The sequence below is a fragment of the Coregonus lavaretus genome (genome assembly GCF_964263955.1).
Source record: "Coregonus lavaretus genome assembly, chromosome: 17".
NCBI classification, from domain to species: Eukaryota; Metazoa; Chordata; class Actinopteri; order Salmoniformes; family Salmonidae; genus Coregonus; species Coregonus lavaretus.
Genome location: NC_140004.1, coordinates 16251462 through 16312990, shown reverse-complemented (window position 1 = coordinate 16312990; position 61529 = coordinate 16251462). Strand labels below are relative to the sequence as shown.

At 43.1% G+C, this 61529-nt stretch overlaps 2 protein-coding genes, 1 long non-coding RNA gene and 1 pseudogene across 4 annotated transcripts; 2 read left to right on the top strand and 2 right to left on the bottom strand.

Annotated features, from left to right (window-relative positions):
- Positions 1-8296: 8296 nt before the first annotated feature.
- LOC311145042 (serine/threonine-protein kinase N2-like) lies at positions 8297-22154 on the top strand (annotated as a pseudogene). Its single transcript has 19 exons — positions 8297-8340; positions 8572-8705; positions 8918-9066; positions 9287-9509; positions 9628-9784; positions 10844-10961; positions 11179-11322; positions 11433-11508; positions 11625-11808; positions 16259-16404; positions 16525-16617; positions 16706-16793; positions 16950-17118; positions 17549-17581; positions 17692-17783; positions 17895-18037; positions 18464-18562; positions 21747-21827; positions 21953-22154. The product of its transcript is annotated as a serine/threonine-protein kinase N2-like (transcript).
- Positions 22155-24378: 2224 nt separating this feature from the next.
- LOC311144260 (palmitoyltransferase ZDHHC12-B-like) lies at positions 24379-25559 on the bottom strand. Its single transcript, XM_084180271.1, has 3 exons — positions 25477-25559; positions 25173-25339; positions 24379-25008 (listed from the first exon to the last, which is right to left on the bottom strand). Exons 2-3 carry the CDS (start codon positions 25331-25333, stop codon positions 24693-24695), a joined length of 477 nt encoding a protein of 158 aa, XP_084036397.1. The 5' UTR covers positions 25334-25339; positions 25477-25559; the 3' UTR covers positions 24379-24692.
- Positions 25560-30948: 5389 nt separating this feature from the next.
- On the bottom strand, positions 30949-39609 carry LOC311144544 (calcium-binding mitochondrial carrier protein SCaMC-2-A-like). Its single transcript, XM_084180573.1, has 10 exons — positions 39360-39609; positions 37522-37648; positions 37303-37390; positions 37062-37176; positions 35382-35540; positions 34455-34607; positions 33151-33258; positions 32806-32973; positions 32570-32720; positions 30949-32454 (listed from the first exon to the last, which is right to left on the bottom strand). The coding sequence occupies exons 1-10, from the start codon at positions 39516-39518 to the stop codon at positions 32270-32272; spliced, it is 1413 nt and encodes a 470-aa protein (XP_084036699.1). The 5' UTR covers positions 39519-39609; the 3' UTR covers positions 30949-32269.
- A 17024-nt stretch (positions 39610-56633) lies between these two features.
- On the top strand, positions 56634-57789 carry LOC311144230. Its single transcript, XR_014614492.1, has 2 exons — positions 56634-57057; positions 57502-57789. It is a non-coding gene; the product is annotated as an uncharacterized lncRNA (long non-coding RNA).
- The last annotated feature ends 3740 nt before the right edge of the window (positions 57790-61529 follow it).

Sequence of the window (61529 nt, the reverse complement as noted above, 5' to 3'; positions counted from 1 at the left end):
TGCTCTTCACAGTCTACCGCCAACTCTAAGGAGTCATGAATCCTTATCATATTCAGGAGACAAGGGACCCAGACGATTGTTAAAAGGTATAGACAGGTTGACATGACGGCCTTGACCTCTTCAGGAAACGATTCCATCTGAGCTTGCTTCAGGAGGAGGTTCTCTGCAGCTATGTAGTCTGCTGCTTTGCTGGGTGAACTGGAGAGTGGATCGGCCGCGCCCTGTAGGGATCTAGTTGTTGCCTTCATGAGGTCTTTCCATGTATCAAACTTGCTGATATCTGGGAGCTGAGGACTGGAACTGACAGACATGTCCGCAGAAGGCTGATTTCTTCAGTTCGCTGTCATCAGGCAACAGGCATTGAAGGCTACTGATCTTCTGAGTGTTGGAGGAACTCAGGGCCTTGGTGCCATCGATGTGGTTGGGCCAGGTCTTACAAGGTCTTGCCCCGAGTAATGTCATCAGGCGGGTTGTTCGCGGTGGCCATATACCTCCAGTTGGCTACATCCATAAGGTTCTGAATCTCTGCAACACGAGTTCCTACGAAGACCTTGTATCTACAAGATTCTGGCTTGAGCCAATGAAGGACTGTGGTGGGATCGGACCAGAGGAAGACTTGTCCGATAGGCAGGGTGAGTTCTGCTTGGAGGACACTGGCCAGCTGAGCCCCAGTGAGTGCAGCATTCAGCTCCAAGCGTGGCATTGACAGCTGCTTCTTTGGTGCAACGTGAGACCTGCCGAGAACGAAGGAAATGTGTACCTGCTTCTGGTCATCCACAGTCCGCATGTAGGCAACAGAGCCTCTCTCTGACGCATCACAGAATATGTGGAGGTCTCTGGTCGACTTTGGATTGTCAGCATATGGTGGTGCGTAAGTTCTGGGGAGTTCCATCTGGACAAGGTCAGGAATCTCTTGTTCCCAGCCATCTGTCCAGCAGGCTCTGAGGCTGAATGGGGTCGTCCCAACCTTGCCCTTCTTTCCATAGGTCCTGGACGAGTACCTTGGCTCGGGTTGTGAAAGGCACGATGCCTAGTGGGTCGTATTGACGGGCGAGCATGCTGTAGATATTCCTCATTATAGGTTTGGAGCGCTCCACAGTGCAGTGCTTGTATCCCAAGGAGTCTCTGAGGCAGGGTTGGTTCCTGGAGATCCGTGCTACTTTGGGAAAGCCACAGTTCGTTGCTTTCTGATCTGGCCTCGGTGGTAGGTGCTCGATGACAGCTGGTACATTGCTATCCCACTGGCGTATCTCAAAGCCTCCAGTATGGAGCAACTGCAGCAGTCCATTAACAAGGTTTCTTGCTTCATTGGCAGAGGGGATGCTTCGAAGGCAGTTGTCCATGTAGAATGACTCCTCAACAGACTTCACAAGCTCTTGGTTGACTCCTACATTGTCCTGAACGTGTCGCTGCAGAGCGTACATGGCGCAACAGGGACTATGGGAATGGAGAGAAACCAGGCTTAAACATTTTGTTTTTTGATATTGACCTTATATAAAGAAAGATAATTAGATAAGTACTGATATACAGTGGGGAAAAAATTATTTAGTCAGCCACCAATTGTGCAAGTTCTCCCACTTAAAAAGATGAGAGAGGCCTGTAATTTTCATCATAGGTACACGTCAACTATGACAGACAAATTGAGGGGAAAAAAATCCAGAAAATCACATTGTAGGATTTTTAATGAATTTATTTGCAAATTATGGTGGGAAATAAGTATTTGGTCACCTACAAACAAGCAAGATTTCTGGCTCTCACAGACCTGTAACTTCTTCTTTAAGAGGCTCCTCTGTCCTCCACTCGTTACCTGTATTAATGGCACCTGTTTGAACTTGTTATCAGTATAAAATACACCTGTCCACAACCTCAAACAGTCACACTCCAAACTCCACTATGGCCAAGACCAAAGAGCTGTCAAAGGACACCAGAAACAAAATTGTAGACCTGCACCAGGCTGGGAAGACTGAATCTGCAATAGGTAAGCAGCTTGGTTTGAAGAAATCAACTGTGGGAGCAATTATTAGCAAATGGAAGACATACAAGACCACTGATAATCTCCCTCGATCTGGGGCTCCACGCAAGATCTCACCCCGTGGGGTCAAAATGATCACAAGAACGGTGAGCAAAAATCCCAGAACCACACAGGGGGACCTAGTGAATGACCTGCAGAGAGCTGGGACCAAAGTAACAAAGCCTACCATCAGTAACACACTACGCCGCCAGGGACTCAAATCCTGCAGTGTCAGACGTGTCCCCCAGCTTAAGCCAGTACATGTCCAGGCCCGTCTGAAGTTTGCTAGAGTGCATTTGGATGATCCAGAAGAGGATTGGGAGAATGTCATATGGTCAGATGAAACCAAAATATAACTTTTTGGTAAAAACTCAACTCGTCGTGTTTGGAGGACAAAGAATGCTGAGTTGCATCCAAAGAACACCATACCTACTGTGAAGCATGGGGGTGGAAACATCATGCTTTGGGGCTGTTTTTCTGCAAAGGGACCAGGACGACTGATCCGTGTAAAGGAAAGAATGAATGGGGCCATGTATCGTGAGATTTTGAGTGAAAACCTCCTTCCATCAGCAAGGGCATTGAAGATGAAACGTGGCTGGGTCTTTCAGCATGACAATGATCCCAAACACACCGCCCGGGCAACGAAGGAGTGGCTTCGTAAGAAGCATTTCAAGGTCCTGGAGTGTCCTAGCCAGTCTCCAGATCTCAACCCCATAGAAAATCTTTGGAGGGAGTTGAAAGTCTGTGTTGCCCAGCGACAGCCCCAAAACATCACTGCTCTAGAGGAGATCTGCATGGAGGAATAGGCCAAAATACCAGCAACAGTGTGTGAAAACCTTGTGAAGACTTACAGAAAACGTTTGACCTGTGTCATTGCCAACAAAGGGTATATAACAAAGTATTGAGAAACTTTTGTTATTGACCAAATACTTATTTTCCACCATGATTTGCAAATAAATTCATTAAAAATCCTACAATGTGATTTTCTGGATTTTTGTTTCTCATTTTGTCTGTCATAGTTGACGTATACCTATGATGAAAATTACAGGCCTCTCTCATCTTTTTAAGTGGGAGAACTTGCACAATTGGTGGCTGACTAAATATTTTTTTTCCCCACTGTAAGGGGGAAAAAAGTATTTATAGTTCATATAATACACAGGTTGGCCCCAATAAAAAATTATAGCAACCATGGCAGACAACTCAACAGGTCCCTTGGACCAATAGCTATGAAATGTGTTACTCCTGTTGAATACCTAGGACAACAGTACCCAGCCTTGATTAAATACATTATATGGATAGGGCGGCAGGTAGCTTAGTGGGTAAGAGCGTTGTGCCAGTAACCGAAAGGTCGCTGGTTCTAATCCCCGAGCCGACTAGGTGAAAAATCTGTCGATGTGCCCTTAAGCAAGGCACTTAACCCTAATTGCTCCTGTAAGTCGCTCTGGATAAGAGCGTCTGCTAAATGACGTAAATGTATGATTGGCCTATTGCCTCTGGGGAATTTCGGTTCCCCAAAGATGGGTCTTTTGACAAGAATCAATTTAACATCGTCCATGATATAATGGAGAAGAGAAAACATGACAAGAAAAAGGCAGAGAAAAAAGCCACACTGGTATCTGTAACTGTTTTACACTAATCCGGTCAGAGGGAACCGTGTTTTGGGCACGATCCAGGATAAACCATCTATAGACTGAAGTCAAAATGAAAGAAGTAAAAAAGTAGACACCAGAAGAAAAATCTGAAAAGAAGCCCAATAAAAAGAATATCCCGCCCTCCCAACAGCACCGCCACCACCTCCCCCATATGATGACTGTTCCGGCTACAAAGGGGATGCGTTCCCCCTGAGACAGGTTGGCCTGGAACCAGAACCCAAAAAAAAAAAAGTCATTATTAGGGGCACCCTGGAAGAAACTGAAGAGGGAGAAGAGAGTTCCACAAACCCCGGGTCAGGGCCCTCGGTGACAACCAAGTTAACAACTGAATTGAATAAATTGAATCTGGATGCTAGAACCAAACCACTCCCAGTTACCAAGCCAAAGTATCCGTATGTAAGGACAGGATGGTCGGTGACGGGAGAACAACAAGAGGACCGAAGAAGAGAACAAGAAAGGATGGAGGGACTGAAAGAAAGTGAAGCAAGGAAACAGAGAGATAAAGAAATGTTTGAGAGAGAGGATGCAAGACACAGAGATAGAGAGAGAGAGGATGAAGAGGAAAGATGGAAAAGAGAAAGGGAGTACGAAGAGGAAAGACGAAAAAAGAAAGTGAGTACATGATAAGGTGGGAAGTAGACACAGAAGGTGCCTTCTCTTCAGGAGACAGAAACGGATGAACGCTCGTCAAGCCAGGTGTGCCCAATTTCTTACTCACTTTCAATTCATTCTGTCCTACCACCCAGGATCCCAGAATGTGAAAGCCAACGCACTCTCCAGGATGCACCATACCGGAGAAAGGAAGGATCTGGGGGGTCCTATCCTGCCCTCGTCTCTCATCGTTGCACCTGTCGTTTGGGATGTGGACGAAGACATCCGCCTGGCGGCTCAGGAGGACCCAGCGCCTGCCAACGTCCCTCCGGGGCACGTGTATGTACCCACCAGTGTTCGTGACCGCCTGCTGATCTGGGCACACACCACCCTTACGGCAGGGGACTCTGGTATTACGCGCACCCTGCATTCTCTAGCCCAAAAATACTGGTGGCCCACCTTGGCTTCTGATGTCTCCCGCTATGTCAACTCCTGTTCCGTATGTGCCCAATCGAAGACACCTCGAAATGCCCCGGCAGGCAAACTATTTCCTCTCCCAGTGCCTCAGCGACCTTGGTCACACCTGTCCATTGACTTTGTCACAGACCTTCCACGTTCTGACGGCTTCACCACAGTCATGGTGGTCGTAGATTGGTTCTCCAAATCATGTCGTTTTTTGCCACTAACTGGTCTTCCTTCTGCTCTCCAGGTCGCTGAGGTCCTGTTCCAACAGGTCTTCTGGCATTATGGACTTCCGGAGGACATCGTCTCGGACCATGGCCCCTTGGACACCCAGCCAGACCGATGCGCCCGCTGTCGACGAGTGGTTCCACAGGGCCGGACAGGTCTGGGACGCTGCCCATGTCCATCTCCAGAGGGCCATTAGTCGGCAGAAGGACCAAGCCGACTGCCACCGCAGTGAGGCCCCTGTATTCCAGCCTGGTGATCGTGTCTGGCTGAGCCCCCGGTTTGTGGGGCCGTTTAAGGTCCTCTGGCAGATAAATGAGGTATCATACCGGCTGCTCCTTCCCCCTCACTACCGCATCTCACCCACTTTTCATGTGTCTCTCCTCAGGCCGGTGGTTCCTGGTCCTCTGGTGGATGCCTTCCCCCGGGGTATGCCCCCTTCGCCCCTGGACATTGATGGGAGTCCGGCGTATGCGGTGAGGGACCTGCTGAACTCCAGGTTCCATGGGGGACTGCTCCAGGAGGTGTATGGTCCTGAGAAGAGGAGCTGGATTCCAGCTGGGGACGTTCTGGACCCCAACCTAATTCGGGACTTCCACCGTCGCCGCCCTGACCGGCCCGCCCCTTGCTCCCCTCCGGTGCTTGGAGTCACCGGTCTGAGCGCACCACCTCGGGAACACCGGAATGGAAACTCAACGCACCCTAATCACCTCCAGCGCACCTGCACCTCATCATCTCATCACCACCCCTATTTAGCCCTGGACTGTTCTGTATTGTGTTGTGTGTGATTGTTAAGCGTCGTGTCATTTACTCTCTCTTTGTTATTCTCTTTCTCATTATTAAGTAAACCTTGATCTTGTTAATCACTGCATCTGCGCCTCTTCGTATATCGGTACTCGTCACACAAGGGGGATATTGCTCAGCATTGGGGCTAACCGTTAGTGGACAGTGTGTAATGCTGCTCCCAGATTCTTCTGACAATATGACTGAAATAATTAATGAAATAAGCAATTTGGCTGATACATTAGCACCAAGCAAAAATGATTGGTTCTCTTCCTGGTTGACTTCCACCTTTGGGGAATGGGGAACCAAACTACTCACCTGGCTGTTACCAATCCTTCTGCCCCTGTTTTTACTCCTTATTGGTGTTTGTGTTTTGTGTTGTATGGGAAAATATATAATTAACAAATTTGTCCCTGGCCTTATGGTTCTCCACATAGATAAACAGGTTGAGTTGAATTACTATGCTGAGACCTCTGGGCCTGTTTTGGTCCCTTCTGCCCACTGCTATGGGGACTCGGATTAATGGTTGTAAGTCAACTGATATTTATATGGAATTATGTTTTTACTGGATGGTTTTAAAATTCCTAGATTTTGTTGACACTTAGAAGTCTCAAAGAAGTGAATGATGGGGAATATATTATCTATTATGCGCATTTGCTTACATTATTAAAAACTATGGAGGCCTTGACAGCAAAAAGTTCTCAAAACCCTGCAACATGTCTCGTTTGATTTTCTGACACCTCAACCCCTGATACTGAGTTTGTGGGAAGACAGGATTAGGAACAATACTTTATTGTTGCTAGGGCAAGTTCAGGGTCAGGAAGGGAGTGCTAGTATAAAAAGCAGAGATTGTTTTAGAAACTTTGCAGAAATTATGAAGAGCTATACAAATCCTGTTGACTCTGTAGTAACTTCTGCCTGCAATTGCATAACTAAAGATTTTTTACATAAACTCAGAAGCCGTTGTCTGTGTCGTTTTCTAAAGTTAAAAGTTTGTTTAAGAATAAGAGAATATCAGCACTGTGCAAAGGACCCTCAACATGAGTAAGACATTTAAACAGGTCAACATTCACAAGGCCGCAAGGCCAGACGGATTACCAGGACGTGTACTCCGAGCATGCGCTGACCAACTGGCAAGTGTCTTCACTGATATTTTCAACCTGTCCCTGACTGAGTCTGTAATACCAACATGTTTCAAGCAGACCACCATAGTCCCTGTGCCCAAGAACACTAAGGTAACCTGCCTAAATGACTACCGACCCATAGCACTCAAGTCAGTAGCCATGTCGTGCTTTGAAAGGCTGGTCATGGCTCAAATGAACACCATTATCCCAGAAACCCTAGACCCACTCCAATTTGCATACCGCCCCAACAGATCCACAGATGATGCAATCTCTATTGCACTCCACACTGCCCTTTCCCACCTGGACAAACGGAACACCTACGTGAGAATGCTATTAATTGACTACAGCTCAGCGTTCAACACTGTAGTGCCCTCAAAGCTCATCACTAAGCTAAGGACCCTAGGACTAAACACCTCCCTCTGCAACTGGATCCTGGACTTCCTGACGGGCCGCCCCCAGGTGGTAAGGGTAGGTAACAACACATCTGCCACGCTGATCCTAAACACGGGGGCCCCTCAGGGGTGCATGCTCAGTCCCCTCCTGTACTCCCTGTTCACCCATGACTGCATGGCCAAGCACGACTCCAACACCATCATTACGTTTGCTGACGACACAACAGTGTTAGGCCTGATCACCGACAATGATGAGACAGCCTATAGGGAGGAGGTCAGAGACCTGGTTGTGCCAGAATAACATGATCAACGTGATCAAGACAAAGGAGATGATTGTGGATTACAGGAAAAGGAGGACTGAGCACGCCCCCATTCTCATCGATGGGGCTGTAGTGGAGCAGGTTGAGAGCTTCAAGTTTCTTGGTGTCCACATCACCAACAAACTATCATGGTCCAAACACAACAAGACAGTCATGAAGTGGGCACGACAAAGCCTATTCCCCCTCAGGAGACTGAAAAGTTTTGGCATGGGTCCTCAGACCCTCAAAAAGTTCTACAGCTGCACCATCGAGAGCATCCTGACTGGTTGCATCACCGCCTGGTATGGCAACTGCTCGGCCTCCGACCGCAAGGCACTACCGAGGGTAATGCGTACGGCCCAGTACATCACTGGGGCCAAGCTTCCTGCCATCCAGGACCTCTATACCAGGAGGTGTCAGAGGAAGGCACTAAAAATTGCCATAGACTCCAGCCACCCTAGTCATAGACTGTTCTCTCTGCTACCGCACGGCAAGCGGTACCGAAGCGCCAAGTCTAGGTCCAAAAGGCTTCTTAACAGCTTCTACCCCCAAGCCATAAGACTCCTGAACAGCTAATTAAATGGCTACCCAGACTATTTGCATTGGCTGTCGCGGTGCAGGTTGCGCAGATGCATCTCTCCTGACTTCACTTCTCGACTTCCATCTACAATCGGTTGCTTTAGCCTTACCACTCAAACGCGCCCTTTGTCTTTGGTTGGTGACAGCAGAGGGACATGTGGTTCTGCACTGGCCAATAATGAGCCTGGATGAAGACATCGGCACTCACAGACTAGCAGCAGTGTTAGTTGGCACAGCAGAGGGAACCCTGCCACCTCTGCAGGAAGCCTAAACAGGAAGCCTAAACACTCACAGTGAGTGAGTGAGTGAATGCGTGAGACAGAGAGAGAGAGATTAGTAACTGAAAGAAGAGGATAACAGAATGCAGAGGGATTTTACAGAGCAGACAGCAGAGAGGCAAAAACAAACACAAGAAAGACTGCTGTGTGACCAGATTCACAAGATGTAAAGCAGCTTCAAGAGGAACCCTCAGCAGATGCTTCAGGACAGCCGCTCCAAGATCGAGCTGATCCGAATGCAGATTATCAAAGTCATCCAGACTGGTGTTGGGGATGGGAGAAGCAACCATGGCAGTACCAATCATGGAGGTCAGAGCATTATGGTACAGTTTAGTTAGTTAGGGGATCATGGTTACAATATGTAATTTACAATTGACTCAATCCATGTCTTTGCATGGAATGCCATCTTGCATCTTACTATAATCTGTTAGGCAGTTCCAGTGTTTGTTTTGCTCTCTATTTTATATGCTGATATGACCTTAACAAATCTATGCCTGTTTTCTCAGGCACCATTGACCCAGGAGGATGTACCCTAGTGGGTGTCAATCCCCTGGACATTCATGTGGCAGAGTTAAAACACTATGTCCAGACAGAGGTGGTGAAGGTGGCTAGAGATGTGGTGAAGCAGCATGAGGAGCTGCCATCGCACGACCAACTGGCCCTGGCTGAGGTGGGCTAGCTTGGTTATATCTAGAAAGGCAGTTTTTTATTGTTTTACTATTCTATTCGAAAACAATACAAAATGAGTATCAATTCATAGGGACTAAGGAACCTTTCGTAAACTGAGTTTAAGATTGGAAAAACATCATCTTGGTTTGTACATTGGAACATTTGTTTTTGTGCCTATGCTATGTGTGTATGAGGAATTGCATACAGTATATCTCTACCAGGTCCGATCCCGTGTGCTAGAGTCGTCTCAGAAGCTAGATCTTCTGCGTCTTTCTCTGAAGTACCGCCTGAGGGAGTCATCTCAGGAAGCCATCCAGGAGCCTGTCACCAAAGAAGGGCTCCCTACAGGATCCCCTCCCCCAGAGGAACAACTACAAAGTTGTTTACTCTCCTCCCTCTCCTCCTCAACCTCCTCATCCTTACTTAAGCCGGCCTCCCTAACAGGTAACCACTCTCTTCAAACCTTACAGGTATTTTATGTATGTTTATGGATCTGAGGTAAAAGCAGAATGATAATATTTATTTTAATGTCTGTTCTCCTGATAAATGTAACATTTTACAGGCACACTTGAGGTCAGGCCTCTGGGATGTGAGGACTTGCTGAAATCCTTGCCAGGACGAAGCCAAATAACCAGTGCATCGTCTGCTCCGGATAGTCCACCAGATTCCAAAGTTGACAGCCAACCTGATCACACAGAAGACCTCTCCTGTAAGTCCCTGTATAAAGGACCTTAGCCCTACTCAGCTCTTTAGTTCTATATTGAACATCCACTACTTCTTTGTTGAAGCTGTGGTTGTCGTATTTGAATATCCCAAGTACTGTACCTGTAGAACCAGCTCTCCTAAATGTTATTGTAGTCAAGGAAGTACAGGACAGTAATGTCTGACTTTGTGTCTGGCAGTGGAGATTTTTTAAAATTATTTTATTTATTTATTTCACCTTTATTTAACCAGGTAAACCAGTTGAGAACAAGTTCTCATTTACAACTGCGACCTGGCCAAGATAAAGCAAAGCAGTGCGATAAAAACAACAACACAGAGTTACATATGGGGTAAAACAAAACAAAGTCAAAAATACAACAGAAATACATATAATATACAGTGTGCAAATTTAGCAAGTTATGGAGGTAAGGCAATAAAATAGGCTATAGTGCAAAATAATTACAATTTAGTATTAACACTGGAATGATGTGCAAGAGATGATGTGCAAATAGAGATACTGGGGTACAAATGAGCAAAATAAATAACAATATAGGGATGAGGTAGTTGGGCGGGCTAATTTCAGATGGGCTGTGTACAGGTGCAGTGATCGGTAAGGTGCTCTGACAACTGATGCTTAAAGTTAGTGAGGGAGATAAGTGTCTCCAGCTTCAGAGATTTTTGCAATTTGTTCCAGTCATTGGCAGCAGAGAACTGGAAGGAATTGCGGCCAAAGGAGGTGTTGGCTTTGGGGATGACCAGTGAGATATACCCGCTGGAGCGCAGACTACGGGTGGGTGTTGCTATGGTGACCAATGAGCTAAGATAAGGCGGGGATTTGCCTAGCAGTGATTTATAGATGGCCTGGAGCCAGTGGGTTTGGCGACGAATATGTAGTGAGGACCAGCCAACAAGAGCGTACAGGTCACAGTGGTGGGTATTATATGGGGCTTTGGAGACAAAACGGATGGCACTGTGATAGACAACATCCAATTTGCTGAGTAGAGTGTTGGAGGCTATTTTGTAAATGACATCGCCGAAGTCAAGGATCGGTAGGATAGTCAGTTTTACGAGGTGAGTGCAGTGCTGAAACTGGATAACAGAGTGGTGGGTCGCACCCACTGGAAACCCCTGAGCAAGCAGGCCTGGAGACAAAGCTTCAGCATCCAACTGGAGTGGGCAAGTAGTGTCAATAGAGTGGGCAATTGATATTCTCATTGAAGTGGAAAGGGTGACTAGTTGAGGCAGTTATTTTACAGAACACCAGGAGGAGCCATTGTACTTCCCCTGCCTGGTTGTATGGGAACTCAATGGGATCTGTTGTACATAGTCTGAAAGTGTCTGAATTGGTTAAAGGTCATATAATTTCTCAGTTGGGAGATTGTACATATATTTCATATTTGGACCCCCACAGTCTCGGGAGCTGGAGATTGGGGTCTTCTGGCAAGAATGGAGGGCGATGTGTGCAGTCAAGTACTTGCGCCTGGAAGAGTTCCTGAACAACCAACAACATTCCCTGTGTTTGTGCCTGGAGCCCCAGGGTACACTGTTCACTGAGGTGTGATTTGTTTATAGTTCCGAATATGAGATGATTTAGCCACAGTGCGGTCTATCAATCAGATACCCATATGTAACACACTACGTGTTATTTTTCTGGTGGCTTTGCAGATTAACTTTGTCAAACCTGTGATTGAGCGCCAACCCAAACTAAGGCGTCAAAGGTGCATTTTCACAAAAGCGAAATCACCTGCCTTGGCCCATTAGTCACAGATCGAATAGGCCTACTCATGTTACTGTTGATGATAGGTACAGTATATTGTGTTGATGGGTGGAACTCAGTGTTTTTTTCCATCCACTCAGGGAAGAACTTCCTCCGTGCTGCCCAGATGAACATGAACTTTGCCACATGGGGTCATCTGATGATGAGTGTCCTGCCTCAATGCAGTTCCTTTACCACTTTGAGTCCATCTACTTCCTCTGATGTTGTGGTCAACCCGCCACCTTCCACCAATAAGGCCACTCTGTCAACCCCCTTACTGCCAGGGTGAGAGAAAGCACAGTGCTGCCCATCCAAACACAATACAGACAATGTGTGCATTAAGAACATAAACTGTAAAACAGGTATTGTGTGTTGTGTATTTATAAGAATAATTGTTTATGGGAGTATATGTATGAAAAAAAAAAAAGCACTCACTAACTGTAAGTCGCTCTGGATAAGAGCGTCTGCTAAATGACTAAAATGTAAAAAAATATATGTAATATCATTATCATTGCATGATTTCCCTGACTATATACAGTACCAGTCAAACGTTTGGACACACCTACTCATTCCAGGGTTTTTCTTTATTTTTTACTATTTTCTACATTGTAGAACAATAGTGAAGACATCAAAACTATGAAATAACACATATCCAATGGTGGAACAAGCTCCCTCACGACGCCAGGACAGCGGAGTCACTCACCACCTTCCGGAGACATTTGAAACCCCACCTCTTTAAGGAATACCTGGGATAGGATAAAGTAATCCTTCATCCCCAGATGGGATGGCGTATCACTGCAGAATGCTGTGGTAGCCATGCTGGTTAAGTTTGCCTTGAATTCTAAATAATTCACAGACAGTGTCACCAGAAAAGCACCCCCACACCATAACACCTCCTCCTCCATGCTTTACGATGAGAAATACACATGCGGAGATCATCCGTTCACCCACACAGCATCTCACAAAGACATGGCGGTTGGAACCAAAAATCTCCAATTTGGACTCCAGACCATTGCTCGTGTTTCTTGGCCCAAGCAGGTCTCTTCTTCTTATTGGTGTCCTTTAATAGTGGTTTCTTTGCAGCAATTCGACCATGAAGGCCTGATTCACACAGTCTCCTCTGAACAGTTGATGTTGAGATGTGTCTATTACTTGAACTCTGTGAAGCATTTATTTGGGCTGCAATTTCTGTGGCTGGAAACTCTAATGAACTTATCCTCTGCAGCAGAGGTAACTTTGGGTCTTCCATTCCTGTGGCGGTCCTCATGAGAGCCAGTTTCATCATAGCGCTTGATGGTTCTTGCGACTGCAAATGTTCATTATTCACTGACCTTCATGTCTTAAAGTAATGATGGACTATTGTTTCTCTTTGCTTATTTGAGCTGTTCTTGCCATAATATGGACTTGGTCTTTTACCAAATAGGGCTATCTTCTCTATACCCCCCTACCTTGTCACAACACAACTGATTGGCTCAAACGCATTAAGAAGGAAATAAATTCCACAAATTAACTTTTAAGAAGGCACACCTGTTAATTGAAATGCATTCCAGGTGACTATCTCATGAAGCTGATTGAGAGAATGCCAAGAGTGTGCTGTCATCAATGCAGAGGGTGGCTATTTGAAGAATCGCAAATATAAAATATATTTTGATTTGTTTAACACTTTTTTGGTTACTACGTGATTCCATATGTGTTATTTGTTTTGATGTATTCACTATTATTATACAATATAGAAAATATTAAAAATAAAGAAAAACCCTTGAATGAGTAGGTGTGTCCAAACATCTGACTGGTACTGTACAGTTGTGGTCAAAAGTTCTGAGAATGACACAAATATTAATTTTCACAAAGTCTGCTGCCTCAGTTTTTATGATGGCAATTTGCATATACTCCAGAATGTTATGAAGAGTGATCAGATGAATTGCAATTAATTGCAAAGTCCCTCTTTGCCATGAAAATGAACTTAATCCCCAAAAAACATTTCCACTGCATTTCAGCCCTGCCACAAAAGGACCAGCTGACATCATGTCAGTGATTCTGGCGTTAACACAGGTGAGAGTGTTGACGAGGACAAGGCTGGAGATCACTCTGTCATGCTGATTGAGTTAGAATAACAGACTGGAAGCTTTAAAAGGAGGGTGGTGCTTGAAATCATTGTTCTTCCTCTGTTAACCATGGTTACCTGCAAGGAAACACGTGCCGTCATCATTGCTTTGCACAAAAAGGCAAGGATATTGCTGCTAGTAAGATTGCACCTAAATCAACCATTTATCGGATCATCAAGAACTTCAAGGAGAGAGGTTCAATTGTTGTGAAGAAGGCTTCAGGGCGCCCAAGAAAGTCCAGCAAGCGCCAGGACCGTCTCCTAAAGTTGATTCAGCTGCAGGATCGGGGCACCACCAGTGCAGAGCTTGCTCTGGAATGGCAGCAGGCAGGTGTGAGTGCATGTGCACGCACAGTGAGGCGAAGACTTTTGGAGGATGGCCTGGTGTCAAGAAGGGCATCGAGGAAGCCACTTCTCTCCAGGAAAAACATCAGGGACAGACCGATATTCTGCAAAAGGTACAGGGATTGGACTGCTGAGGACTGGGGTAAAGTCATTTTCTCTGATGAATCCCCTTTCCAATTGTTTGGGGCATCCGGAAAATTTTTAGTCCAGAGAAGACAAGGTGAGCACTACCATCAGTCCTGTGACATGCCAACAGTAAAGCATCCTGAGACCATTCATGTGTGGGGTTGTTTCTCAGCCAAGGGAGTGGGCTCACTCACAATTTTGCTTAAGAACACAGCCATGAATAAAGAATGGTACCAACACATCCTCCAAGAGCAACTTCTCCCAACCATCCAAAAACAGTTTGGTGATGAACAATGCCTTTTCCAGCATGATGGAGCACCTTGCCATTAGGCAAAAGTGATAACTAAGTGGCTTGGGGAACAAAACATAGAAACTCCCCAGACCTTAATCCCATTGAGAACTTGTGGTCGATCCTCAAGAGGAGGGTGGACAAACAAAAACCAACACATTCTGACTAACTCCAAGCATTGATTATGCAAGAATGGGCTGCCATCAGTCAGGATGTGGCCCAGAAGTTAATTGACAGCATGCCAGGGCGGATTGCAGAGGTCTTAAAAAAGAAGGGTCAACACTGCAAATATTGACTCTTTGCATACACTTTGTCATGCCCTGACTCTGGGGACTCTTATTTGTTGAGTCAGGGTGTGATTTTCTATGTTGTGATTGTCTATGTTGTTTATTCTAGTATGTGTATTTCTATGTTGGCCGGTGTGGTTCCCAATCAGAGGCAGCTGTCGCTCGTTGTCTCTGATTGGGGACCATACTTAGGCAGCCTATTGGCACTAGTGGGTTGTGGGATCTTGTTCCGTGTTGAGGTATGTTGTATATATATATATTTTTTTCTTTCTTTTTAAAAAAAAAATCTTTTTTTTTGGGGGGGGGGGTGAATGGATCAGCTTAATATTGCAGATAGATTGTATCTTCTATCAATGTAATTGTCTGCATCACTTCCAATCCCCCATGTTTTTTTAGTTTTCTTTTATGTATATACTCCCCTTTATTACTTTTCAACCCCACCATCCTTTCCCTACTTGGAGTAAATTAGTGAACAACAATGCCCAGGCCTCTACTTCCGGTCTATACTTACTATCTACACCTTATGGACAGAGTTAATTTTACAATAATTCTATTATATATATATTTTTTATTTTTTATTTTTATTGCTCCTGAACTTCTTCTAATCTCAACCTCTCCGATCATTTTCATGATGTCCATCCGGTTTGCTTCTATATGCCATATCTTTCTAACTGTGCTCTTTCCCAAAAGCTCCCAACATACAACCTATATACTTATTATGGACACAGTATGCTTACATTATTAGCTATCTTTGTTATTATTTGTTGTTATTTGTTATTAGTCCCATCCTTCAACTCTATTCAATACCTCCCATCTATCTCTTAACACCATCCATATAGGATTTCTATTTGCCATATATATTTCAACCGTACTGTGATGTTTTACAAAAGTTCTGAACCTTTCTATTCTCATTGCTTCTACAGATTGTGAATTAAAAATAAACATTTTTGCTAAAACTATTATTATATTATTGATTGATTGACTATGACTTTTCAGATCACCCAGTAATGCTATCTGCAAGGTTAGTTCCAGGTAAATATTGCAATCCTTTAGCCATTCCTGGACCTGTGTCCAAAAACAAGCTACAAATGGACAGAACCAAAACAAATGATCTAATGATTCTGTCTCTTCACAGCAAAATCTGCAGAGCTGGGAAGATTGTATCCCCCATATAAATAACATTATATTGGTAGCAAGAATTTTATATAATAATTTAAATTGAAAGATTCTAATTTTTGAATCCGGTGTCGTTTTGAGGTATGTTGTTTGTGTACCTTGGACTTCACGTTTCGTTTGTTGTTTTGTAGTTGTTGATTCGGTTCAAATAAACATGTATGCATATCACGCTGCGCCTTGGTCTGACCCGTTCATGAACGAGCGTGACACACTTAATGTAATTGTCAATAAAAGCCTTTGACACTTATGGAATGCTTGTAATTATACTTCAGTATACCATAGTATCATCTGACAAAAATATCTAAAAACACTGAAGCAGCAAACTTTGTGAAGACCAATACTTGTGTCATTCTCAAAACTTTGACCACGACTGTATATGACCTTCATTGTGTTTCTCTTGATCTGCAGTGACATGCCTGTGATTAGGCTTAACATAAGTGAGGAACAGTCGTCTAAAACGTCTAGCACTGACCAGGGAAGAAGAATCCCCAACACGGTCTCAACAGCACAGAAAACACCACATATGCCTACCCAGCTCCACTAAACAGAAAACTGTGGTAGTAAAATGTCATTTTGGTAAAGTCATGTGCATAGAGTGCTTTAGAATACTTTGAATGACTGGTCTTGGTGTCCATGGTTCTAGCTTTGTGGCATATCTGTCTGACTCTTTTCAGTCCTCCACTGAAAACTACACAACAGAGAGAGCAAGGATGCAGATTTCAAATGTATCTCTGTCCTGGGAAGAGGACACTTTGGAAAGGTCCATTGTTTTTTGCCAACACAACATGATGTTACAGTATTATATGACTTTGCATAGCCCACTGCATCACGTACTCTAATATTCACCCTATCCAGGTACTCTAGCTGAGTTGAAGAAGACCGGAAAACTCTACGCCATCAAAGCCTTGAAGAGGGACATTGTGACCCATGATGAAGTGGACATGTTAGTGTTCTTTATTAAGAATAGTAGACATAATGATATAGTATACCATACAATGGATAGGCTTGCTCACTTAACACACATACAGTAGTACAGCAGTGATACCCACAGATAATAACTTATTTACAGTAAGAAATGCTCTCTCTGATGGCTTGACAGCCTTATGTGTGAGAGGAGGATCTTCGAGATGATCAACGCATCGAGGCACCCTTTTCTAGTCAACCTGTACGGCTGCTTCCAGACAAGTGAGCATGTGTGTTTTGTACTCGCCAGGGGGTGACGTCATGATCCATATCCACAATAACGTCTTCTCTGAGGTGCAGACCAGGTGAGTTGTACCTTACAAGATTTTACATTTTTTAAACATTTTAGTCATTTAGCAGACGCTCTTATCCAGAGCGACTTACAGTTAGTGAGTGCATACATTTTTCATACTGGCCCCCCGTGGGAAACGAACCCACAACCCTGGCGTTGCAAGCGCCACGCTCTACCAACTGAGCTACAGGAGGCACACACACACACACACACACACACACACACACACACACACACACACACACACACACACACACACACACACACACACACACACACACACACACACACACACACACACACACACACACACACACACACACACACACACACACACACACACACACACACACACACACACACACACACACACACACTTAACAGTACATTTTTGGATTGTCTTGACTTCTCTTAGATTTTCTTGACTTTTCTTTGTGTTACAGGTTCTACTCAGCCTGTGTTCTGCTGGGTCTAGAGTAAGTAAGATAGTTTATTGGTAAGTCGTGTCTGAGTCATTTGACTGACGGGTGTTATAAACCAGCGCTAAATACAGCTATAGCTTGCATCTGCAACTTATTTAAATTAGAAGTGTTTTACACAGGTATTTCAAGATGGACAACTTGCTGATGGACGCAGATGGATCTGTTAAAATCACAGACTTTGGACTTTGTAAAGAAGGTCAAATTATGGTTTATCATATGTGACAGAGTATGTGGGTATGCATGGAAATTACATATTTAAAACTGTGTGTGTAGTTAAACACTGCTCCATCTGCTGTTGTCCTGGCAGGGATGGGGCATGGTGACCAGACGTCAACATTCTGTGGAACCCCAGAGTTCCTGGTGCCTGAGGTGCTTACTGATGATAACTACACACGAGCTGTGGACTGGTGGGGAATGGGCGTCCTTATCTTTGAGATGCTTGTGGGAGAGGTAAGTGATAAACACCAAAAACGCACTCCCTAAAACACAGACAGACTAAAACAGTTCGTCACAAACAAGCAACACCAACATAGACACATGCATACAAACACACGATAACATACGCACTATACACACATGTACACATGGATTTTGTGTTAGAGATATGTGGTAGTAGAGTAGAGGCCTGAGGGCACAGACTTAATATGTTGTGAAATCTGTTATGAATGTATTGTAATGTTTTTAAAAATATATAACTGTCTTAATTTTGCTGGACCCCAGGAAGAGTAGCTGCTGCTTTGGCAGCAGCTAATGGGGATCCATAATAAATGCAAAGAGAAATTAATAACCACAAATGCACAGATATGTAACGTTATATAGTTTCAATGACTAGTTATAAAACAGAATAAAGCCTTCTCTCTATCAATCTTTGGCCAGTCTCCATTCCCAGGAGAAGATGAAGAGGTGTTTGACAGCATAGTTAATGATGATGTTCATTATCCTGGATGCCTCTCTCCAGACTCCATCCTTCAAAAGGTAACAACCCTCCTTTCTCTTCTAATTTTGTCTTTCATATTTGTATATACAGTGGGGGAAAAAGTATTTAGTCAGCCACGAATTGTGCAAGTTCTCCCACTTAAAAAGATGAGAGAGGCCTGTAATTTTCATCATAGGTACACGTCAACTATGACAGACAAATTGAGCATTTTTTTTCCAGAAAATCACATTGTAGGATTTTTAATGAATTTATTTGCAAATTATGGTGGAAAATAAGTATTTGGTCACCTACAAACAAGCAAGATTTCTGGCTCTCACAGACCTGTAACTTCTTCTTTAAGAGGCTCCTCTGTCCTCCACTCGTTACCTGTATTAATGGCACCTGTTTGAACTTGTTATCAGTATAAAAGACACCTGTCCACAACCTCAAACAGTCACACTCCAAACTCCACTATGGCCAAGACCAAAGAGCTGTCAAAGGACACCAGAAACAAAATTGTAGACCTGCACCAGGCTGGGAAGACTGAATCTGCAAAAGGTAAGCAGCTTGGTTTGAAGAAATCAACTGTGGGAGCAATTATTAGGAAATGGAAGACATACAAGACCACTGATAATCTCCCTCGATCTGGGGCTCCACGCAAGATCTCACCCCGTGGGGTCAAAATGATCACAAGAACGGTGAGCAAAAATCCCAGAACCACACAGGGGGACCTAGTGAATGACCTGCAGAGAGCTGGGACCAAAGTAACAAAGCCTACCATCAGTAACACACTACGCCGCCAGGGACTCAAATCCTGCAGCACCAGCTGACACGCGTTGTCTCTGATTGGGAGCCATATTTAAACTGTCTGTTTTTCCCTTTGTGTTTGTGGGTTCTTGTTCCGTGTTTGGTCATTGTTACCGTTGGACGTTACGAGTCGTTTATTGTTTTGTTGATTGTTGTTCTATTATCACTAAAGATAATAAAGTCAAACATGTTCGTTCATCACGCTGCGCCTTGGTCTATTCCCTACGACGATCGTGACAGAAGAAACCCCCCATCACAGGACCAAGCAGCGTGTCCAGGAGCAGGCAGCCTGGACGTGGGAGCAGATCTTAGACGGGCAGGGGTCCTGGACCTGGGAGGAAATCCTGGCCGGGATGGATCGCCGGCCATGGAGTGAGACAGTAGAGAGGCGACGGAGAGAGGAGCAACGGCGTGATCAGTGTCGCCGTCGGGCTGACGAGAGGCAACCCCAAAAAAATTTTAGGGGGGGGCACAGGGCATGGACGACGGGGCGGACGGAGGCAGAAAAGGGGCATATTCAGAAGGCCACCAGGTTACGGGGGCCACTGGTCAAAGTAGGGAAAGAAGGTTTAGAGGCACGGCGAGAGGTACTGGGGTGTGTTACCAGTCCGGTCCGGCCCGTTCCAGATCCCGGGGTAGAGCCAGTGGTGTGTGTCCCCAGTATGGTCCGGCCTGTTACGGCCCCTCGCACCAAATGTACGGTGCGCGTCGCCAGCCCGGTCCGGCCTGTTCCTGCCTCTCGCACCAAGCCTACGGTGTGCGTCGCCAGCCCGGTCCGGCCTGTTCCTGCCCCTCGCACCAAGCCTACGGTGTGCGTCGCCAGCCCGGCCCGGCCTGTTCCTGCCACTCGCACCAAGTCTACGGTGTGCGTCGCCAGCCCGGCCCGGCCTGTTCCTGCCACTCGCACCAAATCTACGGTGCGCGTCGCCAGCCCGGCCCGGCCTGTTCCTGCCACTCGCACCAAGCCTACGGTGCGCGTCGCCAGCCCGGCCCGGCCTGTTCCTGCTCCTCGCACCAAGTCTACGGTGTGCGTCGCCAGCCCGGCCCGGCCTGTTCCTGCCACTCGCACCAAATCTACGGTGTGCGTCGCCAGCCCGGCCCGGCCTGTTCCTGCCACTCGCACCAAGCCTACGGTGCGCGTCGCCGGCCCGGCCTGTTCCTGCTCCTCGCACCAAACCTACGATGTGCGTAGCCAGCCCGGCCCGGCCTGTTCCTGCCACTCGCACCAAGCCTACAGTGCGCGTCGCCAGCCCGGCCCGGCCTGTTCCTGCTACTCGCACCAAGCCAGGGGTGCGAGTCGTCAGCCTGGTAAAGCCCGTCGCTGCTCCACGCACCAAGCCAGGGGTGCGAGTCGTCAGCCTGGTAAAGCCCGTTCCGGCTCCACGCACCAAGCCAGGGGTGCGCATCGTCAGCCCGGTCCGGCCCGTTGCTGCTCCACGCACCAAGCCAGGGTGCGAGTCGTCAGTCCGGTGAGGCCCGTTCCGGCTCCACGCACCAAGCCAGGGGTGCGCATCGTCAGCCCGGTCCGGCCCGTTGCTGCTCCACGCACCAAGCCAGGGGTGCGAGTCGTCAGTCCGGTGAGGCCCGTTCCGGCTCCACGCACCAAGCCAGGGGTGCGCATCGTCAGCCCGGTCCGGCCCGTTGCTGCTCCACGCACCAAGCCAGGGGTGCGAGTCGTCAGTCCGGTGAGGCCCGTTCCTGTCCCACGCACCAAGCCAGGGGTGCGCGTCGTCAGTCCGGCACAACCCGTGCCTGGGTCACCGGTGCCTAACCAGGTACCGGTCAACTGCTCCACTACGGAGCTGAAGCTAACCGCTCCTGCTACGTCCAGTCCAGCTCCAGCCAGCGGGGCCAGACCGGACCAGGGGCGCTATGGGGGGATTATTGGAGGGTGGTGGGCAAGCCCGGAGCCAGAACCGCCGCCGAGGATGAATGCCCACCCAGCCCTCCCCTGTTTTGCTCTAGTCGAGGCGCGGTCGCAGTCCGCGCCTTTAGGGGGGGGTACTGTCACACCCTGGCTCTGGGACTCTATATGTTGAGCCAGGGTGTGTTCATTCTGTTGTGTTTATTTCTATGTTGGCTAGAGTGACTCCCAATCAGAGGCAACGAGTGTCAGCTGTCGTTGGTTGTCTCTGATTGGGAGCCATATTTAAACTGTCTGTTTTCCCTTTGTGTTTGTGGGTTCTTGTTCCGTGTTGGTCATTGTTACCGTGGACTTCACGAGTCGTTTCTTGTTTTGTTGATTGTTGTCTATTATCACTAAAGATAATAAAGTCAAACATGTTCGTTCATCACGCTGCGCCTTGGTCTATTCCCTACGACGATCGTGACAGGAACTGTTCAGAAAGAGTTTTGTTTTGAAGATACCAGTGTTTGTTTTGAACCATCACCCTGTCTGTACATGCTGATCCCTAATCATACCCCTACTCCCTGCAGCTTCTTAAGAGGAATCCAGAGAAAAGACTGGGAGCCGGAAAGGGGGACATAAATTAAGTCAAGTGCGAGCAATTTTTCAAGGTAGTTTAGTTCAAATCATTTTCAATCAATGCTTTTAGATATAGATGCATCAGCCTTATCTTTGAGATGCTTGTGGGAGAATACCTTATATTTTGTAACTTAACTCATATCTATTTGACAAACAGACTATAGACTGGGATGCACTGCTAGCTAAAAAAGTTTATCTTCCGTTCCTGCTAAAAATCAAGGAGTCTGTGGAGATCAGTAACTTTAACAGCGAGTTCACGACTCTCCAGCCGACTCTGTCACCTCCTCTAGTGTCCTGCAGCCTCTCCCCTGAGCAGCAGGATGCTTTCACACACTGACTTCTCATCTCTGCATGGATGAAGCAGTCAGAGACAGAGGGTTGCATCCAGGTCATGAAACGGTTGCATGAACAGTTGCCTAGCACAACCTTTTCTTAACTTCTACGGGATCGGTGTCCCGTATACGGGACGGTTGAGCTAACGTGCGCTAATGTGATTAGCATGACTGTTGCAAGTAACAGCAAACCTTCCAGGACATAGACATGTCTTATATGGGCAGAAAGCGTAAATTCTTGTTCATCTAACTGCACTGTCCAATTTACAGTAGCTATTACAGTGAAAAAGACCATGCTATTGTTTGAGGAGAGTGCACAACAACAAAAACTTATCACGGCAACTGGTTTGATACATTCACCTCTGAAGGTAAATAATGTACTTACATTCAGTAATCTTGCTCTGATTTGTCATCCTGAGGGTCCCAGAGATAAAATGTAGCATAGTTTTATTTGATAAAATCCATTTTTATATTCAAATGTGGGAACTGGGTCCTACAGTTTGAACCCTTGTTATCTCTGGCTCCACACCCACCCCGCCCGGCCATCTAGATGTGTGAAAGTTAGTGTATAAGCTAATGATCCATCATGTATGACATTCCTGGGAGTGTGTAAACTTACATTTTGTATTATCATATCCTTTTTGTATGTTCTCTATAGTTATGTACTTGAAAATGTATCAATTGACCAATTCGGCACATTTGGGTAGACTTGATACAAAATAGTCCAGTATTGCAATGCTTCACTGGATCAATCTGAAACTTTGCACACACACTGCTAAATTGCGCCTAAACTACAATATTATGTTGTGGCCTTTCTCTTGCATTTCAAAGATGATGAAAAAATTTAATAAGAAAATACGCATGTTTTTTTGTTTGTATTATCTTTTACCAGATCTAATGTGTTATATTCTCCTACATTAATTTCAAATTTCCACAAACTTAAAAGTGTTTCTTTTCAAATGGTATCAATAATATGCATATCCTTGCTTCAGTTCCTGAGCTACAGGCAATTGGATTTGGGTATGTCATTTTAGGCGAAAATTGAAAAAAAGGGTACGATCCTTAAGAGGTTAACTGACATTAACTGAATGTAGGACACCCCAATGGTACATAGATGAGGCAGACTGTCCTCACTGTCATCAAAGCCAACATCAACAAACCCAACTAAGCAGGATACATGAATGCAACCATGGTATTTTTGTGCCATGAATGAGTCTGACGTCCTAGTTCTATGACTGTTTCATTGTTTATAGTACCCAGTGACATCCAAAAATTAACACTACTGTGTAATGCTCGCTTGAATGGATTTCACTCAAATGAAAATGGCTGCCATATACAAAACATCAAGGAATTTGATGAGAGGTCTATGGGGACAGAATTTGAGCATGCTTTGTAGCCTTTGCTTATTTTGCTATTATCAGACCACTCTGTCCCCATCAGAGAGGTACACACTGCTTCACTGTGAGAGGCTTTGCCCACTGCCTTGACTAAGCAAATTTAAAAGGCTGTTTATTCTTGTTACAATACGTCCTTTTCAAAAAAAAAAATGTGTGTGAAGATGAAAAATGCCATGTTCTCATACCTGGGTCCAGTCATTCCCCACCAGCAAGGTCTGTGTTACTAACTACTAACATATTTACCTACCAGCCAATGTATTATTTTTAGTGTGACTAAAATGTGCATGGCACACTTGTTGTGAACTTAGTTTTATGTAAACAGTTGAAGCCATTAAATAATGTAGACATATTAATGAATAAACCAATATTGTGTGTTTGAGCACTTATAATGCAATAATGAGTGAGATTGCGAAGTGAAAGCCTAATAGGCCTCCTGTAGCTCAGTTGGTAGAGCATGGCGCTTGCATCGTCAGGGTTGTGGGTTCGATTCCCACGGGGGGCCAGTATGAAAAATGTATACACTCACTAACTGTAAGTAACTCTGGATAAGAGCGTCTGCTAAATGACTAAAATGTAATAGTTGATTATGATGGTACAGTATTTATTTTGCCATTAAAACGGTTCAATAGTTGCTGCTAATAATTATGCATTACCGTATGAATGTATGTGGATTACCACATCAATGAATGCAAATGAGATAAAATGAATGCATATTCATGATTTCACTAGTGTTTGGTGTCATCTATGTAAATAAATACAAAAATATGAATACATTATTTCCAATTAATGAGTGTAAAAAGTTTTATCAAACAATACAGGTACAAATTCATCAAGCGTTTCAACATATTAAACAGAGTCCTAAAGTTATTGCATAAATTTTTTGTTCAACACCTTTCAATATTACAGTACATCATTAGTTCAACATGACACAAATACATACTCAATGACTCAGTAAAATATAACTCAGTTAAACAAAACAATAAAAAATAAAAAATCCACAGGACAATGAACTGCATAAATATCAAAACAGAAGGCACTTTCTATTGTACACTACTTCAACTTGGCTAAAAGTCTAAATGATGAAGGAAGGCAGAATGGACGTTCTAAGCGGTGCCAAGACCCTTTCTTAATGCTATAGCCTGGTATGAGCATGGTGTCTGTAGAGTGGTCAGACGTGATTATGTCTCCCTCTGTAGTACACCTGCTCCCACACCACAGTTCGACACATGCAGAAGAAGCCCCACAGATTGCAGAGAATGCCCCGATCAAAGGGGTTCTCCTCTTCAATGTAGCTCTTCAGGTAGGAGAGCCGGTGACGGGACATGAACTCCCAGGTGGTGGAGTTGATGGAGATCAGATAGAGGTGGCAGCCCAGGAGCAGGACCACCACCATGGACAACACACCTACAACACACAGCGCCGCCAGCAGAAACCCATTCACACTGAGCCACAGTTTCCAAGTGGCGGCTGAATGGAAACCTGAGCTGAAAGACAGAACATATGTGTCATTTAACAGTACATCAAATTATATTTACAGCAATAATACAACAAGGGAACCATTGTGTATGTGGGACCAAAAGTATTTCAACTACATCTCAGGGATAATAACTCTGAGCTACCCACATCAGGTTAAATCACCCACACTCACCAAGCAATCTGCAGGGCCCAGAGTAGAGCAAGCAGCTGCACGGCCAGATAGATGATGAACTTGCAGTGGTTCCTCACACCCACACAATTCTCTATCCATGGACAGTGATGGTCAAACCCCCTTACACAATGTTTACAGCTCTGGCAGTGCTTAGCTCTCATGGGCTGCTGCTTGAGACCAAGGGGAGAGAAGAAGCCATACATACTAACAACAACATAACACACACCCAATATGTCATTTAATCTGTGATCTAAGATTGTGGTAATGTAAGTATATAAGTTATGTTAGTAGAAAGGAGCCACACCGGCGCAGACGAGGAGTGGGGTGTCACGGTTTCGGCCGAGACTGCTCCTCCTCCTGGTTTGGGCAGGCTTCGGCGTTCGCCGTCCCCGGAGTACTAGCTGCCACCGTTGAATGTTTCGTGGTGTGATTGCTTTGGTCTGTCTTGTACACCTGTGTCTGTTTGTGTTCTGATTACGTGTCCTATAAGTTCCCTGTTTGGTATTGGTTAGATTGTGTGTTGTTGTCTGCCTGTATTTTCGGAGCTGCGTTTTGACGCTCTGTTTGTTTGTTTAGTGTTTACGCATGGTTTACGTATTCACTCGCCTCTGTTTGTTTTCGAGGCCGTGTATTGTAATTTAGCACTTTTGACTAGTAAAGTCTGTTGGACGAAGCCTCTGTGTCCTGCGCCTGACTCCTCCACCACATCCACATCGGTTCTACTGACATGGGGTTTTGAGGTATCATCTCCATCTCTCTTCACACTAACACATTCAAGGGCAAAGATAATGTAATAGCAGAAAGGAATACATCTCATAAGAAGGGCTTTTAGGGTGGTTGGTGGAAGATATTGTTCACCTTGACAGAGTGAACAAAGCCCGGGTCCATCAGAGAGACAGTGAAATACAGCATCACTGACAGCAGGACCAGCAAGGAAAACACTACACGCTGCATCAACTCTCCATTCTCCTCTTGTCTTTGCAGGTCTTAACAGGTGAGATATAAAGTCACCAAAACACCACAGAAATCCAACACAGCAACAAGTGGAAAGCTGTTAAAATTACTATTGTATTCACTTTGGCTAAATTATAAGGCTGGCTAGCCTGCAAGCTATCACTAGCTCGTATTGTTGTCATAATGTGACAGTCTCCCAGTCTGTCTTGCCTGGCAAGCTAACGTTAGCTAGCTAGCTAAATGGCTAATGAAATTGGTTCACCTCGAAGAGTAATTTACAAGTGTAATATAAGAATAGTATCAGTGTGATAACCCATGTTAGGATGACATGTACGGTCCTAATTAGAAAACCAAATCGAAACACATTTTTAAACATCGTGGCACAATCGAAGTCGGACACTAGCTAGCTAGCAAAGTTATTCTTCTTCAATGAGGTTTAACGGCGGTTGGCATCCAATAAATGTTGCCTTACCGCCACCAACTAGACTGGGGTATAAACCCTTATACTTTGTGTGAAAAAGGGGAAAGTAAAAAGAAAAATAATAGATAAATAAAAATACCCTGCCATCTAACCCTACACTCATTAAAATCCCACCACCCTATTCCACCATTTAAACCTAACTGGTCCTACCTCAGGCCAACGGCCTGAGAAGACTGGACTCCACTAGTCAACACACCTTGTAACTCTTCTGATGCCATATCTCCTACACCCAAATACTTTTCTGCAGCCTCCACCACAACATTTTCTGCGACTTTACGTTCCATCCCTGTGGATTACCAATACTATGAACTAGGGCTGACCCCAATTAGTCAACTGGTCGATTGTTTGGTCGTTAGGCTGTTGGTCGACCAAGATTGTTTTATGCGCCCATCTCAGTGAACTAATCCATTGCAGAGGCCTATACTAAAAGCCAGTTTATACTTGATCTGAAAATGTGGTCGGAGGCTCCATATGGAGGGTGTGATGCAATTTCAGAGCCTCCAGAGGCATGCAGAAGCCAAATCGAGCTCCGTACCGCATCGCCATGTGCCTCCCAAAATGTGTAACAATGCGGAGGGCTCTGTATAGCTCCACATTGACATGATTGGTTGGCGGTAGAAAACACAAACTCACTTCCTTGGCAACCGCTCTGCACTGCTCCACGAAGCACAAGAAGTATGAATGCCCTGACTTCTGCTGAGGTCATATCACCGTAAATGCTGCATGGCCAATGCAGAAGTTGGATAAACCATGCGCCTAGATGCACAATGCACTTCTCTCTCCAGAATGGGCTCTCTCCTGCCAATTTGTGCACATTCATTGATTCATAACTTAATTGTGTGAGTTGTTTGGGTTTGATTGTTAGTGTATATCAATTCCCCTTTACATATATCACCAGTAGTACATTTACTGTTAATTCCTATAATTTCTCATCTACAATGTTTGTTACTTTGGTTATGGTAATTTATGTGAATGAATTCAATATTATTATTCCAGCCTTCCAGTTATTGTCGGAGTAGACACATTGTTTGCAGAGTGCACAACCTATGCTACACTTGTGAGAAACAAGTTTTGGTTGATTTCATTCCATTTATGAGTTTAGTCAATTTAGTCATTGTCTTTTGTTTGGAGCTCTCCTGTCAATGTTGAGTAAGGACACACAAGTATAGAAGTAGGCCCATAGGCTACCTGGCCTGAGCGCAAATATAGGCATATAAATGTGCTCATTTGGGGATCTGATAGTATTTCTGATTGGCTTAATGCACCACCACTGATGAACTGTGGAGCTTCTCAAATTAATGTTTTCTTCACCTCAAACAGCAAGCAAACAAAGTCTGTTTTTACATCCATTGAGAATTACAATAGTTTCTCAATGTAATTGAAAAATCTTTCCAGCTCTCTGTCTTTCGATAACCACTCAGCGTGAAAGGGAAAAATGTCATGCTCTGATCCAGTGGAAACTTCATAAAATAGGCCTACCTGATTACTTCTTATCAGTGCTTGACTTGGACTGAAATAGGTTCCGGTACTCATTTTGGGTGGTGATACTGTTTATATTAAGGTGCAGGAGCTCCACAATACCTTTGAGCTAATATTCTATAAGAGGAACAGGAGCTCAAGCAGTAGAACATTTGAGGTACCGGTACTCAGCTCCGGTGAGCTCCTGCCCAAGTCGAGCACTGCTTATCCCTTGCACAAATAGCCTACAGCTGTGTCTGTCCTGAGCTCACTGGCGCTGGAAACTCTGAGGACCCAGAATATTTTATACAAGTTCACGCAGATCGGTAGAAATGGTAAGATAAATTGGCATTCCACATGAGAAAGGTTGCCGACTCCTCCCGTAGCCTATTACCGGCAACTTCGGGAGAGTAATGGCAGAATCTGTGAAAATATTGACTAAATTTGGTCGAAGAACAGACGACTTTCAATCAACCAAGATTTTTTTCAGGCGGGGACAGCCCTACTATGAATGCTAAAAAGCCAATCTTACTGAAGCATATATCACTCGTTGGCCTATCCCTCTAAGCTGGCACAGATCTACTACTTACACAAATCCTCTCAGGATCCCTCCCCCTTGACCCATCTTCCTCTACTTTCTTCACTGTCTCAGCATATGACACCCTCTGCACTACTCTAACCCTGGTAACCTCAACCTGCCTCTCTCGCACCGTACACTTCTGACCCCGAGCCCCATGGGCACCCCTACAACAAACACATGCCGCTTCTTTGTCTCATGCCCTTCTGCATACTTCTCACACCTAGGAACCTCCCTGCTCCTACACACTGCTGCCACATGCCCATAAGCTTGACACCTGTAACAACATAATGGATTCGGCACAAGCTCTTATGGGATAACTGAAATATCCTAACATCACTTAGTCGGGCAAAGACTCAACATCAAAACTCAAAAGAACAGACAATGAATCTTCTGTTTCACCACTCACGCCACCTTGTCTGCGTCACACCAAATAACAAGCATCACAAACATCGGGAATCTTCCCCTTCAGTTGGTCCATTTCCACATTTACAGCTACCCCAGTAATCATTCCTTTCAATGGCGCCCTTTTCGTGAGAGCAAAACAAGTCACAGCTCTTGTCCCCTTTCGTATGGCGCGGAGCGCCCACTCCCACTGACCAGCAGAAACACAAACAGTTATCACAAGACCACTTCGGGTTATCTTTACCAATTCCACAGCACCCAACTCCATTTTCACCCTCCCTGAAACCACATATGGATCAGCCAAAAGGCAGGGATCCACTTTCTCCACTCCAACCATGACTAATCTTTATCCTGACCATCTGTGCAAGCCTCGGGCTCCGAGAACTTCACACCTACCACCTCCGATAATTTACCTTCACTCACTTCCATTTCTCCTCCAGACCTCGACCCGGCGTATGGGTCACTCTGTTTACACCACTATTAATCTTCGACAAACCATCTCCCTTTTTTCCAGCCATTTTCAACCGATTCAAGCTCACCCTCTACCTCCTCTGTATTCCAAGAATACTTATTCTTATGACATTGCACTTCTCCTAACAAACATCTCATTCTTGCCCTCTCAAGGGACGCCATTTTCCTCTGCTATCCTTATTTATTTTTTATTAACAATAAGTCAAAACAAAAGGTACACGAGGAACACAAGTATACATACATAATATACAAAGGACAGTTGGGCTAGGGGGTACAATAACAAATTACACAAAGACCTTAAGGGATATACACACATTTATAATTCTAACAGCTCTTTTAATTGTCTTAAAATATTGTTCAATTTATTTTTGTAAGGCAAGAAAAAGGGGTGTTTTGTTTGTAATCATTGAAAAGAAAAAGGCACAATGCTCACTCACCATTTATTTAATTTTATTTAAACTATTAAAAGCTTCTTAAAAGTAGTCATTTTTAAATAATCTGAAAACTAAGCATCTCAATAATTAACACAAAGGTATGTCAAATCAGGTAATGCCAAATTTCAGTCTGTAGGAAGTATACTTTGAATTAATTTCCCTCAGTCATTAGGTGCATTTTTTTGTCACACTCCCTTCTAAAGAGTCCTTGTGAGCATCAGAGGAAAAGAGAAGGCATGTGTTCCTGAGAGTCTTCGTTTTCAGGAATGGGGTCATAATATTTTCTAGCTTAAACCGTTCAAACACTAGAGCTAAATTAATATAAATAAAATAAATCAACATGCCACATAGGCGCTAGAAACCACATAATAGTTAGTCATTTTGGCACTGAATGTTGGATTTTGGAGATTCTCTCTCTCCAGATCTTTTATTAAATGTTCAGAACGCTTTAAACGGGCCAAAGTAAATGAACGGGCCGGATCTGGCCCGCGGCCACCAGATTGAATAGTCCTGACATAAGACAAGGGTGCTCATCTGAGAGCGGGTATAACTTATATAGTGACCAAATGAAGCTGCAGCTGTGTAAAAACATACTTTAAAAAATCCAAGGCACTCTTCTGGAAAAGTTAAGCCTTTATTTTAGCGGCTTATTGCATAGCAAAAATGTAAGGGCACCAACGCATTGCGGCTCACCGGTCACAGCAGTGACAGGTGAAATTAATGACCAACAATTCAATTAATCACCAAAAATTAAAGGAGAGTGGACAATATTAACCAATCTATTAAGACAAAAAACCAAACATATCAGTAAAATAAAAATAAATCAATAACTATAGGCCAATACAATGTATGTTTCACGCAAATAAACTCAAGATGGATTTTTTTTTTTTTTACATTTAGAATATTTCTGAAAGATCCTTATTGAACATCTACGCTCAGCCACGTCCAAGTGAGGGGACACACTCAAGGAGTCAAGAAATACACCAAAGACGTGAATATTATACAATACTTTTAATTTGCTCAAAGAACATTGTACCAAATGGTCCATTAAAAAAGGTTTAACCAAAGTTTAAGTGATTTCCCACATTGTATCTAAAGGTAATGCAAAACCTTCAAATGTGTCTCCAGCATTAAAGTACATTAGTGTTACTCATCAATCTACTCAAAGCTCTAAAATCAAGTTTTGGTTTTAGGTACAAAGACATTGATTAAGTGACCTGAAAACCAAGACTGTTCTGACCGTCACAAGAACTCAAATACATACATAGATTTGCCCTCAACACAGAAGCAATTAATTTCGATAATAAACAACCAATAGAGGACAAATATATGCAAAATTGACTCAAGCAATAATTGAAAACTCATGTGATCTTATTTTGCAAACACACCCACTTATTCATACATAATATGGCTCTTCAGTTAGTTAACCATAACAATCAAACTTATGAACATAAAGCCAGTTACTGCCGTGTTCTGAACAAAAACGTAACGATGTAATCTCCAGACAAACAAAAAACAGAAATAAATATTAGATCGATATGGACATCAATAAATACTTAACTCAAATCAGAAATACAGCGTCATTCAGTCAGAAATGGCAGTGCGAATAAATTGTTCATCTGTACTAAGTGAGAAGGGAAAATATTCACCACATGCGCTTTTGTCCAATTGCCTACATACAGGGGAATATTAATGAATATAATTTTCATATCAGGCAAAGACAAAAGCAGATGTGGGGAGAGAACCAATAACTAGTCAGAAAACCTGTTAATGCTAAGGAAAATGTCTTAATACATCATGTTAATCCAAAAACGTTTTTTGCATTGGGCATAACTGAAGTAGTTTCTACTTAAGGAGACTTGTGCAGTTTGAACTGTTGCACAACCTGATTTACTGAGTGAAACCATAGAGAGACAGGAACATTCTCACAGAGGCACTCTACCACAAACTGGCAACAAGAACAATAATTGGTCCCCAATTATAGAGTTACTCATTCAGTTGAGTAGCTATTTAACCAACATTCCTTATAGAATTCTGGTCACAACGCAACAATTGATCTTCTAAAATAAACTATTAAATAATAGCAGCAATAGCAATATTGAGAGAAGCTCCCCCTTCCCTCCTTTTCAGCTCAGAGTCAATTCCATTTCATTCTGTTGTCCCTTGTTCTCCATCTTCTGGCATTCACAGAATGAGATGGCTCCATAAACCTCAAGTACCAAGAGTCTCTGAGATTCCTTAGCCTCAACTCTGAGGGGTCTCTTCCCGCCCTCCCCCAACTCTGAGCAGTTGATCCATTCAGATGTTGTGAGTCACCTCATCGCGACTTAACTCCCAGCGACGTCTTCAGGTTCTCGTACACCACATAGCTGATGCTGACAGCTGGAATGACCTTCAGGAAGTTAGGGGCCAGGCCCCTGTAGAGGCCAGTGGCCCCTTCTGTCTGGATGATTTGTTTGAAGAGCCCTGACATTGTCATCTGTGGGCTGCCCTCCAGCATGGCTATAGGAGATAAATGGCAATAGAGCCAAGGAACAGCAAAACATGTAGTCATTTAATAAAATGAAAATATTCCAATAAGCAGTGTAAATTAGGTGTGCATTGTTGAAGGTCTCACCTTGTGCCTGCATGCGGGTCCTGACAAGGGCCAGGGGGTAGCTGGCCAGCTGACCACAGGTGCTGGAGACTGTGCCACATCCAAGCAGAACTAACACTCCCGGGTCAGTACTGTTGGTGCCATACTTCTCTAACCAAGAGTTCTTCAATGTCTGTGGAAAAAGGAGCATAGTCAGAGACGATTCCAAATGGAGCATCCAATGCAGTGAAAACAGCCTTCTCTGGGTCTCCTCTTACCTCATACACAGCCAGGTCGATTCCAGCGTAGGGGATGATGCCCATCATATTGGGGATAAAGCCCTTGTAAAAGGCACCCAGTCCCTCTCTCCTGAAGATGTTCTTTGCACAGTCAGAGATGCCTGAGTACTGACCAGTCTTTCGCAGGGCAAGCCGTGTTTTCAGAACCTGGTGAGCAGAAATAAAAACAACTTTGAAAATCTAGCAGGTGGAATGTAATCGGAGTGAAAACATTGGCATTACGAACTTATTTGCATATAAAATCATAAATGTTTGTCCTTATCCTGATGTAATCATTCCAGATCTAATTGTAATGCTAGAGGGTGATGATTGATGGCTGCTCACCTCCATGGGGTAGATGGTGCTCTGAGCGATAACTCCAGCCATAGAGCCAGCTACAAAACGCTCCAGGATGCTAAGTGTCTCCTTATCACTGCCAATCAAACGCTTGATCTAAGCCAGAGTGACCATTGAAAGGAGAGAGAGGGGAGGAGATAGGACAAACTGTTAGAACATGGTCGTCACATAGGGAATTTAGATGAGTGAGTTCTCTCACACACACACTCGTTTGGACACACCTACTCATTCAAGGGTTATTCTTTATTTTTACTATTTTCTACATTGTAGAATAATAGTGAAGACATCAAAACTATGAAATAATACATATGGAATTGTGTAGTAACCAAAAAAAGTGTTAAACTAATCAAAATATATTTTATATTTGAGTTTCTCCAAATAGCCACCCTTTGCCTTGATGACAGCTTTGCACACTCTTGGCATTCTCTCAACCAGCTTCACCTCAAATGCTTTTCCAACAGTCTTGAAGGAGTTCCCATATATTCTGAGCACTTGTTGGCTACTTTTCCTTCAAGTATCTTCTTATTGGTGTCCTTTAGTAGTGGTTTCTTTGCAGCAATTCGAACATGAAGGCCTGATTCACACAGTCTCCTCTGAACAGTTGATGTTGAGATGTGTCTGTGACTTGAACTCTGTGAAGCATGTATTTGGGCTGCAATTTCTGAGGCTGGTAACTCTAATGAACTTATCCTCTGCAGCAGAGGTAACTCTGGGTCTTCCTTTCCTGTGGCGGTCCTCATGAGAGCCAGTTTCATCATAGCACTTGATGGTTTTTGCGACTGCACTTGAAGAAACTTTCAAAGTTCTTGAAATGTTCTGTATTGACTGACCTTCATGTCCTAAAGTAATGATGGACTGTCATTTCTCTTTGCTTATTTGAGCTGTTCTTGCCATAATATGGACTTCGTCTTTTACCAAATAGGGCTCTCTTCTGTATACCCCCCTTCCTTGTCACAACAACTGATTGGCACAAACGCATAAAAAAATTCCACAAATTAACTTAAGGTACACCTGTTAATTGAAATGCATTTCAGGTGACTACCTCATGAAGCTGGTTGAGAGAATGCCAAGAGTGTTTTGATTTGTTTAACACTTTTGGTTACTACATGATTCCATATGAGTTATTTCATAGTTTATGTCTTCACTATTATTCTACAATTTAAAAATAAATAAATAAAAACCCTTGAATGAGTAGATGTGTCCAAACTTTTGACTGGTAGTATATATGAGTCCAAACCGTCTCTAAATTAAGAAAAATGATATAGGAGCAGGTGTTGCATTGCATGTAGTACCTGCTCATAGGCCATGAACTTGATCGCGGATTCGGGGGCAATTTTGATGATGTTGATTCCGTTCCCTCTCCACAGAGACCTCATCCCACCTTCTTTGATCATCTGGGTGAGCCCACTCATGATGCACATGTTGTTGCTACGGGAACCATGGACCTGACAAACCAAGAATATCAATGTTTATCATACAGAAGTCACATTACCAATGAGATAATTAGGGCCGTATTCTGACTTGAGATCAGTGCGCTTAACTGAAATGTTCATGCAAGTCTCCCATTGACGTCAATTAATGATTTACACGAAAGTCTATGTTGTGCAAGCTTATTTCAACTCTGAAATTGGGCCTTTTCTTCTCAAAACATTTATTAAGTTATTTAAGTAATGAGGCATTAGCTCTGAGAATGTGAGTATATTTGCTTAACAGGGGAATCAATGTGGAACAAGTCAAAGTGTACTGGGGTCAGTTGTACCAACCGACAGATGACTCTAGACGACCTGTTCAAACAGACCCACTGACGTCAATCGGCGGTCCACAATTTGCTATCACGTAAAATCTGATCTACTCACTTCTGACTCATCTGCTGCTGCAGCCAATCACATCTCAACAGAGAAGGTGTGCTGGTTCTCAGCCACAGTCATTGGTCAGTTGGATGAGCCGGGGAGAACAAACAGCCCCTAGGACTCTTGCCCCCTGTTCTGACACATGTACTCTCAAACTAATTTACGTACTCATTAACCCATTTATGACTCTTAGGTAATCGCTCTTGCAACAGTTCTGTTATGTGCCTACAGGTTACAGAAGATGCCCACTTTCACTCAACAATGAATAGGTAATTGAGGGCAAGGTGTACCATTCCTAGGCCTTGAACTGTTGTTGGGAATACAGGGCTGTGATGTATCTATTAAGACAGTAGATCAAGGGCTTCTTACCTGCATGAGTACTTTGAGTCGGTCTAAAGGGGCGGTAAATGTTCGGGACACTGCTCCTGCACCTCCGCCTGCAACCATATGCCTCCACCACATCCCTGTCAGTTTCTCCTCTGTTGTGAAGTCATCAGGCACCATCAGATTCTCACCTACATCAAACAGCTAGAGAGAGCAGAAAGATATACAACATTAGTATAATTATCCACTATTAGCCCATTTACTTTGTCCCAAAATACATTAGTTATCCAAGCAGTTGCAACGCCAAGTTTAGTCAAGCTATAAGGAAGTGGTGACCTGACATTTTCAGTGTGTGGGATTTCTACAGCCCCATGTTTACACTAACCATTCACCTAGAGGTGACTAGGGACAAGCAGTATTGACAGCTAAATGTGCGTCAGAGGAGATTCTGCGCTTACCCCTTCAGAGCATAGGTCTACAGGTTATGAGGCTTTAGGTCAGAGTGGACTTAATGTTCTGAGTTAGGAAGCAAGTTGGATTCTGTACGTTTCCTGTTCTGTTATTTCTGGGACACTGCTGTGTAATCTGACATCAAACCAGAGAAAACATAAGGATGCTTCTGCTTTAATGCCGTGGTTCAGACTTGACATGCACTGTTGATATTATAAGGGTAAAGACTGAAGGGAATGTTCCCTCCTTGTAACACGGTTTGTTGCAAAATGACAATCTTGGTCAGCCAGGGAGACTCCCCAGACATAGCTTAGGGTACAAGTCCCTAGAGAGGTGCCTTTGAAAGACCCATACCAGAGTGAAGGGAATGACTGAAGGGAATGTTCCCTCCTTGTAACACGGTTTGTTGCAAAATGACAATCTTGGTCAGCCAGGGAGACTCCCCAGACATAGCTTAGGGTACAAGTCCCTAGAGAGGTGCCTTTGAAAGACCCATACCAGAGTACAGGCTCTATCCATCTTTACCATGCCAGCGTCAAATCACTAACTGAAAACTATTTAATGATAGCCAAGCCCTTAGAAATGGCGTTAAAATCTGAAATTGGCAGCACCTGTTATATAAGTGTAATTAATACTACTGGCACGAGTTAGTCAGGCCAAAGTGACTCAAGAGTTAATGCTGCATGACATTTTGCCTGGCCTTTGTGTTAGGTGGTCATCTCATCTCCAAGGGAGTACTTCTGAATATTTTTAGCCGGAGCTCAACCTATAAAGGCTGTTCTGTAGCTCTTGGCACATAGGAGAGGTAAACAGGCTAAGATTTAGATGCAGCTTCGCTCATTAAGGCGTACAGTATTTCAATACCCCACCCACATGCTGCCCAAGATCACACTGTCCTGTGAAGGAATAATTTTAGTCTCCTCCCACTTTACAAACGTAATGAACATTTTACATAAGGGATAATTAAACCTGTATCGACATTTTATATAAGGGGACAATTAATTAAACCTGTAAGTATTTTAAATCATGATCTTATATTCAGAGCTTTTCTATCCTACACCAATTAAAGTCACCAATAAGACTTTAATTGGTGACACGCCCATTCAGTGTAGATCTATGTAATAGGATTAACATTCCCATTCACAATATTGAACTGTAAAGGCTTTTGTCAGTGGATACAGAGTGTATGTACTCAAATTCATGTTAAATAGAAGTGTTCTCTGCTTTGTGGATAGCTATTTCACACCTTCTCCCCCATCCGCCCTCCTTTCTCACCGTGGAGTGTTTCCAGTAGAGGGTGATCTCAGGGATGTTGTTCCCTTTGGGCTGTAGCAGAGGGTAGTTCCTCCACTCATTCCAGTCAATGGTCATTGTTCCATTCTTATCCATGCTATTTCAAAAAAGATTCAAACAAAACCATAAACTCTTGAGAATATGTATCAATTTGGTAATAATAGCTATACACACAACATTGACCAAAATCATAAGGAAACACTGCTTCATCCTAATATCTTACCTCTGTAGGACCTTCTCTGCATGCTGCTGGGATATGTGAACACCAAGGTCCTGGAGAGACTGCATGATCTCCTTAGAATCAATTTTATCTGAATCACAATGGAAGAAGACAATTCATCACAAATCAGAATTCCACCTGAATCAGAACAAAAATTTGTATTTTATGGCAGCTTAGGCATGTTCTAAAACTGTAAGATCTGATTTGTGCATTATAGCATACCAGCTCTCCTTCTGTCCAGGTTCTTGAAGATGAGTTTCAGATCTTTCTCCTGATCTTGCAAATAGTGAACAAACTCCTCAAAGACCATCTGCCCATCCAGGTCATTGTCTGCACTTTTCACCGCTTTCTGCAGAGGCAAAAAATGAAATGATCAACAAAATAGCTTTCTTATAACCGACACCATAGAGGGACAATAACAAATACATATTTTTTGTATATTTTTTTTACATTTTAGTCATTTTAGCAGACGCTCTTATCCAGAGCGACTTACAGTTAGTGAGTGCATACATTATTTTTAAATGTTTTCTATACTGGCCCCCCGTGGGAATCGAACTCACAACCCGGGCGTTGCAAGCGCCATGCTCTACCAACTGAGCTACACAAAAGTAAACCCAAGACTGGGGCTTATCTGGAGGGGGACAATACTAATTGAATGTATGGAAGCACCTGGCAGGAGGGTAAGGTGACTGTTATGTGTGAATAATGTCAAACAGAGCATTTCTCAAATGGTGTCATCACCTGAATATCCAGCCAAGACAAACCCTTTCAACAATGTCTCTGATTGAGGCAAAGACCACCAAGGCCATATGTTGAAAGACGTTGACTCAAATCTAGGCTAACCTGTCCTTCATTTAAAACTATTTTGTCACGTGTGAGAGAGAACAACGTGTTTTCACTTTCAAATGTGACATTAGGCCTGTAACATGGATAGAAAGACTGCACTCTATGGGAGCGTTGTCACACAGGTAACTGCCAAAATAAAGGGAACACTTCAGTAAATGAGGGATACAAAGCATATTGAAAGCACGTGCTTCCACACAGGTGTGGTTCCTGAGTTAATTAAGTAGTTAACATCCCATCATGCTTAGGGTCATGTATAAAAATGCCCAGTTGTCCGTTATTTTGGCTAGAAGAGATATCAGTGACTTCGAAAGAGGGGTCTCAAAGGAGCTTAGGGTGGTTAAAGGATGTGTGTGTGTGTGTGTGTGTGTGTGTGTGTGTGTCAGTCACCAGATCTCAACCCAATTGAGACAGCATTTTCCACAACAATCAACAAAACACCAAATGATGGAATTTATTGTGGAAGTATGGGGGTCGCATCCCTCAAATAGAGTTACAGACACTTGTAGAATCTATGCTAAGGCGCATTGAAGGTGTTCTGGCGGCACTTGGTGGCACAACACCCTATTAAGACACTTCTTTTGGGGTTTCCTTTATTTTGGCAGATACCTGTAGTTCAAGACGGTAGATCAAATATCAACACCAGGCCAGCAACCCAACTGCTGATGCCTCAGTCTATTTTAGACCAGGTAGGTAGATGGGTTTAGCACAAGTTGGCAGGTCGACTTGTCGTTAAGGATATAGATACATGTCCACGGTACTAATACCCATGCCTGAAGACATGAGGGCTCGAATCACGATGCCAACCTCTGCCAAGAACTTCATGTCTTGAATCTGTGAGTCACGCAGTCTTTGGGGGGGGGGGGGGGGGGGGGGGGGGGGGCTTTAGAGATTTTTAAAGCCTGTCTACATAATCTGTTATATCAAATTATGCGTTCTATCTTGACTTCCATGGGTCTAAATCATTTTTGCATTCAGACTTCCATGTGTCTAAATCATTTTTGCATTCAGACTTCCATGGGTCTAAATCATTTTTGCATTCAATTCCTCCTGCAGAAATCTTTCAACATTATGGTCCGAAGTGGTGGATTACATGCAGCACTATGCAGTAGGTGCGTTTTTAGGAAAAGCCAAATTAATCACTCAAAATGTAAAACTTGCTGTGAACCTCGACGAAGCATAAAGACATATGTAAAAGAATAGACTGCAAGTCTTACCTTTCTCCATTTCCGATAAGTTGAACATTCTTGGGATGGTAGAAACACACTCAATTTGAAGAGCGATTTCAGCTCCAACGGTAGTCCATTGGACTCATAATACTCGAATTCAATAGGATCCGAATTCGGAACAGGCACATAAAGGCACAGGCCAAGCATGTTTAAATTAAAGTTTAAACCATTCCACAATAAATAAATAAATAGTACACCAGAGTGTCAATTCCCTTGGCGTGTTAATACTAAAATACCGGTAAGGAAGTGACTCATTTTATAGAAATACATGAAACCACGCCCTTTTAAATATAGACCTAATTTATATGCTCCTATGATTTTTTCCCCCTCTCTCGGTAACGTCATTTGCTATCGACCAATCACCGCATCATTCAATTGACAAGCCTTGATCTTGAGTAAAAGGTGCGCAATGATAGGTCAGTCCTACAGGTTTTATACGCGGGGTTTTACAAGGTGTAGGCCTATGTGCCTATGTGTTGTTTTGCAGTCTACCTCTAGAATACATCATATACATGAGGTCATTACATTTAAATTCATTAAATTCTTTATTTTCATCAATGTTTGTCATTCTATATTGTCATTTAAAGCTGATTGATTCTACCAGCAGACTGAATTGTGGCTGGGTAAAATACACTTAAAGATGGTCTGAGTTCAGCCAACACATCATTATAGCAACTTTCTGAGAATTTCCGTCTTAGACAGAACAAGCAGTTCCTTAGATTGTTACTTAGATTGTTATTCAACCTGGTAGTAACAATGTTTACAAATGCAGGAATTCTGAGATAACAAACAGTGCCTTTTATCATCTTATCACATGTTTAAAGGTCTAATACAGCTGTTTTCTTTTTAAAATCTCAATATCAAATAATCTCTGGGTAACAATTAAGTACCTTACTGTGATTGTTTTCAATTAAAATCGTTAAAAAAATATTATATATATATATATATATATATATATATATATATCTCAAGCAAGAGTTTTGCTAGGAATGTCTGGGAGAGGTCTGAGTGGGAGAGGAAAACTATCTGTTATTAGCAGAAAGGTTTGGAACTCTATTTCTTATTGGTCTATTAACTAATTTACTATCTGGTGATGTCACCAGGCAGGCTAAAGCTCAATCTCACCAAAACAGGCAGACATTTCAGGTGGTCTTTTCAAACAGCTTTTACAATAAAATGGCATTATCATCATTTTCTCAATTTCACAGTATTATTCAAAGCACATAGTGTAGAAATGCAGTATATATAAAACACAGGACAATTACGTTTTTGACTGCACTGGGGGCCTTTAATACCAAAATTCCAGAAGGGCTCAGTAGCAGAATTGATACAGTAAATTAGCTGTATTATAAAAGGCCTAATAGTTTGGGTGATCGTTGGCTTTCTCCAGAGAATAAATAGTAATCAACAGATTCAAACTTTTATATTCGTTTTTTGTTTGTTTGTATGTCCTGCAAGGTCTGCACTTCTCCCACCAGACCACCAGGTACTATAGAACACCGTGAGGTTGTGTGTAATGGAATGATGACAACATACCTAGATTTAAATGCCAGGCGACAAGCGCCAAGTGATGGTTGTGCTCGAACAAAGTCAAGGTTTTGGGTTAAACCATGTTGTGGACAGGTGTGGACTTGGACAATAATTCAGCCCTGGCATTTTCTCCACACCAACCCACATCACCAATTAGACTATAGTTGCTATTTTTACTGTGAAAATAGGAATCAGAATTTCAAGAATTGTTCAATAGAGAAGAATTACATACATTTTTATGTGCACTAATTAATATAATCGGCTAATTAATTTGGGGTTCAACACCTGAGGAAGTGGAAACTCAAAACACATTAACTAGATCGCTAACTCTAAATACAATACCCACTGCTAGTAGCCATGTATTCATCCAACAGTAAATGTAATGTCCTAAAAAAACATTGCAGTTGTAGGCTACTACCCATGAGACCTATGTCCTCGCAATGGCCGGTGCGCATTTCGTAAGTGCGCCGCTCCATATCTCAAAGCTATATCAAATATCTTGGTTGTAAAATAGTTGCTATTGAGCTGTATATTGAGAGTTAGGAAATAAAAAATACCAACAGAAAGCTGATACCCTCCCCTCTCTTCGACAGGGACAAAACTTCCAAAGCTGTGTGCTTCACGTAACTGCATTTTGAAATGTTATACGATCAGAACACATTTCTCTTGAGCAGGCCACAGCGAGGACACCGGCACAGGGCCAGGGAGACACATTCATTACAGGAATCACGAGGATAACACGCTTTACTGTTTGACCAAATAATGCTTTTAGCCGCCCAAAAAATTGAAATTTTGAGTGAGATGACAATGGAGAATGTACTTTTTTTATTTATATATTTTTTATAGTATTTTATTAGGATCCCCATTAGCTGTTGCTGAAGCAGCAGCTACTCTTCCTGAGGTCCACACAAAACATAAAATATGACATAATACAGAACATCAATAGACAAGAACACCTGAAGGACTGAACTACATAATAAGAACACGCATACATTAGTACATATACATAAAGTGCATTCGGAAAGTATTCAGACCACTTCACTTTTTCCACATTGTTATGTTACAGCCTTATTCTAAAATGTTTTAAATAGTTTTTTCCCCCTCATCAACCTACACACAATACCCCATAATGACAAAGCAAAAACAGGTTTTTAGAAATGTTTGCAATTAAAATGATATAAATAAACTGAAATATTACATTTACACATGTATTCAGACCCTTAACTCAGTACTTTGTTGAAGCACATTTGGCAGCGATTACAGCCTGTATTTGTTGAGTTTCTCCCATTCTTCCTCTGTCAGGTTGGATGGGGAGCGTAACTGCACAGCTATTTTCAGGTCTCTCCAGAGATGTTTGATTGGGTTCATGTCCGGGTTCTGGCTGGGCCACTCAAGGAAATTCAGAGACTTGTTCCGAAGCCACTCCTGTGTTGTCTTGGCTGTGTGCTTAGGGTCATTGTCCTGTTGGAAGGTGAACCTTCGCCCCAGTCTGAGGTCCTTAGCGCACTGGAACAGGTTTTCATCAAGGATCTCTCTGTACATTGCGCCGTTCATCTTTCTGACTAGTCTCCCAGTCCCTGCCGCTGAAAAACATCCCCACACCATGATGCCGCCACAACCAAGCTTCACGGTAGGGATGGTATTGGCCAGGTAATGAGCGGTGCCAGGTTTCCTCCAAACGTGACGCTTGTCATTCAGGCCAAAGAGTTCAATCTTGGTTTCATCAGACCAGAGAATCTTGTTTCTCATAGTCTGAAAGTCCTTTAGGTGCCTTTTGGCAAACTCCAAGCGGGCTGTCATGTGCCTTTTATTGAGGAGTGGCTTCCGTCTGGCCACTCTACCATAAAGGCCTGATTGGTGGAGTGCTGCAGAGATGGTTGTCTTTCTGGAAGGTTCTCCCATCTCCACAGAAGTTCTCTGGAGCCCTGCCAGAGTGACCATCGGGTTCTTTGTCACCCCCCTGACCAAGGCCCTTCTCCCCCGATTGCTCAGTTTGGCCGGGTGGCCAGCTCTAGGAAGAGTCTTGGTGGTTCCAAACCTCTTCCATTTTAGAATGATGGAGGCCACTGTGTTCTTGGGGACTTTCAATGCTGCAGACAGTTTTTGGTACCCTTCCCCAGATCTGTGCCTCGACACAATCCTGTCTCGGAGATCTACAGACAATTCCTTCGACCTGATGGCTTGGTTTTTGCTCTGACATGCAATGTCAACTGTAGGACCTTATATAGACAGGTGTGTGCCTTTCCAAATCATGTCCAATCAATTAAATGTACCACAGTTGGACTCCAATCAAGTTGTAGAATCATCTCAAGGATGATCAATGGAAACAGGATGCACCTCAGCTGAATTTCGACTCTCATAGCAAAGGGTCTGAATACTTATTTACATAAGATTTTTCAGTTTTAAATTATTAGTAAGTTTGCAAACATTTCTAAAAGGCTGTTTTCACTTTGTCATTATGGGGTATTGTGTGTAGATTGCTTATTTTTTATTTTAGAATAATCTGAAACGTAACAAAATGTGGAAAAAGTGAAGGGGTCTCAATACGTTCCGACTGTATGCCTATGAGTTAATTAGGTCAGATTGGGGAGTGTAGCTGGTGATTTGGACGGAGTCAGGCGCAGGAGGTGTAAATCACAGAATAATGGTTTATTCGGCGGTTCACAGCAATGCGTAAAACAACTACAGTGCGACTTAACGGCGCACTGAGAAAAACAAAACACACAAATGAACGTCCCGGCGATAAAGTACATAATGCTCCACCGAACTATCGACACCTCCACATGGAAACAATCACACACAAAGACATGGGGGGCAGAGGGAATACTTATTCAGGGACAGATGAGGGGATATGAACCAGGTGTGTGGAAAAAACAAGACAAAACAAATGGAATGATGAGAAGAGGAGCAGCAGTGGCTAGAAGGCCGGTGACGACGAATGCCGAAGCCTGCCCAAACAAGGAGAGGAGGCAGCTTCGGAGGAAGTCGTGACTGGGAGAGGCATTGTGCTGTGAAGTATAAAAAAAAAAAAAGCAAATTTAGCTGTTTGCTTGAGTAACTTGAGATGGAAGGGAGTTCCATGTGATATATTGCTATATATAATACTGTGCACTGCCTTGAATTCGTTCTGGATTTGGGGACTGTCAAGAGACCCCTGGTGGCATGTCTGGTGGGGTAAGTATGTCTGTCAAATCAAATCAAATCAAATCAAATTGTATTGACTACATGCGCCGAATACAACAGGTGCAGACATTACAGTGAAATGCTTACTTACAGCCCTTAACCAACAGTGCATTTATTTTTAATAAAAAAGTAGAATAAAACAACAAAAAAGTGTTGAGAAAAAAAGAGCAGAAGTAAAATAAAATAACAGTAGGGAGGCTATATCAAATCAAATCAAATCAAATTTTATTGGTCACATGCGCCGAATACAACAGGTGCAGACATTACAGTGAAATGCTTACTTACAGCCCTTAACCAACAGTGCATTTATTTTAAACAAAAAAAGTAAAAATAAAACAACAACAAAAAAAGTGTTGAGAAAAAAAAGAGCAGAAGTAAAATAAAGTGACAGTAGGGAGGCTATATATACAGGGGGGTACCGTTGCAGAGTCAATGTGCGGGGGCACCGGCTAGTTGAGGTAGTTGAGGTAATATGTACATGTGGGTAGAGTTAAAGTGACTATGCATAAATACTTAACAGAGTAGCAGCAGCGTAAAAAGGATGGGGTGGGGGGGCAGTGCAAATAGTCCGGGTAGCCATGATTAGCTGTTCAGGAGTCTTATGGCTTGGGGGTAGAAGCTGTTGAGAAGTCTTTTGGACCTAGACTTGGCACTCCGGTACCGCTTGCCGTGCGGTAGCAGAGAGAACAGTCTATGACTAGGGTGGCTGGAGTCTTTGACAATTTTGAGGGGCTTCCTCTGACACCACCTGGTATAGAGGTCCTGGATGGCAGGAAGCTTTGCCCCAGTGATGTACTGGGCCGTACGCACTACCCTCTGTAGTGCCATGCGGTCGGAGGCCAAGCAGTTGCCATACCAGGCGGTGATGCAACCAGTCAGGATGCTCTCGATGGTGCAGCTGTATAATTTTTTGAGGATCTGAGGACCCATGCCAAATCTTTTTAGTCTCCTGAGGGGGAATAGGCTTTGTCGTGCCCTCTTCACGACTGTCTTGGTGTGTTTGGACCATGATAGTTCGTTGGTGATGTGGACACCAAGGAACTTGAAGCTCTCAACCTGTTCCACTACAGCCCCGTCGATGAGAATGGGGGCGTGCTCAGTCCTCTTTTTTTTCCCTGTAGTCCACAATCATCTCCTTTGTCTTTGTCACGTTGAGGGAGAGGTTGTTGTCCTGGCACCACACGGCCAGATCTCTGACCTCCTCCCTATAGGCTGTCTCATCGTTGTCGGTGATCAGGCCTACCACTGTTGTGTCGTCGGCAAACTTAATGATGGTGTTGGAGTCGTGCCTGGCCATGCAGTCATGGGTGAACAGAGAGTACAGGAGGGGACTGAGCACGCACCCCTGAGGGGCCCCCGTGTTGAGGATCAGTGTGGCAGATGTGTTGTTACCTACCCTTACCACCTGGGGGCGGCCCGTCAGGAAGTCCAGGATCCAGTTGCAGAGGGAGGTGTTTAGTCCCAGGATCCTTAGCTTAGTGATGAGCTTAGAGGGCACTATGGTGTTGAATGCTGAGCTGTAGTCAATGAATAGCATTCTCACGTAGGTGTTCCTCTTGTCCAGGTGGGAAAGGGCAGTGTGGAGTGCAATAGAGATTGCATCATCTGTGGATCTGTTGGGGCGGTATGCAAATTGGAGTGGGTCTAGGGTTTCTGGGATAATGCTGTTGATGTGAGCCATGACCAGCCTTTCAAAGCACTTCATGGCTACAGACGTCAGTGCTACGGGTCGGTAGTCATTTAGGCAGGTTATCTTAGAGTCCTTGGGCACGGGGACTATGGTGGTCTGCTTGAAACATGTTGGTATTACAGACTCAGTCAGGGACATGTTGAAAATGTCAGTGAAGACACTTGCCAGTTGGTCAGCACATGCTCGGAGTACACGTCCTGGTAATCCGTCTGGCCCTGCGGCCTTGTGAATGTTGACCTGCTTAAAAGTCTTACTCACATCGGCTACGGAGAGCGTGATCACATAGTCATCCGGAACAGCTGGTGCTCTCATGCATGCTTCAGTGTTGCTTGCCTCGAAGCGAGCATAGAAGTGGTTTAGCTCGTCTGGTAGGCTTGTGTCACTGGGCAGCTCGCGGCTGTGCTTCCCTTTGTAGTCTGTAATAGTTTTCAAGCCCTGCCACATCCGACGAGCGTCAGAGCCAGTGTAGTACGATTCAATCTTAGACCTGTATTGACTCTTTGCCTGTTTGATGGTTCGTCGGAGGTCATAGCGGGATTTCTTATAAGCGTCCGGGTTAGAGTCCCGTTCCTTGAAAGCGGCAGCTCTACCCTTTAGCTCAGTGCGGATGTTTCCTGTGATCCATGGCTTCTGGTTGGGGTATGTACGTACGGTCACTGTGGGGACGACATCATCGATGCACTTATTGATGAAGCCAGTGACTGATGTGGTGTACTCCTCAATGCTGTCTGAAGAATCCCGGAACATGTTCCAGTCTGTGCTAGCAAAACAGTCCTGTAGCTTAGCATCTGCGTCATCTGACCACTTTTTTATTAACCGAGTCACTGGTGCTTCCTGCTTTAGTTTTTGCTTATAAGCAGGAATCAGGAGGATATCAGGAGGATATCAGGAGGATTATGAGCATATATACAGGGGGGTACCGGTGCAGTTGATTATACAGACAATTTGGACTACTTTGAGCTAAGAGAGACTGACATGAATACTGTTGGCATTAGCCCTCTGTGTACATTGAAGGGCAAGACGCACTGCTCTGTTCTGGGCCAGCTGCAGCTTTTCTATGTCCTTTTTTGCAGCACTTGACCATATCAAGATTAGATCAAACTGTGCTCTTTCTACATTTATAGGCACTGTTTCCGTTTTTACGATCCATGATCTTGGCTGTCTAACTGATGACAGAGTTTGACTTTGAATGTGAGTTTGCATGATCTCAGCTCAGCCGATCAGAAAACCGGGCCGGCCCATCTTGGTAGGGGGGCCAGCCGTTGCCAAATGATTAGCCAAAGGCTCATTATAGATTAGTTAACAGAGCAATTGAGCATTAAAAAATAAATGAATAATGATCTTAAGAGGCCCATCGGCCGCCTTTTTCAATGTTTTATATATTATATATTTTGGTGTGCCAATTTCGACCAGCCCACCGAACTAAAAAATGGTCCAGCCCATCTGGCATTTGCCAGAATTGCCAGATGGTCAATCCACCCCTGATATAAAGCCAAATCAAGTAGTATTTGCATGTGAAAATGTCACAGGTTGCATTTGCTCCATTAACCACGTTTCCATCCACAGTTTTTATGCGAGTAAAGTCATAACCTATAAGAAACAGCTGTGATGGAAACAGAAAGTTTCGGTACAATTGTATAAATGTAGCCAGATAATGTATTCGTTCGACATGATGGGATCTTTTTGAGTTGGTAAAATGTATTATGTGAGTAATGGTGGCGGAAACGTCATTATGAGCAAAAATTGATATAATAACCATCATTTCATTTATTGTGTCAAAATTGGACATGAATAACAGAAAACAAATAACAACATATGTTATTCAATCTTTACATTTTCGGAAGTACACACCCCCTCATAGAATATTCACATGACTTAGGGGGTGTGTTTACAGCCTAGGTCGGCAGCACAAATAATAGATTAGACTGTGTGAGTGTGACAGGAAGATAAAAATACTAATATTAGCTCAAATGCAGAATTTATCATGAAGTTAGCATGCCAATAGAGCAAACTCAACAACAACTGAACAAAGTTTGCTTGCACTAGCTGGCTAGCTAGCAATGGCTGTATGGGATTATAATGATTGCAGAACTATGTGAGTTTGTATTTTCAATTTCGTGGTTGCACATTGAGATTCGTGGTTGCAAGTACAATTCACAAATGTGTAATTTAATTTCGCAAGTTTGTATCATGATGTGTGAAAGATTTAACAACGGTCGCAAAATCTATGCAGGTTTGTCATATGATTTTCAGGAGCCTGGTGGACATGGATACAACCATACTCCAAGGCAGGACATTCCCCTGCATCCAGGTTGAGGCCTGCTACCAGCAGGAACACGGAGCACTCCATGTCAGTGTCAGTAAGTCATGCATTTACAAAAAACATATATAGCTAATACTCCACTCATATGAGGAATGAAGAAGCCCTATGCACCATAAACCTGTCTACTCCTGGAGTAACTCCCTGTCAGAGAGACTGATTATAGGGTTTTGCCGGAGGCCCTGGGCCAATGGGAGGTCATGGGTGAGGACTTAGGGGTCAGAGGGAGTGAGAGCGATGATACAACTTGAACCACAGAGTAAGACTGCCTTCAAACCAAATTCCATGAAACCCATGTCCAACGCAGCTGTTTGAAAGGGGAAAAACGCAGTTTTACTTTTTAATTGGTGGATGGATAGTCTTTGCAACTATTCTGACGGACGGCACAACACAAGCCTCCCCCCAACACACTCCACCCATGGAAAACCATTGAGTTGCTGCATCTGTTAACACATCAATTTGTCTGATTGGCAGGCACCTTTACAGTCCTCAATAATCAACAATGTACAGTGCATTCGGAAAGTATTCAGACCCCTTGACTTTTTCCACATTTTGTTACAGCCTTATTCTAGAATGGATTAAATTAATTTTTCTCCTCATCAATCTACACACATTACCCCATAATGACAAATGAAAACAGGTTTTTAGAAATGTTTGCAAATGTATTCAAAATAAACAGAAATACCTTATTTGCAAAAGTATTCAGACCCTTTGCTATGAGACTCGAAATTGAGTTCAGTTGCATCCTGTTTCCATTTATCATCCTAGAGATGTTTCTACAACTTGATTGGAAAGAATCACACCTGTCTATATAAGGTCCCACAGTTGGCAGTGGGTGTCAGAGCAAAAACCAAGCCATGAGGTTGAAGGAATTGTCCGTAGAGCTCCGAGAAAGGATTGTGTCGAGGCAAAGATCTGGGGAAGGGTACCAAAAAATTTGCAGCATTGAAGATCCGCAAGAACACAGTGGCCTCCATCATTCTTAAATGGAAGACATTTGGAACCACCAAGAGTCTTCCTAGAGCTTGTCTCCTGGCCAAACTGAGCAATTAGGGGAGAAGGGCCTTGGTCAGGGAGGTGACCAAGAACCTGATTACAGAGCTCCAGAGTTCCTCTGTGGAGATGGGAGAACCTTCCAGAAGGACAACCATCTCTGCAGCACTCCACCAATCAGGCCTTTATGGTAGAGCGGCCAGATGGAAGCCACTCCTCAGAAAAAGGCACATGACAGCCCACTTACAGGTGTGCCAAGCTTGTAGCGTCATACCCAAGAAGAATCAAAGCTGTAATCGCTGCCAAAGGTGCTTCCAACAAAGTACTGAGTAAAGGGTCTGAATACTTATGTAAATGTGATATTTCCGTTTTTTATTTTTAATACATTTGCAAAAATTAAAAAAAACGTTTTTTGCTTTGTCATTATGGGGTATTGTGTGTAGATTGATGAAAAAACAACATTTTAATACATTTTAAAATAAGGCTGTAATGTAATAAAATGTGGAAAAAGTAAAGGGTTCTGAATACTTTCCGAATGCACTGTATGTATATATCTATATATCAATCTAGAAAATAATTATCTATTTTGGATGCAAAAGGTGGCTCTACAAAGTATTGACTTTGGGGGGGTGAATAGTAATGCACGCTCATGTTTTCTGTTTTTTTGTCTTATTTCTTGTTTGTTTCACAAAAAAAAATATTTTGCATCTTCAAAGTGGTAGGCATGTTGTGTAAATCAAATGATACAAACCCCCCCAAAATCAATTTTAATTCCAGGTTGTAATGCAACAAAATAGGAAAAACGCCAAGGGAGATGAATACTTTTGCAAGGCACTGTACAGGATAACTACATGTATAGCTAGCACCATGTAGATGACCAATTAGCTAGATGGAAAATGGTGGTTGAAAAATTGTTGTACATAGCTAAATCCTTCCAGTTATCTAATAGAAGTGAACTGCTTAACGTTACCCTGAATTGTGAATTTCTTTGCCCCCTAGTACTTTGCCTGGTTGGAAAGATGAAAATCTCCTCGAGGGATGCCATTGAAGTGCAAGCTGCATACAAACGGAAAGATACAATAAAAGTTAGCTAGGTAGCTAACATTAGGTAAATACAGTGGGGTAAAAATATATTTAGTCAGCCACCAATTGTGCAAGTTCTCCCACTTAAAAAGATGAGAGAAGCCTGTAATTTTCATCATAGGTACACGTCAACGATGACAGACAAATTGAGATTTTTTTTCCAGAAAATCACATTGTAGGATTTTTAATGAATTTATTTGCAAATTATGGTGGAAAATAAGTATTTGGTCACCTACAAACAAGCAAGATGTCTGGCTCTCACAGACCTGTAACTTCTTCTTTAAGAGGCTCCTCTGTCCTCCACTCGTTACCTGTATTAATGGCACCTGTTTGAACTTGTTATCAGTATAAAAGACCTGGACCTGCACCAGGCTGGGAAGACTGAATCTGCAATAGGTAAGCAGCTTGGTTTGAAGAAATCAACTGTGGCAGCAATTATTAGGAAATGGAAGACATACAAGACCACTGATAATCTCCCTCGATCTGGGGCTCCACGCAAGATCTCACCCTGTGGGGTCAAAATGATCACAAAAACGGTGAGCAAAAATCCCAGAACCACACAGGGGGACCTAGTGAATGACCTGCAGAGAGCTGGGACCAAAGTAACAAAGCCTACCATCAGTAACACACTACGCCGCCAGGGACTCAAATCCTGCAGTGCCAGATGTGTCCCCCTGCTTAAGCCAGTACGTGTCCAGGCCCGTCTGAAGTTTGCTAGAGTGCATTTGGATGATCCAGAAGAGGATTGGGAGAATGTCATATGGTCAGATGAAACCAAAATAGAACTTTTTGGTAAAAACTCAACTCGTCGTGTTTGGAGGACAAAGAATGCTGAGTTGCATCCAAAGAACACCATACCTACTGTGAAGCATGGGGGTGGAAACATCATGCTTTGGGGCTGTTTTTCTGTAAAGGGACCAGGACGACTGATCCGTGTAAAGGAAAGAATGACAGCCCCAAAACATCACTGCTCTAGAGGAGATCTGCATGGAGGAATGGGCCAAAATACCAGCAACAGTGTGTGAAAACCTTTTGAAGACTTACAGAAAAAGTTTGACCTGTGTCATTGCCAACAAAGGGTATAGAACAAAGTATTGAGAAACTTTTGTTATTGACCAAATACTTATTTTCCACCATAATTTGCAAATAAATTCATTAAAAATCCTACAATGTGATTTTCTGGATTTTTTTTCCCTCATTTTGTCTGTCATAGTTGACGTGTACCTATGATGAAAATTACAGGCCTCTCTTATCTTTCTAAGTGGGAGAACTTGCACTGTACAACTGTCTTTTCCCCACTGTACAACTGTCTGGCCAGCTAGCTAGCTGACTAGGCAGGATGAGGTAAATAAGTACAGTAGCTAGCAATGTCAATCTAAAAACAGCTTAAATAATTTCTTCCTATTTTAACAATATTTTCTTATATAAATACAAATATATGGTAAAGTCCAGTCTTTTTGGTACTCTGAAGCAGTAGATAGTTAGCAGGTAGTCACTGTCAAAAACACTGTCCTTGGTGAGCAATTCTGAGGTAAAAATGTTGCGCGGAGAGCGAGCTCTTATGAGGTAAAATAGAACTAGACCTGCCCGCGTACTCCGTCCTCTGCGTCCGCTACGAGGTAAAATAGAGCCAAGCAACCAGCATAGCAATGGACGCTTTGGTTCATTACGTAGGCCAGTCAGAATTTTGCAAGTTTTAGCAACAGCCCTAGCAACGGAAGCTAGAACTCATCAAATTCTATTGTGACGCAGGGGGGTGGGACACCTTTTGGCAGGGGGACACTATTTGGCATGACAGGCCCAAGAAGCAGAAAAAATATATACACTTCCGGTCAAAAGTTTTAGAACACCTACTCATTCAAGGGCTTTTCTTAATTTTTACTATTGTCTACATTGTAGAATAATGGTGAAATAACACATATGGAATCATGTAGTATCCCAAAAAGTGTTAAACATATACAATATATTTTATATTTGAGTTTCTTCAAAGTAGCCACCTTTGCCTTGATGACATATTTGCACACTCTTGGCATTCTCTCAACCAGCTTCACCTGGAATGCTTTTCCAACAGTCTTGAAGGAGTTCCCACATATGCTGAGCACTTGTTGGCTGCTTTTCCTTCACTCTGCGGTCCGACTCATCCCAAACCATCTCAATTTGGTTGAGGTCAGGTGATTGTGGAGGCCAGGTCATCTGATGCAGCACTCCATCACTCTCCTTCTTGGTCAAATAGCCCTCACACAGCCTGGAGGTGTGTTGGGCCATTGTCCTGTTGAAAACAAATGATAGTCCCACTAAGCCCAAACCAGATGGGATGGCCCAGCCAGAGCCCAGACTTGAACCTGATCGAACATCTCTGGAGAGACCTGAAAATAGCTGTGCAGCAACGCTCCCCATCCAACCTGACAGAGCTTGAGAGGATCTGCAGAGAGGAATGGGAGAAACTCCCCAAATACAGGTGTGCCAAGCTTGTAGTGTAATACCCAAGAAGAATCGAGGCTGTAATCGCTGCCAAAGGTGCTTCAACAAAGTACTGAGAAAAGGGTCTGAATACTTATGCAAATGTATCTTTTGGCCGGCAGGGATTTGGCTCAGTTGGTAGAGCATGGCGTTTGCAACGCCAGGGTTGTGGGTTCGATTCCCACTGGGGGACGAAAAATAAATAAATAAATAATGTATGCACTCACTTAACTGTAAGTCGCTCTGGATAAGAGCGTCTGCTAAATGACTAAAATGTAAAATGTAAAAATTATAGCACTGCAGTGCTAGTTTTGTTGCTGTTTTCAGGCTTCTACTCCTATTGTAGACATACTGCCTAGTAGCCAACAATAACTGGTAGAATGTGCATTCAATCATGACCTTTTGTTTTCAAGTGTATCTCCACAAACAATAGTGGGCAGACAAGGCCACACAAAGAGCAAGAGATAATCAGACGCCAGCGGATAATTGAAGTACCCAAAAAGGCCACTAGATGTTATACTGACAGAGATTTTTCTTTACTGTCGATAGTATATGTCATATAATAGATGTATCTCTACTAGAAAACGTGTTAAATGTAGTGTACAAGGAACCTATACTCTCAAGAAGTGAGCAATACAACCGTAAAATGGCAAAAACAGATACAACAATACACAACACTATATACATTGCTCCAGGAGATGCCAAGAAAACAACTCAATTAGATGTAAGTATTGTGTACCTATGGTACACTAAGGGCAGGTTTCCCTGACACAGAATAAGCCTAGTCCTAGACTAAAAAGCACTTTCAATGAATAATCTCCATTGATCTTGCTTTTTAGTCTAGGACTAGGCTCAATCTGTGTCCGTGTCACGACTTCCTCCGAAGCTGCCTCCTCTCCTTGTTCGGGCAGGCTTCAGCGTTCGTCGTCACCGGCCTTCTAGCCACTGCCGCATCACATCTCATCATTCCATTTGTTTTGTCTTGTCTATTACACACACCTGGTTCATATCCCCTCATTAGTACATGTATAAGTGTTCCCTCTGCCCCGTTGTCCTTGTGGGTGATTGTTTAATGTGAGGAGAGAGTAGCTCGGTTGAGCTACTTGTATTTTGTATTGCCGGGGTATATTTTCCCTGTGTGCCTGTTTTGTTCCAGTGCGCCTGTTTTGCGCACTGGACTGTTTGACGCTATCCTGCGTAACTCTGTATTCCGGAATAAACTCTGTATTCTGTGATTACACTCCTGCGCCTGACTCCTTCAAATCACCCATTGCAGTCCGGGAAACCATCCCTAAGTCCATTAGCAGCAACATAAATATTACACTAAGTAGGTATAAGTAGTGGCAGAGCCATAGTGAGGCAAACTATTCTCCAACTTGGCACAAAAATTACTATGACATTCTCATTCATAATTTAGTTGTATTGTGGCCATGGAACCTTTGGGCCAGCATAGCACCCACCAATATTATTATGTCAAACACCCTACGAGAGCTTTTAAACCCAGTCTCTACCTTCAGCTTCACTTTTGTCATTAGGATATCCTGTAGGAGCAGCAAGAACCTTTTGGTACTGAAGTTGCAAGTAGGTAAAACAAATGTTTGGCTCAGTTTCACGACCAGGGACAAATGGTAATTCTATCTATCTAACAAAATGGCTGTATGGACTATCTGAGTTTTTATTTTTGCACTGTCTCTATACACACTAACAGGACTCGACACACTCATGCACACTGACACTCCAACACGCGCACACACACACACACATAACATGCACACACATTTATACTGACTCTACACACACGCACGCACACACACTCACATACAATCATTATATACGCTGCTGCTACTCTGTTTATCATATATTCTGATGCCTAGTCACCTTACCCCCATACATATCTACCTCTATCACCCCAGTATCCTTGCACATTGTAAATATTGTATTGAAACTGACCATGTATATAGCTTACTTCTCGTGTTCTTCTTATTTTTATTTATTGTGTGTTTTTGTTCTACCTTATTTAATTTTTAGTACTACTTTGATATTGATTACTGCATTGTTGGGTTTAGAGCTTGCAAGAAAGGCATTTCACTGTACTTGTGCATGTGACAAACTTGAAATGAGCAAGATTTACTACATTGAAATTAGGACCGGGATTGGTGTGTTTTACTTTGTTTTACTCTGAGACGACAACTAACTTGAAAATGGCTTTATGCTCATGTTACCCTTTGAAACAGCTAACTCCATACAAGTGACATCTGTCAACTTTCAGTAGAGGTAGTAGCACATTACTGACATCTAGTGGATTAAAAAGTGTACAACACATGGTTATTCTGTACATACACTTCAATTCAGCCATATTTTAGATTTGACACAGGACCATGCTTTTTGGTTGTTGTTTTTTTGGCACTTTTTGCTTTTACTGGTATTTACAGCATGATCGACTAGGTTTGCTGCAGGTAGAAAATCCTAGGAAATGTTATTTAATTGAAACAAGCTGTCTCCAATCAACCAATGTCTGGTTGTGCATGTGTGTTTGGTGGGGGGATCGCCTGTGCCAGGGGAGGTGAATCTTAATCACATAAAACCTATTATTTGACAGGGAATACTATTTGTAGATCAGTGATTTGACACCTTACTTTGCTCAAGCTGATCCTCTCCAATGGACTCAGAAGTTGTAGCTAAAAATTGGTCAATTTGGGGCAGTTAAAGGGGAGGGTCAATGAAACCAATGATGGAAGTATATTGTAGCGAATTCAATCCAACACCTTAACTGTACGCAAAAAGGTTTGGACCACACACACACACACACACACACACACACACACACACACACACACACATATTCACACACACGCTCTCACACACACCCAGCAGTAGCCAGCCAGTGCTAGCTAGCCAGCTAATGCAAGCCAACTTTGTTCTGTTGTTGTTGAGTTTGTTCTATTGGCATGCTAACTTCATAATAAATTCTGCATCTTAGTATTTTTTATTTTCCTGTCACACTCACACAGTCTAATCCATTCTTTGTGCTGCCAACCTAGGCTGTAAACACACCCCTAAAGCCCTGTGAATATTCTATGAGGGAGCGTGTACTTCTGGGTATGAAAAAGGAAAATCAAAAATCAACATTTTGTTGTTATCTGTTTTCCGTTATTACATTTCCAATTTTGACACAATAAATGAGAAAACAAGTTGATGTCCAATTTTAATTTTGCAAATTCAGAAACCAAAATTGAAAATCTATCCGTTTTCCCTTTTTCCACTTTGTCTTTTGAATCAAATTACCAATGAATGACGATACATGGACCAGATCAGGCTACAGATGAAATACATTTAAGTTATGATGAACTTCACAAGGTGGTGAAAGTGCATGGTGATGAGCTTGATGCCTCCTTTCCAATAAATATCAAGGGTCTTATTCTGGTGACATGATGATTAATGCTTGACTGCCATTTGACAAATAAAAATATTCTCGCTCTTATCCATAATAATATCATCCTGTAGCCTAGACTAGCCTACCTGCACAGCCTGCCTGCACTGTATCTGGGAGCTGTTGGCTAGAGCGCATGTGCCAAGACCAGAGTAGGCACATTTGCTATTTAACGCAACAATTTTTGTGACAAAACTATCGGTAGATTTGAAAGAATGATGGAAACACATTGAATTTTCAATTTTTATTCTGTACATGAAAACTTAAAGGGAAACTTCACCACTAGACACTATTTGGGGTGTCCCTACATAATTATGAATGATGATAGGGTGTTTCAGACATAATTATGCAATATAGCTGTATTTATGAATTTTTCGCACTGGGAGAGTTCAACCAATGACGGCATTGGTTGATTGAGCCTGCTGTCTGATCTAAAAATGAATGGAGTCATGTTTTGTAGCAATTATTGTGGCCTTTGGGTTTTTCCGATTGCACAATCACACTAGCAGATAGTAGATATGGTTGTCCTTGTTCAACACAGCCAATGGACTTGTCTCAACAATGTTCCTATTTGCCAGGATATTGCAGGATATCTAGGTTGACAAATTTTCCCTGGCTTTGTAAAGACTACAGCCTGACGGGAACCCTACTTTCTTGTTTCCACCCTCAAAGGCAGGCTTTTCAAAACGGGGGGAGGGAGGTGGGGGGTACTAGTTTACAGGTTCACGGAAGCTATGTTACCATGCACTGTCTATCCGAGATGGCTAAATAATTAGCTACCATGGGTGCTTCTGATGATTCCACTTTCCAAGAAGAGCTGGGTGATGAAACATTGTTGGATGTTTCTTTTACATAGGAACATACAGCCCTATTTATTTGAGCCGAAATACACTGAAGAGGAGTTGAGCCAGCGAGGAAAAATAATGGCAAGACCAGCAAGCAGCGGTGGCAGCCTAGACCAGCTGGAGCAGGACTCAGGAGGGCAAATGACAAACAAGTAAGTTGTTTTGCTGTTGGTAGCTAGCTAGCAATATAAGCTTTCTTTTTACACGAGGCAGTGTTGTTCAGTACAGTACAATTTGGTGATTGATTTGGCAATAACGGGGCTTGCTAGTACCACTACAGGGCAAGTTAGCCAAGTTTAGCTAGCTAGCTGTGCATTTGCTATACCTATAATGTACTGTTGTCTAAAGTTATAGCTAGCTAGCTAACTAGTCTAGCTAGCTTTAGTGCCTCTCATTACAAGCAAAACTGGAGAAATGTTTCGATGATGACGGCGCAGAGTAAAGAAATGACTTTGGCTTTATTGCTCATATTAGTCTTGGAGTAACTATACCTGTGTGTTGTAGCTAGCAAGCTACAGTAGGAATACAGACAATAAACAACGATACACAATGATTTCTCATGAATGTGTAATAGCGTTTTTTTCTTTCTCTCACAGACAATACCGCTTGGATACAAAGAAGTTGATGACTTTGAAGAGAAGATGTGAAAAGTCCCATGACAACAATCTCCCCTTGTATCAAAGTGACTCCGAACACCTCACTGCACCCCCCAAACACACCATATGCAAGTAATCCCTTTGTAGAACTGTAATATTTATTATAAGTGTTAGTAGTATATTTTTATTCTACTGTATATATGTCATACATTGCCATAACTGTTCCTGCATACTGCTGTGTAAACTCACCTCAGTCTCCAGAGCAAATAAACTTTGTCTTGAATACAAGCCATGTCTACTTATTAGCTACAGTATATTGACAGACTAATCTACTGTTTTATTGAAACATGTTTACTTGCCAACAAATTTTAAATGATACACCAACTCCCTGCATCATTTGTTTTAGCAGTAAGACTGAAGCTGGTTTATCCAAATACATTTCATGAATATCACAATGAATGGATCCATTGAAGTGAACACTTTATTGGTTTCTGATGCAGCTGGAATCATTTAGTCACTTGTCAGTACACTTGTAAAAAAAAAAAAGATGACATAAAACACCATTATATACATATGTTCAACAGCTAGCAATATCTATACCACAATGCAGTTGTGAGCATACTAGGCATTCTATACTACCAGTCAAAAGTTTGGACACACCTACTCATACAAGGGTTTTTCTTTATTTTTTACTATTTTCTACATTGTAGAATAATAGTGAAGACATCAAAACTATGAAATAACACATATGGAATCATGTAGTAACCAAAAAAGTGTTAAACAAATCAAAATATATTTTATATTTGAGATTCTTCAAATAGCCACCCTTTGCCTTGATGACAGCTTTGCACACTCAACCATCTGGTCATTTCTGCCCTCCACAGCCAAATGGACAATCCTCTCATACACTTTCTTCACTACCCACAGCTTCGACCTATTGCAGAAGATTTGCTTGTACTGCAAGTCTCCTAGAAAGACATGAAGACTGATCATGAGGATGTGTAAAACATGAAGACTGATCATGAGGATGTCTAACCATACAATGAACCATGTTCATCTGTAAACAAAAAGGGTACAGTAGACTGGTATGTGTTTTGCTACACTCAGAGTCAATAATGGGTAATTGAGATGGGCTGTTAGCAAAGAGGTGAAACGTTTGACGGGGGCTTGACTTTTAGACGGTCTAGTCGTGTATGTTATGTATGAGCACTAACAGTTGTGCTGTTGAGTAGACAAGCACTGCCAACAATAGATTGAATAGGCTAGAAGAGTATACTAACAGCCCCTATTCCCCATTCCAAAGAACTGACTGCAAGGGTGTGAAAAGTTTGAGGAGAAGTTTAGTGCATTGGTGATTTTGTTTTCTCAAGATGGTATTGTGCTTTCATAAATACCTTTGGCTGTGCTGGCTTGTTTCAAAGTCAGATGATGTTGAGTTTGAGTTTATTCCAGGCTGAAAGCTTTCATCCAATGGGTCTACAGGCTCTGTACTACTAAAGCTGGTGTCAAGATCATCATTATCAGCAGCCGCAGCAGGATTAGTCTGTAGGACACATTTTAATACTTTGTCCCCATCAATACACACTCAATCAAGGTACTATACCCTCATGTGAATTCATCCTAACCTTCACACACATTACCCACCTCCAACAGATACCAGTCAGTCACCCACACCATCCCCTCCTTACTAATACCTCCTTGTAGCCTACTTGTGAGCACACCAACTACAGTGGGGGAAAAAATTATTTAGTCAGCCACCAATTGTGCAAGTTCTCCCACTTAAAAAGATGAGAGAGGCCTGTAATTTTCATCATAGGTACACGTCAACTATGACAGACAAAATGAGAAAGAAAAATCCAGAAAATCACATTGTAGGATTTTTTATGAATTTATTTGCAAATTATGGTGGAAAATACGTATTTGGTCAATAACAAAAGTTTCTCAATACTTTGTTATATACCCTTTGTTGGCAATGACACAGGTCAAACGTTTTCTGTAAGTCTTCACAAGGTTTTCACACACTGTTGCTGGTATTTTGGCCCATTCCTCCATGCAGATCTCCTCTAGAGCAGTGATGTTTTGGGGCTGTCGCTGGGCAACATGGACTTTCAACTCCCTCCAAAGATTTTCTATGGGGTTGAGATCTGGAGACTGGCTAGGCCACTCCAGGACCTTGAAATGCTTCTTACGAAGCCACTCCTTCATTGCCCGGGCGGTGTGTTTGGGATCATTGTCATGCTGAAAGACCCAGCCACGTTTCATCTTCAATGCCCTTGCTGATGGAAGGAGGTTTTCACTCAAAATCTCACGATACATGGCCCCATTCATTCTTTCCTTTACACGGATCAGTCGTCCTGGTCCCTTTGCAGAAAAACAGCCCCAAAGCATGATGTTTCCACCCCCATGCTTCACAGTAGGTATGGTGTTCTTTGGATGCAACTCAGCATTCTTTGTCCTCCAAACACGACGAGTTGAGTTTTTACCAAAAAGTTCTATTTTGGTTTCATCTGACCATATGACATTCTCCCAATCCTCTTCTGGATCATCCAAATGCACTCTAGCAAACTTCAGACGGGCCTGGACATGTACTGGCTTAAGCAGGGGGACACGTCTGGCGCTGCAGGATTTGAGTCCCTGGCGGCGTAGTGTGTTACTGATGGTAGGCTTTGTTACTTTGGTCCCAGCTCTCTGCAGGTCATTCACTAGGTCCCCCCGTGTGGTTCTGGGGTTTTTGCTCACCGTTCTTGTGATCATTTTGACCCCACGGGGTGAGATCTTGCGTGGAGCCCCAGATCGAGGGAGATTATCAGTGGTCTTGTATGTCTTCCATTTCCTAATAATTGCTCCCACAGTTGATTTCTTCAAACCAAGCTGCTTACCTATTGCAGATTCAGTCTTCCCAGCCTGGTGCAGGTCTACAATTTTGTTTCTGGTGTCCTTTGACAGCTCTTTGGTCTTGGCCATAGTGGAGTTTGGAGTGTAATATAATAATAATATGCCATTTAGCAGACGCTTTTATCCAAAGCGACTTACAGTCATGCGTGCATACATTTTTTTGTGTGTATGGGTGGTCCCGGGGATCGAACCCACTACCTTGGCGTTACAAGCGCCGTGCTCTACCAGCTGAGCTACAGAGGACCACCTGTGTGACTGTTTGAGGTTGTGGACAGGTGTCTTTTATACTGATAACAAGTTCAAACAGGTGCCATTAATACAGGTAACGAGTGGAGGACAGATGAGCCTCTTAAAGAAGAGGTTACAGGTCTGTGAGAGCCAGGAATCTTGCTTGTTTGTAGGTGACCAAATACTTATTTTCCACCATAATTTGCAAATAAATTCATAAAAAATCCTACAATGTGATTTTCTGGAGAAAAAAATTCTCAATTTGTCTGTCATAGTTGACATGTACCTATGATGAAAATTACAGGCCTCTCTCATCTTTTTAAGTGGGAGAACTTGCACAATTGGTGGCTGACTAAATACTTTTTTCCCCCACTGTATACCAACAAGATACGGACCATGTTTATGCCTAGCTCCAGTATATTTATTTGCTTATCGTGGAGTCATGGAAAGATTTAGTTGATTTTAGTACCATTTTAGAATGTGACTTACACTAGTTCCTGGTGCTGAGGTTGATGTTGATGTCTTTGGAGATGTTGATGGGATTGGACTCTTCATAAGAATAATGTATCTCATTATGTTCAGTTATACCACTTTGGGGACAGAGATGTATGTCAAGTGATTCAAATATTAGAGGGTGCACGTGCAACCATGATTCTGTGTACAGGGCACTTAAACTATGATGACACTGTCTGATAGACTCTGTGCCTAGAACATCACAGACTGTGCTGATTCTGAATCAATGTTGCTCCCCCACAAGAACTGTAGCAGAAAATCTTTTACATTTAACCACTCAGTTTCCAACTTTGAAACATGTAGTAGGGGGCTGGAGGAAACACAACCAAAGGTCTGTCACAAAAACTAACTGTAGCCTTTTGATTATAGGTTATTTTAAAATAATTGTTTTA

What these genes read in the sequence shown, in the direction of transcription:
- LOC311144544 (XM_084180573.1), bottom strand. Translation starts at nt 39,518, where the DNA reads ATGCTTGGCCTGTGCCTTTATGTGCCTGTTCCGAATTCGGATCCTATT. An exon ending in AGTTCATGGCCTATGAGCAG is followed by an intron (nt 33,259 to 34,454) that starts GTACTACATGCA and finishes ACTCTGGCTTAG; the next exon opens with ATCAAGCGTTTGATTGGCAG. An exon ending in TCGACCTGGCTGTGTATGAG is followed by an intron (nt 32,721 to 32,805) that starts GTAAGAGGAGAC and finishes CTTTTTCCACAG; the next exon opens with ACATTGAAGAACTCTTGGTT.
- LOC311144260 (XM_084180271.1), bottom strand. Translation starts at nt 25,333, where the DNA reads ATGAGAGCTAAGCACTGCCAGAGCTGTAAACATTGTGTAAGGGGGTTT. An exon ending in TGGGCCCTGCAGATTGCTTG is followed by an intron (nt 25,009 to 25,172) that starts GTGAGTGTGGGT and finishes TCTGTCTTTCAG; the next exon opens with CTCAGGTTTCCATTCAGCCG.